At 39.1% G+C, this 61,934-nt stretch overlaps 4 protein-coding genes across 4 annotated transcripts; all 4 read right to left on the bottom strand.

Annotated features, from left to right (window-relative positions):
* Positions 1-1,780: 1,780 nt before the first annotated feature.
* On the bottom strand, positions 1,781-6,918 carry LOC137297764 (innexin unc-9-like). The gene is made up of 2 exons (XM_067829709.1): positions 6,914-6,918; positions 1,781-2,927 (listed from the first exon to the last, which is right to left on the bottom strand). Exons 1-2 carry the CDS (start codon positions 6,916-6,918, stop codon positions 1,781-1,783), a joined length of 1,152 nt encoding a protein of 383 aa, XP_067685810.1.
* A 204-nt stretch (positions 6,919-7,122) lies between these two features.
* On the bottom strand, positions 7,123-8,301 carry LOC137297763 (innexin unc-9-like). The gene has a single exon (XM_067829708.1). The coding sequence runs from the start codon at positions 8,299-8,301 to the stop codon at positions 7,123-7,125; it is 1,179 nt and encodes a 392-aa protein (XP_067685809.1).
* A 3,141-nt stretch (positions 8,302-11,442) lies between these two features.
* Positions 11,443-20,241, bottom strand: LOC137297762 (innexin unc-9-like). Its single transcript, XM_067829707.1, has 2 exons — positions 20,237-20,241; positions 11,443-12,595 (listed from the first exon to the last, which is right to left on the bottom strand). Exons 1-2 carry the CDS (start codon positions 20,239-20,241, stop codon positions 11,443-11,445), a joined length of 1,158 nt encoding a protein of 385 aa, XP_067685808.1.
* A 13,982-nt stretch (positions 20,242-34,223) lies between these two features.
* On the bottom strand, positions 34,224-44,841 carry LOC137298387 (innexin unc-9-like). Its single transcript, XM_067830644.1, has 4 exons — positions 44,768-44,841; positions 39,379-39,574; positions 38,115-38,255; positions 34,224-37,387 (listed from the first exon to the last, which is right to left on the bottom strand). Coding segments are annotated over exons 1-4 (1,296 nt in total). The 5' UTR covers positions 44,770-44,841; the 3' UTR covers positions 34,224-36,430.
* Positions 44,842-61,934: the final 17,093 nt, after the last annotated feature.

Here is a 61,934-nt window from a genome sequence, read left to right as displayed (position 1 = left end):
CTGGAGATATCGAGGATGCTATGACAGCAAACGATACGATTACACGAACAAACCATATAAAATGAATAAACATCCCGTAAACAAGGATAATATCTTCTCTTAAATCTATTTTCTGTGGGCTGGAACTTTGCTCCATCTATGCCAACATTGAAAAATACCTTCCCACCAAATAAAGTAAAAATAGAACAAAAATGGATAATTTGCTGAAATTGAAAAAAATATAAGTAAACATGCACGTGTCTCAATACGATGGCACGTCCATTGTAAACAGAAATTAGGAAAACCTTAAATGAAATATTGTTACGCTAAAACACTTTTCATTTCCTTTGAAGTCCACGCCTTTAAAATGTACATGTGTATTTTTACTTAATCTTTCTGCTCGAATATATAACCCCTCTTTGTCCCTCAATGCTGCCTTGAATGCCCTGCCCTTTGCTTTTAATAATTTGGGTAAAGTACATCTGGGCGTGACGAAGTATTAGGGGTAAAGTGGAATATGGGGAAAAGATTAATGCACAGTAGAACGGGTTGAACTAAATACGCATAATAACACAGTCAACGCCACTATCACAACATACACCAACAAAATACACTATAAAATTACCACAGCAAAATATAGTGGGGTTAAAACTGTTAAAAATGCAACACAACCAGGGAAAAAAACAATCAAACCTTGAAAAACTGTCATTATAAATGACTTTCTGACAGTAGATGAAAAACATATGATCAAGAGTAAACGTAAAAGTATTCATGAATTCGCACGCTGTCCAAAGACAGCAGTTCTTAAAACCGTTCTAGCTATTCTCGAAACGTTCGTAACCCTACGAACTTCTCAAGCGCATTCTTAACACATTGGCTACGATGAAAGTTAAGAATTCTTAGGGCTACGGACGTTTCGAGAATAAGGACTATGATTACCGCACAACGTCTTTCGTAATCCTCACTGTGACGTTGATATGCGTTTTCTTAAGTGCTCTTCTGGGATCCGTGTCAAAAGCGTTTTATTGGGCACTGAGTGACTTTTGTTTTGCGCCGCTTTTAGCAGTATTGCAGCAACACCACAACTAGGTTTCACATATTGGAGAATCGAACACAGATCTTCAGCGTGACAAGCGGACGCTCTGACCAATAAGCTATCCAAGCATTCCCAAATTTTTATGACACTTTAGTATACATAAATGTATACCCTAAGGTGTTTGTCAAACAAATATGAGAAATAGTTACGTCAATGACAGTTTGAGCGTTCTTCATGTGCGCTATAATTTGTGCATTAATGTAGGTATGAGAATGATGGTATACATAATTAAAAACGTGTTTACAAAATATAAATGTTAGACAAATAGTAACAATTCCTTGTGTTTGTGACAGTACGATACATTAACTGTGTGGATTATTGTCATACAGATAATGTTCAATAAAGACTTTGCACTGGCATGATATATTGTGATCTCTGATTCATAATAATAATATTATTCAAGTTATCTTTAAGGAAAAACAGTCGTGGAAATGTACAGATTAAGATTTCTATACATCGAATCAATAACGGAATGAATTCTTTGTGGGAGTCCCTCTGGACAGTGACATGTTAGATTTAAGGAATTTTCGTAAAAGACTGATGAAGATGACTAAAATGATAGGTGACAGCAAGTTAGCAGAACATATTGATATAAAATATTAGTGTTCATGACATGATTCAATGATTGCAGTCAATATGTGCCAAAAATACTTCATGGGAACAGTTTATAAGCACCGGTGAAAGATTTCAGTGCCATGTGACCAATTAGACGACGACACTTTCTCCGAATTTCCCCCACAAGAACTTCATGACGTCCAAGACCACCATCTCGTTCGTGTTGTACTCCAACATTCTCAGAGCAAACACGCCATCCGTAGCAAGGTAATCTCGCGTGAACTTACCCTCAGCATGAGACTTCTGCAACTTACGATCAATGCTGCACAGATATTTGTGTACATATGTGATCCGCTTGGATGGGATGATGACGTTTTTGAGCCACATGATGTAACTGTAGACCCCGAAGAATATCATGATGACGAACCAGAACCACAGAAAGGCGAAGATCTTTTCGTTGAACAAGTTGATAGACAGCACGCACTGTACCGTATAGCGTTGAATGTTTTGCATTTGACGAATTTCGAAGTCGCATAATGTTACCCTGGGGAATCTTGGCGATTCCCTCAGTTCGCTGTTCGTCAACAGATGTTCGATCACCTCCGCTCCATACACCCAGTAGTCCATCGCAAGGAACTTGTTCAACAGGAACAGCATGCCAACAGAAACAAACATGTAGAGGATCTTAATGCCAAGGTAGAGACCCGCTAAGTAGGTTCCAGTTCTTCTTCCAAGACAGAAACAGCAGCATGCAGAGAGTTTTTCAATGATGACGTGAAGGATGCCATATGTTGCCCGTTTTGATGCCCTGAGCCAACGGTCTATGACATGTCCTACTATTTCAATGTGATGCTCACGTTCAGATCCAAACTGGCAGTCATCACACAGCGCGATCATCTTTTCAAGATTCACCCCGCTCTTCGTGTTCAGCATCTTCCAGAAGAGATTAGGGGCTTTGAAACACAGGGCCAAGAAGAGTAGGATTATCGGAACCCATTGGTAATACTTGATCTCTTTTTCCTCCCGTTGGTGTATGTCTGTGGGTACGTACTCAGTCTGGGGTATGTAGTAGGTGTCTTTGATCCAGCAGATGGCTTCGGTGTAGTTACAGTGAGAGTCGGTGAACTCTGCAGGACACCAACAATGGATCGGGTCGCCCACGTACTCGGTGACACCCACGACTATAGCCATGATTGCAAGCATCAGGACCGTCCATCTGTGGTGGAGGCGGTCGGAGATGTCGTCGTCGGAGTGTGGAGGGAATAGCCGTAACGGAAGATCAGCTCCAACCACATATCTGGAAAGAAAAAAAAAATAACAATAATATCTCTCACATTGGAGTGAATTTAGTTTTACACCATCAGTGCAGGGGCCACAAGAAATGGTCTTCACAAATTGTTTCCAGTCTGGAAATCGAACCACAGGCTACCTCTGCAAGTTCTACGTAGGACGTGAGCGTATGTGTGAACGTATAGGATAAGGGCTTATGTTGACTGTAAATGGTTATACAAAAGAATCCTTCACTCTAAGGATAGCAATACCACAGGTTTATTTCAAGAACTGTCTGAAACATCATGTTAAATCTTCAAACAAAGTATCCATTTACACATACAGAGTTGACTGTTGGGGGTTTACGGAGATTTTAAAGAAACCCGTGTGGCTTTGTCTAAAAATGCTTTTACTCAGCTTTACCAAACTTAAGGCCTAGGAGTTTAATTAGTTTCCAAACTGTTTCATTTGTAGGGCGCTTAGAAGGCATTTTCAGACATGACGCATCGACAAACATGATTCCTAATTCCTATTTTTGCACTGCATTTACCCATTTTGTTTAAGGTGTATTAAGGTGGTTGCCAGGACACAACACTGAAACACCTGGCATCACGATTGTTTGGGTAACATGGATATTTAGTCGTTCACAAAAAGAAATTACAGCAATTGTGTCACAAAAAGCTATGTTGTCATTGTACAGATACATACATACATACATACATACACACACACACACACACACACACACACAGAGAGAGAGAGAGAGAGAGAGAGAGATACACAAAAAAAGTATATATGTTAATGTTTTTGCAGTTGTTCCACATCTTGAGGCCATCTGACTCATGATCACTCATAAAATGTGCTCACATCAAGGTTTTATAAACGTACAATGACACCTGTATACGCTATACACATACGATCTGCTTGTCTCCAAATGGGAATGATAAATTGCAAAAAGTCGGGAAGTCCAGTCAGTATTATAAGACACTATGTATTGAATAACCCGTAACAATATCTGCTGTAATGTTATACTCATAACTGAAGGAACTATTACATGTTGTTGTAATATGCTCGTGGGTGCAGTTCACGTGGAAATGTCTGCGGAGGGCTTCTGCAGTAGCACATTGCATACAGGTAGGACACGCTTGGACTTGTAGGGCAAAACTGGTTGTATAATTGTGTATACTTTGTGACTACCTTTAAATGTGTTAATAAATATTCTTAAGGACTTACAATACTGTTTTTTGCACAATAAGTGGACATGTTGTAAAGGGAGTTAGCTTGAGTTCATGGGGGCGCAGGGGAAACATGTATTTCATAGTGTGGTATGTTTGCATACGCATTATGAGGACATAAGAAAGCAGACGTTCACTGGTTTGATTTCAAATTTATTCAAACTGGGTAAATACTGGTGTTATCTAACTTTTTTGCCGAACACGTGACATCATCAGTGATTTTCACTGAATGATCAGTATAATTGTTTGTGTTGTATGTTGTTTATCGCCTTAATCAGCAATATTGCCATGTGATCTGTAAACAAGAACCAGAGAATACACTGATCAACGACATCAAGATCGTCGATCTCCGCATTTAGGATACGATGTCATGTGTCAACCAAGTCAGCGAGTCCGACCACGCGAGTCTGGACCAGAGAATCCAGTGATCAACATCATGAGCATCGATCTACACAAATGGGATACGATGAAATGTGTCAATAAGGTCTTTACGAGTTCATATAATTGTCTCCGTTAATTTCTTTAATTATCTTTAACAACCAATTGTATCCGTTTCGACTGACACTCCAATCTGGTTATTTTCAAGTGTCAACGTGTTATCTTTCAACACAACACCAAATCGTATTTGTCTGTTTATCGTACCGTTTTATACATATGCTTTAAATTTCGATTTCACGTGGTACAAATAATTGAAAGACGTAGAAACATAACAAAATTGACCCAGCCGAAAAGCAAATTGGGTACGAATTATGAAAAGTTAGGATAGCCTTATACCTTTTCCCGGAGTCGGACCCGTCTAAAACGGACGGCCTCGGTTATATGTCTGTGGTCATAAAAAACGGTGTCTGGAGTACTGAGGTTCCATTATACCAGACAAAATGAACGAATAGTTGTCTTAAAGTTTATTCATAAAAATATAAACCATGATTAGTAAATCATCAAAACATAAAATCCACGAAACAAGCGTAAAGATATCCAAAACTAGAAAAGTATCACAATACCCACACAGGGCTAAAATATGTCTGTACGTTCTGAAAACACACCCTAACGTGCGGCGTAGTGGAATGTCATGGAAGTAGTTTCAACAAAACGTTGAACACTATTCATTTGTGTGGTGATTTATGTCAAGTCAAATGATTCATGTCTACTTTTGAAATGTCGAATAACATCATTATTTCATATGGTACCGACATACCATGGATCTTAGGTGAGTGCGTGTCGTACCGGGAAGACTAAAATATATTTTTCAGATGTCCCGGGAGGACTAAAATGTATTGTTCGGTTTTCCAGGGAGAGGTAATTAGGGAAGTACCGCCAAAGCTACAGATAAAGTGTCGGGAAACATAATCCATGTCGGGAGTAGAGAGACATCATTTGCGAAACATAGTTATAATCTTCGCTTCTTTAGAACTTTATATTTCAACTTCAAGTCCTGTATTCCTATAAGCAACCATCGGTGGTACAAGAGCAAAGAATATACAATATTAACAAAGGAATGGCAGCTGAAAAATAACTCCAACTTGCCGCACCATCGGGAGCAGAGAATACTAACCTATGTCCCGTGTAATACCATATTTGTGAACGGGTGAATGGTTTGGTATTTAACAAGCGAACTATGTACAGTTGACATAGTTTAGTATTTCATTTATTACTCATCCAACATTAGCAAAATAATATCGAGCTAAGTACTTCTTTCCTAGGAATTCAACGAGTGTGATGACACTTAGCTTTCCGCGAATCGTAACTGTAAAACACTTTGAGCTCATACGTACATACGTGTACGCATCACGTGATGTTATTACACAGTTTGTAAAATCATTAAACAGTGATATCTTCAACGCTTGATTAATGAAAAAAGGTAATCTTAAAAATTGTGAATAGACACGTTCTGGTTGCTCGTTGTTATGCGTTGAAAGGGGACACACTGAGTTACGGTTTCGGTTTGACAGGAATGTTAGGTTCTGTGCGCCTCAGCCTGGAACCCACTTTAAGCCAATGCCTCATTAATTTCGCGTTTCATTTTATCTTATTCTGGAAAGTAACCTAGATCATAATTAACCGATGGATTGGATTTATAGCCCATCATCAAACGTCAGATATGGTGTCACCATGCTATTATCAAATTTACAAGGACGTAAATGTGCAAATGGGCTACGCCTTTATTCCCTGCTAATGGTAACGTTTAGCTACTTGATGTATGGGATCCTAACATAGTTGGCAATGAAGCATGCGGTTAGTGTTACATATGATCTTGGGAAATACGTGGAATGTTGATTGTAGAACCACCATCGGGTATACAGTTTGAGGAAGCCTATTTACCTTTAAAAGACCTTTAAAACAAAACATGAACATGACATAAGCAAAGCCTGAATATAACATGAGCGCAACTAATTTACATCAAAGAAACGCCATAGACTATCTCTAATCTCTAATGTCAGTTAGTGAGTGTAGTTTTACACCGCTTTTAGCAACATTCCAGCGATATCACAGCGTCGGACACCGGAAATGGGCTTCACATACTGTGCCCATGAGGGGAATCGAACCCGTGACGAGCGAACGCCTTAACCACTAGACTACCCCCCCCCCCTTTCATGCAATGTGTCATGTGTAATGAACTGAACATGAGTATAATCTATCATCTGTGAGTGAGTGAGTGAGGTTAGATTTAAACCACTCTTCGCTATATTCAGTCAGATCAACGAGGAACACCAATCGGCTCCACACATTGTATCCATGTGAAAAATGGAATCCTGTAACACAACTAGGCTACCCCACTGACCTCATCTGTGATAAACGGCTGAGAAATGATAAATGTTATCAATTATATTAAAATGTTGCAAGCATGAACGAATCTCTGTCATGGACTAATGGTTCACTGCAGCGGAATTTCGGCATTCAGGTATCCCTAACATAATGTAATGGCGAAGTTGGAACTATGGCTTAATGTATCCATGTCTTTCCTCCTCAGTTTTTATGAGTCGCATATATCTAGGTCTTCGTCGAAATCTTTGATTTGTCCCAAAGAAGCCTCATGATTTCCATAACAACCATTTCACTTGTATTGTACTCAATCATTTTGAGGGCAAATACACCGTCCGTTGAGAGATAGTCACGTGTAAACTTAGCCACAGCCGTGGAATTCCTCTTCTCCAGAAGTTCTTTGTCAAAGTAACCAAGGTATTTATTCACAAAGTCGAACCTCACTGAGGGTATGAGTATTTTCCTCATCCACACGATGTAGCTGTAGAGACCCGACATCATCATCATCACAAACCAGAACCACAGAAACGCAAATATTTTTTCATTGTATAAGTTCACAGATAACACACACTGAACAGTGAACCGCTGAATATTTTGCAGTTGGCGAATATCGAACTCGCACAATATCACTGTGGGAAATCTCGGCGATTCAGGCAGCTCCCTGTCAGCAACAAGGGTTTCTATGACTTCATATCCGTAAAACGTATATTTGATGGCAAGGAATTTGTTCAACATAAATATTATACTAATTGACACTGCCAAGTAACAGATCTTTACTCCCAGATACAGGCCTGCAAGGTATGTTCCAGTCCGTTTCCCGAGACAGAAACAAAAGCAAGCAGAGGTCTTTTCAATGATAGTATGAACAGTCCCGTAGGTTGCTCTTTTGGATGTCGTCAACCAACGATGTAAGAAGTCTCCAACTTCCTCCATGGCGACTTCCCTTTGCTCACCAAGCTGGCAATCATTGCAACGACAGATCATCTTATACAGGTTGGCCCCATTTGCCGTCTTCAGCAATGTCCAGAGGATATTTGGACCTTTGTAGCAAAGTGCCAGAAAGAGAAGGATCGTGGGCACCCATGGGTAGTACTTGACTTTAGCGTTCTTATTGCCCTCGTCGGTGGGGAGACTTTCATCAGTGGGGACGAAGTAGGTCTCCTGGATCCAGCAAAGAGACTCGGTGTAGTTGCAGTGAGAATCGGTGAACTGAGCCGGGCACCAACAATGGATGGGGTCGCCAACATATTCCTGATACGTGACCAGCAACGTCAGCAACATAACCGTCCATCTGTGGTGGAGGCGGTCGGCGATGTCGTCGTCAGAGTTTGGAGGTGTTACACGGATGGAAGGGGGGTCGATGTTACCAAACCTAATAATAATCAAAATAAATGGTTCAGCATGCATTCTAGTCTATAGCTACTTCATGTACAGGGTACATCTACATTTACCATTAGTAAGACAAAGACATAGGATAATATGGCGTTGTTGCGCGTGTCTTGTGCTTACTTGAGCATGAGAGTTTTGAGTAGAGATGCACTCCAGAAACATAAATCTCGAACATTATTAACAGATAGAGGTTGAGGTCGTGCGTCATGCGCAGAAATGCTCTGGTGGTGTGTTGTCTGGACATGTTTATTTTTTGTTACAATGTAGCAGTTATAAAAAGTCGGAGTCCATGACCAGATTCGAAACACGGATGCGATTGTACACGAGACCAAAGTGGTTAATCCCATCAGCAAGTTGACAATGTAAGGAAGTCAACTGTTGATTGCCTCCACTCTCCCATACATATTCTGCTCTGAACAAATATAAACTAGCATATCCTGATGTGCTGAAAATTCTTCGCTCAACAATATTATGTTATCGTTTCAAATTATTTGAATCTCTCCCTCTCTTTACAGGGGAGTATGTATTTCAAACCTGCCACATCCTCTTGTTCAGAGTTCCATATCTTTGCAATTCAACTGTCGCGTGTTTGAATCCCATAGCCAAAGTCAGCGACCAGTATGTTTGATCTTGTCTAGGATATCAAACAGACACTCCCTATCAAACACATTGGTGGCACCGATTATACTGGATACGCTCACTTTTTGGAGAACCTCTGGTACATCATTAGTTGATAGTGATATCTAGAAACAAGCTCAGTCATCACAGCACGTAACGCCAATCACTGGATTGTCTTGTCCAGACTCGATTGTTTACGGGCCGCGTCGTACAGCCATGATACTGCTGAACTCGGCATCAAACAAACACATTCGCATGATATTGTCACAACTGCACAGTCGATTCTGCTTTCGGCATAGATTTCTTACGAAAGGGGAGAGAATTATCTTAACATCCCTGTTTTCACACAGTTACACTGTCCGAATACATATGACCACGCACTATGACATGGCCACTCAGATGGTACTGCGGAGTGATGGCTTATATGTGTTCATCTCCTCTTCACTCTCTCCACGTCGGACATGATACAGTGTCAGTTTCAAGTTTCAGGTTACACCATCATTTACGTTCATTGCGTCATGGCTGCGGTCGGGATAACTAAGAGGTTAAAGCGTTCGCTCGTCACGACCCGGTTGGGTTCCCCACTTGGGTACAATTTGTGAAGCCCAATCTGGTTTCCACCGATGTGATAAAACTAAACTCACTCACTGGTAACATCACGGGGGCTGGGGGTGGGGTGTGTGTGTGTGTGTGTTAAAATTCTATTCCCAACTTTGAACTTGGCAAGTGTAGCATCTTCATGACACATTTGAGTATTGAAGACCTTTTCAAGGCCTCAGCCTATGTTGAGCTGTATTCATGTTCGATTTGACAGAGAAAAGTCATAGTAATTCACTATGTACACAGTTTTATGTGAACACAGGAAAACACACGATTACCGACAACAAGATACATGGATGTCATTTATAATGAAATTCACAATACAGGAATGTGTAAAAATGTTAAAACAACACGTCAAATTATCTTATTCAATAAATCAATATCTTGAAATGTGACCAATGACCAAATAATATTTCACAGCTAAATCATTAAAGCTATAAAATACCACGTTTGATTTTACAGCAAATATATACATGGCAGAATCAAAAACCGTATTATCTCAAAATTGTATGAGTCTTGAGAGTCTACGACTACGATTTCTTAAACAAGACTTTTCAGTCTGAGCTGATACTGTTCGCGTTGCTCCAATCAACACTCCTTAACTGAACATTTACCATATATGGGTTCCGCCAGTGGAATAGTATATTTTGCATTAAGTCTTTCTTTGTTGTGTCGTGTTTGACAGAACATGCAATTCTAAATACTAGTAAACTAGTTTACGCTGGGACGACTGCGTTCTGCAATGAACTTTGAGCATGTACTTTATGAACATCAAACATATACCTGCCTCTGACACATTTATGTTATCCAGTCTCCGGTCAGCGTTAGCATTGTAATTCAACAGTTTTGATAAGCTTGACTAAAACAAACATCTATAATTCAGCTATGTGTACAGTGTGTATTTCAAAATATTTAAACAGTAGTTGATTAAAGCAAACACAAAAATATATGGGATTAACACTTGAAAGGTAAAACGTTTATTATTCCTTATTTACCTATTCCATATCCTAAAGAAATCTCCAAATGAAATCAGACATGTTACTGTCTTGCCTACATATGGAGACTTCAAGAGACACATTAATGCAGTTCCCAAATAAATGATATATGGGGCATAAGTCAATCAATATCCTTTTTGATCAGAAATCTTTGCTGAAAGTTGAGTTCAATTTACGATTCCAACGCTATCGCATCATTTGTGTTCAATAACCATTAACAACTGAACCTTCTGGAAGCTCCATTGAGTCACTACAGACTTGAAAATCCCTATATCCATTTACAACTGTAAAAGTAATTCATATCTAGATTATTCAGATTGGCCTTATAAAAGTATGTTTTGCAAGGGGACACGCAATCACAAACTTCAATAAAAGCGTTTCCACTAGTACACCATGACGCTATCCCCTAAACTGTCCTGCAGGACCTTCACCACATCAACCACTAGTATTAGTCCATGACGCTATCCCTGACACTATCCCACAGAACCTTCACCACTTCACCCACCAGTATTAGGCCATGACGCTATCCCTGACACTATCCCACAGAACCTTTACCACTTCACCCACCAGTATTAGACCAGGACGCCTATCCCTGAAACTGTCCCACGAGATCTTCACTACATCACCCACCAGTCTTAGACCATGATGCCCTCCCTGAAACTGTCCCACGAGATGTTCACTACATCACCCACCAGTATTAGACCAGGACGCCTATCCCTGAAACTGTCCCACGAGATCTTCACTACATCACCCACCAGTATTAGACCATGATGCCCTCCCCGAAACTGTCCCACGAGATCTTCACTACATCACCCACCAGTATTAGACCATGATGCCCTCCCCGAAACTGTCCCACGAGATCTTCACTACATCACCCACCAGTATTAGACCATGATGCCCTCCCCGAAACTGTCCCACGAGATCTTCACTACATCACCCACCAGTATTAGACCATGATGCCCTCCCCGAAACTGTTCCACAGGACCTTCACCACATCAACCACCAGCCTCTCACTAGTGTTGTACTCCAACATCCTCAGCACAAATACACCATCTGTAGAAACATAGTCTCTTAAGAATTTATCCTTTGCGTGATTGTCCTTAAACTTTCTGTCGACATAGTGCAGGTATTTCTGAACGAAAAACGTCCTCCCTGAAGGAACCATTAACTTTTTTATCCATATAATGTAACTGTAGAGTCCAATAAGAGTTATAATTACTAACCAAAGCCAAAGAAAAGCAAATATTTTCTCATGATATAGGTTAACTGCTAAAACACATTGTACTGTGTATCGCTGAATATTCTGTAGGCGGCGTATCTGAAAATCACACAACGTAACTCTGGGAAACAACGGGGATTCTCTCATTTCCTTATTTTTAATGAAATTATGTATCATTTCTACTCCAAAGACCGTGTACTCCATTGCAAGTAATTGGTTCAACAACAACAAAATGCCAATGGACGCAAACACGTAGCAAAATTTGACACATAGATACAGTCCTGCTAAATATGTCCCATTCCGTCCCCCAAGACAGAAGCAAAAACAGGTGGAAGCCTTTTCAATGACCGTGTGAACCAGTCCGTAATGAGCTCGTTTTGATGTGGTCAACCAGCGGTCCAGATTCCTTCCAACGACCCGAACGCATTCCTCTCTCTTGTCTCCAATCTGGTTTGAATTGCAATAGCATATCATCTTTTCTAGATTGATTCCGCCTCTGCCACTCAGCATCTTCCAAAACATATTTGGAGTTTTGAAACACAGCGCTAGGAAAAGTAAAATGATAGAAACCCACTGGTAGTATTTTATTTCCAACTCTTCTCTTTCAAGGACATTGTTCGGTAGGTATTGGTCAGCTGGGACGAAATACGTGTTCTGGATCCAACACAATGCCTCGGTGTAGTTACAGTGTGAGTCCGTAAACTCTGCTGGACACCAACAATGGATTGGGTCCCCCACGAGGTTGACAAGCATCACGACCACTGACAACAATACCAGTAGAATCACCGTCCATCTGTGGTAAAGCCTGTCTGTGATGCCATCATCAGAGTATACTGGGAGCACCTCGATATTGGGAAGGGTGATGAGACCCAACTCGAACCTAGTAACATTCAAAACAAATAGATTCAGTGAGTAAGTGAGTTTAGTCTTACGTCAATTTAGTAATATTCCAGCAATTGGGCCCAAGAAATTGGGTTCACACATTGTGCCCAAGTTGGGTATCGAAACCGGATCTTCGGCGTGAGGAGCAAACCCTTGAGCCCTTAGACTACCCCAACATTCCCAAACTTTTAATGACCTCTCGAACTAGGTTCTGAACCCTCTCCATACCACCTCATAATTCACCGGTTAAATAAGTAATTTAGCAACGCGATGTTGTTTGTATGGTGACCGCGTGTAAATAATCAAGCATAATAGGCCTCCAAACTACCAATACTCCATCTAGACTTACAGGAACTAGCATTCGTATACCTTGTGGCGACATTGTTCATACGGCGGTGTCGTTTACATGCCTACCATTGTCAGCTATGACACTGTACCCGTGAAGATCAGTTTTAGAATAGGCCTTCTGTATCCCATGCTTGTTGTAAGAGACGACTATCGGGATCGGATGATCAGGCTCGCTGACTTTACAGACCGCCGCCATATAGCTTGAATATTGCCGAGTGCGGTGTCAAACAAACAAACAAACAAACAAACAAACAAACAAACAAACAAACAAACAAATTGCGGCACTGCACTTCGGTGAGACGACAGTCGTCTAAAAGCTGAATTAGGAATGGTTTGGATACTGCTAGTCCTGGCACAATCGTGTTAAGTGTTTTTACATAATTATTTCAAACCTAAAACCCTCACGCGTGATGTAACAATGTCTCATTGATAATGCAACATAGAGAAACACCACACCAATTATTCTTTGTGAGCTTGTGGCAATGTGTTTCCTGTTTGGTCTGACAATTACCATGAACTGACACGAGATACATGTAGACACATAAGGCGGGAGAGTAATGAATGTAAATCCCTTGAAGCACACTCCATGTCAACTAACCCAAGGTTAATTGTTGTGGTGCTATAATCATATGGGTTAGCGTAACTAACGTGTTTGAAATCCTTATCCCGGAAGGAGTAAGAACCATTGATGTTGAACCGACTTCAACAGATCTTCTTGATCTTCATCTGTAATGGTTACCATACAACGTTACCATTATGAATAGCCAGTAACTATTTTTCAATCGTCTAAACCCCTCTCATAGTTATATGAAACTAAAGGAGTCCATTGTACTATTATTCCCCCTAACGGTGAGCTACCAAAACAAAGCTATTTTAAACTTTTTAATGGGCGTTCGCCTTTAAAATGGAGACAGGTGTGTGTCACAGCTATCATTTATTTGTAACGTATTGATGTTCACTCATATGCTGATACAATCATATGATTGAATTGTAGCAAGGTTTAACAAGACGCCATTAATGGTTAATTTTGGAACTTCCCTCACAGAGATTCCAGAACGTCCATCACAGGCATCTCACTGGACGTCTACACACATCTTCTTTTGCCTTTGAGTATATATTTGATGCACTTGTAACATTGATTCATTTGCACTTATTAAAGCGTGAGCACTCGCTATGACTCAGAAGCATTTTTTACACGGTGCCACACTCAATACTGTGACCTTAACTCCGAATTTAAGAGGCATGTGCTGCAAGAGTGTCTTTCCCAGGGAAAACATTGACGAGAAGTATTGTCGACTATGTTAGTCATGCACATCGATGACTTTAAAGGCATAACATTTTTAAGTGTACCACCTGGAACAGTGCCAAAGGAGACGTACATTTTATATCCGTGAAACAGAAACAGTTTGTTTGTTTGGTTGTTGTTTTACGCTCCAATTAGCAACATTTCTGCTTTATTGCGGCTGTTTGTAAATAGTCGTATCTTAACAAGAAACTCCAGAGACCAACAGCATGAGCATCGATTAACATAATCAGTTTCAAGGAGATAGATAAATAAAGATGCTTTCTGAGAGATAGTGAGGCTCCAGATAAAGATGGTTTGCAAGGAGATGTATGGAGGTGGTGAGGCTCCAGATAAAGATGGTTTGCAAGGAGATGTATGGAGATAGTGAGACTCCAGATAAAGATGGTTTGCAAGGAGATGTATGGAGATAGTGAGACTCCAGATAAAGATGATTTGCAAAGAGATGTATGGAGATAGTGAGACTCCAGATAAAGATGGTTTGCAAGGAGATGTATGGAGATAGTGAGGCTCCAGATAAAGACATATATCCAGACAGTAGAACTCCGGATAACGCAGGTTTGTAAGAGAATGAGTCACGATCAGATTTCTCGAAACCTCACAAATGTCTGTCTTGCAGCCGTTTTCTGTGCACCCCCGACGCGCCTTGCGAAAATGTTGAGATGCTCCCATAAAGATACAAGAGTATCATTTTATACTTCTGTGTGCCAGAAGGAGGAAGATGGCATACCGAGGGAAATTGACAGCGTCGAAGATGCGCTAATTGAAACAGTTCTACATGTTGGTTTTGGCTTGAGGCGACATGGCTTGACGAAGACTCACATACATCAGGTAACAGTGTGACTTCTGGAACATGTAAACTCTCGGAGTTAACGGAGAAACTGTTTCTGGGGACGACATCAGTTGGTCTTACGTTACGGTGACTTTTATCCACACGTCGACAATTTAGTTTTCGAGGAAAAGGGCAATTATATTTCAAGTAAATTGTGCCTATATGACATCGAAACGAGTCTTTATTGTGGACGAGACACAGTTCTTACCCCATGTCAGTGAAGATTGAGTTGATGACTTCTTACTTTTCCAATACAGTTGGTCGATTAATTAATTGAGAAACAAAAATTGGCAAAGGTGTGGTTTTGCCAAATCATCGTGATATTAGAACCTGGAATTTTCTCATAAGATGGGAAAATTACGAACAACACAGTGCAATTGATCTTATGTGTCTAGATACTTTCAGATAATAGGTAACTTCACACGAACTATCGGGTAACGTCACATCGAGGTGAAGGAACGTACATACATCGTCATCTTAATTTACATGTCTCATCTAATTCTGTATGATTCTTTGGTAGGCTTGCCACTTTTATAATGACAGGTTTGAGGAAAAACATACTGAATCCAATTATTACGGTGGCCATTTTACACATCATTTGTCACATCAGAGAACCAGAAAATATCGCTGACATCCCAGGTATGTTAATCAACAGGAATCGGTATACCAAATCAGTCGATAGAAGCAACACGCAAGACCCTTTCAATATGTGACCCGAGAAGGTTCTTGGTGGAATAGGCCTTCAATAGCCCATGCTTTTGAAAGGCGACTATGCTTGTCGTAAGAGGCGACTAACGGGATCGGGTGGTCAGGCTCGCTAACATGGTATACACGTCATCGATTCCCAATTGCACAGATCGATGGTCATGCTGCTGATCACTTGATTGTCTGGCCCAGACTGGATTATTTACATACTACCTCCATATAGCTGGAATATTGCTGAGTGCGGCGTAAAACTGAACTCACTCACTCTCGTTCCCTATGTAGAAGAAAGCTCTGCTAAAAGAAGCGTCGATTGTACAATTCTGACAAAATAATGAGTATGTATTTGTTTCGTTTCAGCAGTAATTACAGCTGTAGGATGTTGTTTGTTAACAAATCTAGTCAAACACTTAACCCACACAATGTATGGAAAACAGCGCGCAAACGCATTCCATTGTGTTACATCTTACCATTCGCAAGCGAAGTAAAGTGCGTGTGGGCGATTCTAGACACTAACATGTCTGTTCTGGAAAAGTTTCAGATGAAAAAAACTCTTTCCATGTTTAGAGCATTTTTTGTTAAAAGCAGACTGAGTCAATTGTCACGGTTGTTAGATCATACAAGTAAAGACGAGTTACACATGAGCGACAAACACCCTGGAACACGTGATCGATCGTTGTCATACGTGATTCAATGTTATTCGAGATAAAGATCGAAGTGCTACCACGAAATACCGAATGCGTTGCCATTGGCGGCGGGGTACCTAGAAATGTACCTCTCTTGTAAGTGGGGTACATTGAAAATAACAGAAGAGCGGGTCAGCTGTTGTGTTAAGATATGGAGGTACAATAAAGAAGTTAGTACAATGTAGAAGTTGTAGTGGTAGAAGTGACGTTGGTTAAAGTAGCAGTGGAATGTAGTTGTAGTTGTAGTAGTAGTAGCTGTAGTAGCAGGAGCAGCAGCAATACTTGCAGTAGTTGTAGTAGTAGTTGCTGTAGTAGTAGTAGTTGTTGTTGTTGTAGTAGTAGCACTACTACTGATACTGATACTGCTAGTAGTAGTACTGAAACCGAAAAGGTCGCCTGCTACACATCCTTATAACTTGACATGTAACAGCAATAGACGTTCTCGGGGGTATGCTCAATGCGTAGTAACCTGATACCCAGCGCTCTGAACATAAGGCACGCCCAGATCTCGCTATGGAAACTTCATATATGTAATTCCCAAACGTGCACACAGAAAGTGAGGTTAATAAAGGCTATAAAGATACGTTAAATTTCCAAAAGATGTTTGTAACGTTGAGTCCTTTGCCTTATTGCAATGCAACCCCACCTGCATCTATGGCATATGCATCAGAGGGGGTTGTCTTGGTTGCCTTCGTTAAACCAAGGAAACTGTTCTCTGATTTAATCTTTGTCGCCCGGGACGGGTAAACATTGAGACCGGAATGTTCTGCAGTGATAACATGCCTAGGCTCTCGAGCAATACTGAATCAGGCTCGTGCGTCTGGAGAAAATGGTCATATACACAGAAGAGTGACATTTCTCTTGAAACCAGATACGGCCATGTTGTTCGTGATGGTGCGAGGCTCAAGTAAGAGACGTCATATCGTTTGTTTTAACTTACTAGACACTCACATATCGGGATGTTAAGAATTGTTAAAATAAATTTATAAGATTATTCTTATTCAAAATGTTACAAAATACGTCTAGTTAAATGGCGAATATTTAAGCAACGTAAGACAAAGGGGGGTAACTGCTTTGGTTGCCATCACTGTCGCGCAACATACGCAACAGCTGGCTTAGCGCACGTGCCGAGTGCTGACCCCTGACGGCAGATTCCGAGGATAGGGACAGATGAGCAGAAATATGAGATTTCAAAAAATACGATAAAACTTCTGTCTTGTTGAGGGCGTACTCGGTTCCGAGAGACGAGTGTTTTTGTTTACGTAAAGTAAAAGCGTTTGGCTCAAAGACACGCCCATTGAAATGTTTTCAGTTCGACAGTGCGTGGATGGCATATTTAGAACAATAGTGTTTTCACGTGATGTTCATTTGCTTTCATTTATTATTGTAATATTTGTTCGACAAATGTCATCTGGTCACGTGGTAGCAGGATGTAGGTCAAGTTATCATCCCTACGATCGTTATGGGAAAAGGATATGTCTGTGTTGGGTTGAAAAAGAAGGTTTATGCATACCTTGCATGAGTCTTGTAAACAAAATGTTAGTTTTGATACCAAAACGAAAGCAATACCTGAATGTCAATACCTAACCACATTAGACCAGAGTTCAAGGCAAAAAAAAAGAAAAAAAAACAAAAACAAATTGTAGCGCGTAAAGCAAATTTGCTGTTGCTGTATTTACCAGCATCACGCATAGTTTCTGGCCGATGGCTTAAAATGCAATACAGATCACCAGTTTTGGGTTCCTAGCGATGGAAACTTACATTACCTATGGGTCGATTACTTATTACGATGGATGCTTACAAACTCCATCAAATCTGTCCATCACAACAAACGGACTGAACACGTTGTAATGTTAAAAGTCAGAAACTGTAACTGAAGCGGTGACTGAGAATAATGATCGTCTTTGGGCTAATATCGCTTCAAATACGTGTGCCTAGTTTAGCTCGTTTAACCATCGGACTAGCCTTTAACAATGCTCCTAGTTACAATTATTAGTTTAAACGCTAATTCCTAAAAAATAATAAATAAGAGCTTGTGGTCCTTAGACTGTACTGTCCGCCTATTTTGAATTGCCGCTTCGAAAGACAGAATAACTATACAAGCACGAGCTAACCATTACGTACAGCATTGGAGCAGGGCTACCGTGGGACTAAACCAGTCGAATTCGGAACTAAACTCCAAATAAGTGCGTGGTTAATATTATCCGAAGGCCGTTGAATATCCGGTATTCATACATTCTCGATTGGTTCATGTTAACTTGTATTCGTTACGATGGTGGGAAAATAATTATACGTATTACATTGTTTTTAGGAACTCTACACTTAAGATGATACCATGTTCAAGAGATATAATATTACCTGTACGTAAACACATTATCTCTTCAGGTTATTCTACTGTGATCGTTATATCAGTGTTTAGTGTTTGTTTCTCTTTTTCAACAGCGTCAGCCAGGTGCTCAGGTATTGTGGAGAAACAGGAAATTGCATTTCCATCCGTAACTCGTAAATTGATACATGCATTATTTCAAGCACTGGTATCTTTTTGTTCACTTAACGTGTATTTACCGTTGTCTGTCTCATCTTCAGTGAGACAACTAAATGTTGAGTTGTCGTGAAGATAATATCTTTCTTGCCTGTCGGCATTGTTATCTGTCGTGAGGATAGTAACATGTTCGCTAACAAACGCTGGAAGTTGTAAAGAGTATAGCATATGTTTGTTGAAAGATTACTCCAAATTATTAACAGATTGTAAGAGAGGGGAAGGAGTAGGAAATTCAGAAACGAACAGGAAACGACCGACTCCAGATGTTGAAAAGGTTTTTTGTAGACGATTTCGTATTTTTATCGTGAGACGGGTCCCATGATTCGTTATTTATCGAGACCTTTGACATATGTGTGAAACATCTTCAGAGCACATCTCAAACATATCACCACATAGGGACAAAGCATAGGCGAAAAGTTACTTAGATGCTTATATGAATGAAACATGTAACAAATGTAACATATATGTGCATGTAACAAATTGCATTGGTTGTAACAGGTTTTTAATGCAAGTATTCGCATCAATTTCTTTAATACAAAAGTTCATAAACGGCTATGATAAGTAAATGGTTCTACATGACACGAATGTAAATTTATGACATAGAATGGAAGATATATTACTAATTTGTTTCGCGTATTTTTTTTCAGAGTATTTCGCGCATGGGCAGATGTGTTCTCCATGTAGTGCGGGAATAGACAACGTGATGACTCCCGGCATTTTACTCAGTGCTCGAGCATGCACATGAACGGCTGCTAAACTCGCTCGAAATCCACAAAATGACATGTGAGTCGGATGTGGAAATGCAATGTCATAAATGGCATGTTCTTAGTGTAACGATACCCATTACTTGAATAAATGAAACTAAACAATTAAAATATTTTAAAGATACTCGCGTTCAACAAAGTTAACACATCCATAAGGAATTAAAACAATTAAACTATTATCAGAAGTGATTCTTTCATTACTGCCAGAACGCATTGAGCGATAAGGCGTGTGCTCCTGTATTAAACAGCAATGCGGCGCTCCACTTCCAAGCATACATTCACGTTCTCATATGACAAGCAATATATACCATTCCTCCAGTGCAGTGGGAGGCAACGCTTTGTCCACTGAACATGGTCAAAAAGCGCTTCCTTCACCATTTCCTATAAATATTATAAGTATAATAATTGAACAAGTTTGATAAAAGTAATAACATGTAAGAAAAAATGCGGAAATCAACTTACGACATGTTTTAGCCTTCCTCGTCGGTTTCACGGTCTTTCAAGTAATACGCCAGTCAGAGGCAGGCCCTCAAAGCAAGCTTCATGGTTATTTTTAGAACTTACGGGGAATCCCCGTCTTTCACCATGGCCACAGTCCTTACTGGAACAGACAACTCATTTGCAGGTGACACCTGTCGAACATGGTGGACAGTCAATAAGTACCACAGCGTATGTTTCCCGAGCTTGAAACCGATAACGTTCACAGAAAACTATGTTCACTTACTTTTTGGACGGGAAATTAAAAACTGGATGTATGCTGTGAGATTATTTTACGAAAGGGACACTTAATAAAATTTTGAACGGAAGGTTACTTTGTAAGTTTTGTTTGTAATGTGTCAGATTATTAATATTGTTTCTGACATAGACAAGTGTTGATAGTATAGCTTATGAAATATACACTAGACATACAGAACTGTGTTCTTTGGAAATTACACAAACATTGGTCACCGGCTACTCAATATATTTTTCTAAAAGCGAGTCAAAAGGAAGTTTATGCTGCCAAAACAAAGGTTTGATTTTCTGCAGTAAATATCCCACATCTTCTCCCAAAGACAACTGCAGTTCCCTTATCACATGTACGACATATAGCTGAAATATACTGAACAGCAAAAGAAACGCAAGTTTCGATAACATGAAATCTCATGGAAGTAAGCGTACGAAAACCAAAGTTGCGTTTCTTTTCCTGTTCAGGATACTACAGTGGTATAGACTTACAATGTTTATTTCTCGATGTAGTTCTGTACACACCGTCGTGCTTGAATCACTATTCACATGTTTGTACAAACCGTGCATTTTTTATTTCGTGGAGTTTCTTTGTGAATGCAATGTAGACGACCGGATGTCATTCTTCTTTTTACTCGTCTCCACGTTGAAACGTGTTTTGCATTGAAAAACCTGCAGCGAACATGATCTCTTTTACATTCTCATTTTCATTCGGTCATTCAAATAAAGCAACTCTCTAATCCTAAAAGTACTACTTAAGAGCTGTGAAGACTGTGCACCGCCATTAGTTGACTTCCAACATTCATTTTGCACCTTTTTATTGTGCATGTTGTATACTGCATGTTAAGTTTAGGAAGGAATGAGAAGGGATGAAATGTATGGAATACTACGCAATGTAAATTGAAAAAGGGTAGGACACATTGGAAATAGTTTATGTGTTGGCACACCTGTTAATGTCATACTTTCCTGCTCGTATGTCAACACACTTTAAAAAAAACGCGAAACTAAAGTCACTCACTCGTTATATTTTATTATTATATTTTATGAACATTTTCTGTAAAATTGGTTCATGTCATAGACAATGTGTTACACTACTATACATGTGTTAATGCATACTAATTTTGTTCATGCATATATTCATGAATGTACCAGTACATATCCTGTACTATCCTGCACGTGTTGAACAGACGCTTAGAGCTTTCTAATATAACCCTGAACTTGTTTTATAGTCAGGACCTCTTAGATGTTATGTAAAATATTCCTTTGCCTGTTCGTTTAAATAACCCAGCATCTGCGAATATATACACATGTAGTTTATACACAGTGTTTTGGTAGTGCAAGTGACATGCACGCACACGGTCTACTCTCATGCACGTGCAAGTACATACAGCGATACAATACATATAAACAGGCATGTATTAACGTTTAACATCTCCTCCCACGTGAGGAGGTTATTTACGGTTGCCATCTTTATTTGTTTAGGAGTTCTTGTTTGGATTGCTGCTGAACGCTAACTATGTTAAATCAGAAACAAAATGCAGACAATTTTCCTGCCCGGAATTAGATCTGATTACTCGCAGGTGTTGCATCATGAACTCCATGCACCTAATGTACCGCTAATAATTTCAAAACTTTATCTTTAAACTGGGTTCATTCTTCTAAACTTTAGCAATGTTACAGCAATGCACAGTCAACAATTCCAATCGATGAGCACCAAGTCATTACATGACTAGTAAAAACAAAGTGGATCATTGAATGCGGCAATACCTTTCTTTCAGAGATTCTCATCAAACTGGGACAGTTGGGTAGCCTAGTAGTTAAGCGTTCGCTCGTTGCCTCGATGACCTGGGTTCGACTCCCCACATGAGTACAAATGCGAAGCAAAATTCCAGTGTCCCCCGCCGTATGATTGCTGGAATATTGCTAAAGGCAGCGTAAAACCATACTCACTCACTCACTCACTCACTCACTCACTCACTTTGGTCAACCTGGAGTAATCTGGGCAACTACACCCCAGTCTGTACACAGATTCGGATCACAGATTCACTTGATAATGGTTTGTTGGCACCATACCCATCTTTACCGCCTCGCAATGTCTCGACATGTTACACTGTATCACACTGACATAGGGATGTGACGATACCACGACTGGGTTTTCTCCTAAACTTGCTGATTTGCCAACTCAGTGTACATTTAAAATTTGATTACAAAACGATAGTAATGAAAACAGTCGCAGAGGTTCTCCCCACTTTCTGTCCAAGATTCAACTATGACAGCCGGATAATATATCTCGACCTCGAATAACCATAGTTGTATAGCTCCTTTGGATAACTTTGAATATTCTAATTGATGATGTATGTTATAACTTGTTGCAGAAAACGACACACACACACACACACACACACACACACACACACACACACACACACACACACAAAAACAAAAAAAAAACAAAAAAAAAACAAAACAAAAACAAACAAACAAAAAAACAAAAAAAACAACAAAAAAAAACACTTACACAATTTCATGTAAATTTTATCTAACCTCGTTCAGATTTTTAAATCAACCCAAATCACATGAAATGGAATAAAAATCAACAACGTATGAATATACCAACACTGTATGTTATGAGGTATACGGAACGAATGGAGAATGTCCGAATGAAATATGCTCATGTTTAGAAATGCTTACTACGCATGTTGCATGTATGTTACTAAAAATGGCTCAAGAACATCCGATTGTTTTCAGATGGCCATCGTTACTCCTTCTCTTTCTTGTCATATTAGCTCCACTCACATATCAAGAACTCAGGTGTTCTTTTACTTCGTTTTAACATAGGATTAAACTCGCTCCTATGTAACAGACGTTTGTTATAACCGTTGTCATGGTTTCCTAAATATTTATGTCAAGTACTCAACAAGTCACTTCATGTTCCTGTTGCGTTGTATAACTGCGGATACAGAATTGATTTAACCGTTAACATGTTTTAATGTCTTAACCCAATACATGGTCTTTGAACGAATGGTTCTGCTGTGTCTGGAATAGTGTAAACACTTCGGTTCTGAACTGTCATGCGATTCACAGCAGAACAAGACTCAACATATCCACTGAATAACCGTGCGTTTAAGAAAGTAAAACATATTGACCGATCTGTGATAATACATCAGCCAGCTGAGAAGGACAGAATGCACACAATGATCACAATTGATATTTATAAAACCGATCACAGTTTACTTTAACGTTACACCATATTAAGGCTGATTGTTCAATACGGACTGTTTCTTTGAAAAGTGCATGCATTTCGAACATAAAATTACGTCTTTGTAGCGGCGAATAGGTCTCCATACAAAATATCCGAATTTATTTTAAATAACACTGGTGTGTTGCGAATTGCAGGGGAATGTGAAAGGAAAACGAGTTTAAAACATGTTGCGAAGATTGTCAAGGTTGCAGCAAGCTGTATCATGCTAGTGTGTTTTTATGTAGTATTCACAATATGACATGATTATATCTATTTGGTCGTAATATAAAGGATCACTGGATGTTACGACCCGTCTTCTGTTCCATGAAGATGTGCCAACCTTTATTCATGTTGACTTCTATACCAGCTTCGGATAAAACGAGTCTGACAAGTTTCTCTGAAAGTGAGCCGTTTTCATTTATCGGTTTTCTATGGTCTGTTTAAGTTACCGATGTTTGCTGGGAGCGTTTAAATAGATTATGAGGTTTTTTATGTTCGGGTATTTAACGGTTGGATAAAGGTGGGCAAAGTTGTCGGGGAGGGATATCAGGTTGTGAATATCTTTCAGTGTGACCGGTTTTGTGTATCGTTATGTGTTTTTCGACGCTTTTTGAAACATGCAAGAATTATCGTTAGATATACTAGAACTGGGACTAACACAAGATATAATTAAAGCAGAGCCTTTGGTGAGAGGAAAGAACACGATAACCACTACACTACCTCACTCACCCTTACCCTGTTAAAGGAAGTCTCCTGTAAACCTGTTCACATACATACAATTAAATTATAGGAGAGATGGGTCGCCAAAATGTTATCTCGCCATGCCGAAGACCCGGGTTCCCCATTTCCCCATCCCGTCCATTTAGAAAGAATGACTGCATTCTCGACTTTGGAAGACATAAAATATCGTATGTAACAGTGCACGTGGATTACACGCGCCCCCTATCTAGAGTCTCTATCGGAATTGCGAGTACCTTGTGGTATCCAGGGAAAGGGTCGAATGTTTTAATTGACGTGTCATTGTGCCCTGAGCACGTTCATAATATCAGTCGTCAAAGGCACAGTTTGAATATAGACCATAGTCATATTCCAACAATAAACATAACATGTACAGCTCACTGCGTTCAATATGAACGTGATACGCAGCTGGATTTTCCGAGGAAGATAGAGTTCCAACAATTTTCTGTGTTCCTGAGAAGGACAGACCTGAATGTGTTGAAATGAATCAGACCTCCTCGGAAATGTAATTGTATATACACTTTATACTCAGTATTCAGTAGGAATGACCAACTTTTTTTCCTGGGTGGAATTTATTTTGTTTAGTGTAAGCAAATGTTTATTGTAACAGGAACGTTCATTCGTCCATACATGTTGGTCAAGACGAGGCATGTTCTGGTATACGTTAACGCAAGACATTGATCGCGATAGTATAATTCATTAACCATTAATACAATCTTTATTGTTTTCCTTATTGAATAAAAGTTGTCATGGAGACGAAAGCTTAGGATGGTAGTCAAAACAACCAAATCTACAAAGTCGAAGCTTAAACTGGTGTGATACTAGCTAGCCTCTTATCTAGGAACATACCAGTGTCAAGTACAATGTTAAAAAGTTTAACATGATAAATATCTAAGTATATATCAACCGTAGAAGTGATATATTCATTTACAAATTCTAAGGGCTTTATTATTTTCAGTATTTTAAAAGCATAGTGTATATTATTTCATCATGAGTAATTTCTGAGTTAGAGCTATTCCCTGTGTCGAAATGAGGAAGCTTAAACAGATAGGCTTATATTCAAAGTGACCACAAATATTTACTCGAGGTGACATTTGGTGGGGAACTGGACTTGTTAAGCACAAGTGACTGGTTAAGCTTGTCAAATTCTTGATTTTGATGCCACCGGGATGTGTACACGTGTTATACCTGTGGAAATCTAACGTTGCGACAGAATTCTGTGGGAAAAAACCCCAAAACTAAAAAAAACATTAGATTTTTTTGTAATCAATATTGTGGCTCTTCGTGTATTGTCAACACGGACAATTACTCATGTCGATCGCCATCTGCTATAAAGACTCGAGGCACAGACCGTCGTTGTATTGTTCATTTGCTGTCGAAGACGTTACGTTGTCAAAAAGTGTCTTCATATAGCTTAGCTGGTGCGTGTTGATAGATGGAAGACACACATGTGTGATATACTAATATGTTGTTTAATTGTTGGTGCCAACACATTCTTCTATGATTATTGTGCATATTTCTCACATGTTATGTTTTGTTTGTTTATCTATTTTACAGTCTGTCATCGAAACAAAACCGTCACGGGTACAAAAAGATGAGTAAAAGATATAATGGCGACGTTCATTTCACGCCGCTATGCAAACTTATCTGCTCATATCATTAGTCGTTGTGGAAATAGCATCTTCTAAGTTGTGTAACGCCTACATGGGAAGAGAGAAGCTGCATGTCCACGATGGTAATGACACGTGTGTTACTGCTGCACACCGAGTTCTCCAGGAAATTGAAAGTGTGAGAGAATTGCAAATAAAATTAAATAAAGAATTACCATTAGTATGTTTATGAATTAAAGAAAGGAATGTCTAACAATGACAGAATATAGAAAGTCGATTATAACGGGTCAGTTGCTTGAAACTTCGTTTGTAAGTCTCTACGTTGTTTCCTGCCTACCGCTTGTTGTAGCATCGCAACCTTTCCATGTACCTGCTCCTGACCTTTGGCACTGGCCGTGACACTGAGTTAATTAATAAAATCGATAGGGTTGGTATGTCTACTGTGTTAGTTCATATAATACTTAGTCCAAGGGTTGGTGTGTACTCTATGTTGGTTCATAGAATCCTTTGTTCCCTAAGGGTTGGACTACCCTCTGTTCAAGGAATCCTAAATCCTTAAGGGACGGTGTATACTGTGTGTTAGTTCATAGAATCCTTAATCCCAAAGGATTGATGTGTGCTCTGTGTTAGTTCATAGAATCCTTAATCCCAAAGGATTGATGTGTCCTCTGTGTTAGTTCATAGAATCCTTAATCCCAAAGGACTGGTGTGTCTCTGTGTTAGTTCATAAAATCCTTAATCCCTTAGGATTGGTATAGCCTCTGTGTTAGTTCATAGTATTCTTAACCCCTAAGGATTGGTGTGTCCTCTGTGTTAGTTCGTAGTATTCTTAACACCTAAGGATTGGTGTGTCCTCTGTGTTAGTTCATAGTATTCTTAATCCCTAAGGATTGGTGTGTCCTCTGTGTTAGTTCATAGTATTCTTAACCCCTAAGGATTGGTGTGTCCTCTGTGTTAGTTCATAGTATCCTTAATCCCTAAGGATTGGTGTGTCCTCTGTGTTAGTTGAAAGTGTCCTTAATCCATATGGGCTGATGTGTTCTCTGTGTTAGTTCATAGTGTCATTAATCCCTAAGGGTTGGTGTGTCCTCTTTGTAAGTAAATATCTCCAATACTCTTTTTGCTATTAATTAGTAGGTAATACATTGCCAGAGCGCTAAGGGCTGGTCTAAACTAATTTATGTACTAGTCTACTTTCCCCGAGCCTTAGTGGGTACTATACATTAACACTGAAAATTGCAATTCTTGACAGGGATTTATCCATGAATATTCATGAGACCAGACAAGTATGACAAGAACGTCTAAAGTCAGCGAATACTTTGACGAACCATCCAGACCTAAATAACTACAGAGATTAAAACTTCACAAGTAAAGTATTGGCTAAGGTATTCATTTTAGCGTTATTCTCCCGACTGTGCAAACACCACTTGAACGAATTTTAATGAACAGATTATTCATACACATAAGCCAGGTCAAGAGATGTAATTCTCCTTTAAGCCATAATTTAAACCAGCTGCAAGCATGCACAATTGCAAAGGAGAAATTTAAAAAGAAAAACACACAGGATATTGGACAATGCCTCACATTCAAATTTGAAAATTGGAGTATGAGGGCGTGGGTTTGTTCGCTTGAGGTTTAAAAGTAACTTTCAGCCATATCCCAGCCATAGGGCTGGGATTTGTACATAAAGGAATCTGCACCTGACAATTAAGAGATTAAAATCATAAAATCATGAGTATCGATCTTCGCAGTTGCGATATGATGACATGTGTCAATCAAATCAGCGAGTCTAACCACCTGATCCCGTTAGTCTCCTCTTACGACAAGCCTGGGTTGCTGAAGATCACCTAGAACCCAGATATCCACGGGTATACAGAGAAGGGGGTCAAAACAGCTACGGTTGTGAGTGAGTGAGTGAGTTTAGTTTTACGCCGCACTCAGCAATATTACAGCTATATGGCGGCGGTCTGTAAATAATCGAGTCTGGACCAGACAGTCCAGTGATCAACAACATTAGCATCGATCTGCGCAATTGGGAACCGATGACATGTGTCAACCAAGTCAGCGAGTCTGACCACCCGATCCCGTTAGTCGCCTCTTACGACAAGCTGAGTCGCCTTTTATGGCAAGCATGGGTTGCTGAAGGCCTATTCTACCCCGGGACCTTCACGGGTCCAATGGTTGTGAAGTAAGAGTACCTTCCAAATTTCTCAACGTAAACGTCTTGGATATTCTGTCAGTGAGGCGTTGTCTTATTCCACATCGATTACATAAGGTAACGGATACCTGGCAGGTAAACAGTATTTCTCTGAAATGAACGAACTGGTTTTATTGAAGTGAACTGTAACCACACCATAACCATAAAATATCATGTCATGTTTCAAGGATATTATTTCCAGACTACATTATAATTTATGACTGAATATCAGTAAAACTACAAAAACGTTTACCTGTCGTGACTATATTCGACGACATAATTGATTGCCGTCAAATCAATATACTGATTATTGACAGTTTGCTAACTATGATGATATGCATACTGGACAGCAAAACTCCGTTTTTTGTCAAGCTCTTAAATAGAAGACATAATGTAACTCTTACTTTTATGAGTATGCGTAACTTAGGAGTTAGCAGGACGCAGACAGTGTGCAAGCTAGGCTTCGCGCTTTCCTGCATACCAGACACGCTGCGCGGCAGTGGGGATGCGAAATTCGTGCAAGTGTCGGGTGCATAACGCACTTAGACGTCAATAAAAGCTATTCTCACAAACCATGGATACAAAGGTGTATATTTTTCCAATGTAGATATAAAATATAGAATCTAAATTGCGACCTGTATTTAAATATGTTCAAGCATAACCATGCTTTCTCTCCAGAAATGATCTCCGTATCTTGAAACATGATGTATGAACATTTATGAATTTTTCTTCCAAACATGACTATAAATTTCCACTCATAAACCTGTACACTTCTCTGCTTCCTTCCCCTGTACTTTCTCTGTCATACCAGCTTAACGACGGTCCAAGCATTATGGCATACTGTCATGGTTTCAAAATGCGGCAGGCGACGAACGGGAGTGGCCAGGCTCGTTAACTTGGTTGACACGTGATGCCGTATCCCAGTTGCATAGTTCGATGCTCATGCTGTTGCTCACTGGATAATTGTCTCCACAGCATAATAATATACACCACAGACTAATATCATAAATTTCTTTAGTACTTAGAACGTGTTTATTCTGCATCTCTTAGCATCATATTATGAAAATAGTAACTCAAAACAGTATTGTACCACCTGGTACAATGGATCTTGTTACCTTTATACAAAATAAACCCTTCTCTTTCTTCTTCTTCAACAGTTCCACTTTCGTCAAAATGTTTTAAAATACTCATGTCCCCCACGCTTGCATAGCTCCCCGAAATAGTTTGACCTAATGCACACAACCGAAACATTATCTCTTAAAGGACAGAGTGAGAGAGAGTGGTTTTCCCCATGTCGAAATATGTTGTAATACTAGTTATTATAACGGCTCAAACAGGATGTCTTTGTTTGCCTAGGTCCTTGAACTGATCAGAGAAAGAAGACATAAGTGTCAGTATAACCCCAGCAGGAAACTATCACTCGTTCAAGAGTATTTGATTTTAATATTACAGTTTTCAAAACATTATCGTATATCTTGATGGGCGGTGGGGTAGCCGGCGACTCGGGTACAATTTGTGAAACCCATTTCTGGTGTCCCCCGCCGTGATGTTGCTGGAATATTGCTTAAAGCGGCGTAAAACCATACTCACTCACTCACTCAGTTTTACATCTTGAGGTCGACTGAAGTGGAGAAATCCGCTGTGAAGAGTTGCCTCGCAATAAGAACAATACTGTAGAACTTGCTCAAACTGCACAAATACAATCTTATTATTATCCCGAAAACCCAAGTTGTTGTATGATTTATCCTACCGGGTACCCATTTTCGGTTGGGTGAACACGTACAGGTACAATAACTGCCCTGTTCATAACGTTTTGGTTTTTCGTGATACATATAGGCTCGTGTGAAATCATGATTAAACATAGATTTATATCATTAGACTTCAGCATATGTGAAACCAGATGTGAAACCATATGTGAAACTTCATTAAACACAATTACACATGCACATGCTTCTGTAATGATAAAAAGATATTAAATTATGTCGTTGAAACCTACAAATGTCATGAAATCATATCGGTAGAACTGTCACGACATGACAATATAACATGGAAAACCGTGAAAATACACATAGGAACACTGATCCTATGAAATGTGTGAATGTAATTATATCATAAAAGTTAGGAATTTATGACAATAAAATATCCAGATATAAGACGTGTGTCATCGTCATAGTAATCTGTATTTGTTTTCTATGTAATCCCGGGTAAGGGATTATGTTTACTTTCAGAAAACAACTGGGTTAAATGAAGAGAATCTTTATAAATAGTTTTATCAACTATCGTGCATTTCTGGATATACAACCAGTGCTTATTAGTGAGTGAGTGTAGTTTTACGCCGCACTCAGCAATATTCCAGTTATATGGCAGCGGTTTGTAAATAATCGAGTCCGGACCAGACAATCCAGTGACCAAGGGCATGAGCATCGATCTCCGCAATTGGGAACCGATGACATATGCCAACCAAGTCGGCGAGCCTGACCACTCGATCCCGTTAGTCGCCTTTTAGGACAAGCAGAGTCACCTTTTATGGTAAGCATGGGTTGCTGAAGGCCTATTCTACCCCGGGGCCTTCACGGGTCGTGACTAGTGTACAGTGGTACAGTTTTCTATTATAAAAAGAGTTGTAGCACTGTTTGCAGATTTTGGATGCCACTATTATTCGACTTGTCTATATCTCGCGAACAGTTAAGAGCATGTCTATCAAAAGTACAGGAGCGAAACTAAGGTCGTACGCTTAGATTGCCTTACGGAACAGCGCCTTCACGAGGAATCAGTACTATCCTAGTCGATTGCTGCAACACAATCATGCTTTCATAACTGCACATACAGAGACATTGAACGTCACATTGAGAAATGGCTATATTAAGAAACTGAATTCTTTTTATCAGAAGAAAACAATATACGAGCTGTTGCAAAAGCGTTACGCTTGTATTGGGTACAAGAGTCCAAGAGCTTTCGTTTGTGGTTGCTCTCTGGTGATAGGTCAGGATGGTGGACAAGTGACGGAGGGAAGACAACAGTCAGTGGGAGAGATGAAGACAGCAGCAGACTGTTTTATCATGGCTGGGGAATGATGGTCGAAATGGTACATACAGTGGTAAACATGTGACAGAACGCACATAGTGACTACGTCGCCAAAGTTCTCGATGTGAAGACCCGCTCTGTCACTGACACATTATCAGAGGTCGGACGGCGATTCTTCATCGCCGACGTAGTTGTAGGTGCCATGGCCGACTAGCCCCACAATCCGTCCACTTCTGTCGATGATCTGGTTTCCTTGCGTGGTTCCCGTGGCTGGTCTCTCTGGTTGGTCTCCCTGGTTGGTCTCCCCGATTGACCATATCAGTCAGGGTTTTATACACAGGTTCATTACGCCACATTGTGCAAGGTCACTAACCCATGCACATGCATATATACGTAACATTCGCCGACGTAGGGAAGAGGTAACTGACATGTATTGATAGCGGCTGAGAATTAATGGTCCTGCCCGAAGTTGGGGAGGGAGGATGGGGGGGTTCTCTTATGATAAGAGGGGATACACCGACTTTTGCTGAATACATTACATAGACTAGGGGGGATAGAATTTCATATAGATAGATTGATCGTTTGAATAAATGGAGTTTAAAGAAACTTATTTCAATGATTTAGTCTATGACACATGTATATGTATACTTGTTGTTTTTGGCACATGGTTCATTTGTATCGAGCACATGATAACACTGTATTTCGTACATGGTAACTTTCTATGCACCTATGTATCGGGGACGTGGCCGTTTGTTTTGAGCTCAAGGTACTTTTACATTGGGCACATGGTACGTTTGTTTGTATATGATATGGTTCGTATTTATCGGAACCACTGTATAGTGTATTGGGCACATCGTGTCTATATGTATTGACGCTACATGTCCGTTTTCAGTGTTCACATATGCGTTTGTGTACGTAATTCGCTGCTTATACTCTGCTTGTACACTGATATTTAACTCTATAAGTAATCATATAATATCTGTAAAATATTTATACATGACCAAAAACAGTTGTTTTCGTTGTGTGAAAACGTTACGTGAAGCAATGTTATGTTAAGATATGTTAAGCAATCATGGTGTGCGCGACTAATTATTCTTTCAGAGAGACATAATGATGTGCCAAAAAATAGATGCAATGTTAAGCTTGTTGTTTTTTATAGCCCATATGCCCATATCTGTTTACAAGCACTCCTTCTCAAGGACGTCCCTAAATTGGTTAGTGAGTACCAGGTGTACACTCCTTTAATCAACATAAAATCATAAAATAGCAACGAACTTGCAAAAAATGTCATTTTATGCGTTGTGATACTTTATCCATTCCAGCATGAAAATGATATCATACATAGTAGTAACAATTGTTGAACATAACTGCTACGTAAAACGTACATATTGGCAACCGCATGAAACACTGGCACTGTACCACGGAGCAGTAATAACATACGGTGGCATTCCATTGGTGTCGTTTGATGGGACCAAGAATACCCAGAACGTCATTGGTGTTCAAACGTGGTGGTGAGGTTGTCATTAATACGTGGAATGTCTCTGAAGACGAAGGGAACGATCTCATTATCTCTGTGTCCCGGCATTGCTCTTGTCGCCATTACGCACGTATTGAGTCAATTAATATAAATAATGTCTTCGTTCAAGACACTGCAGTCAACAATGTGTTTACACTGGAATCTATACAGCAGACAAGGTACATGACAAGCAGGTTCCATACACCTGTGCTTTGGGTGGCACTGCAGGTTTACACGTCAAAATATAGGAGTCGATCTTTTCCTTTTAAGCTTAACCGAAACGTAAAACGGCGATATTATACCTCACTCATTCACCCACTCACCTAGATTCTTATTAAAAATATTAATAAAATATAATTATATCTGTATCTAGCTGAAGACTTTATCTCGTGCAATTTAGCGCTACGTAGTCACTTACTGAATGTGAAAGTTGCTTCGATTGCTTGTGGCAGGGATTTCGCCAAGTATTTTACTAGACGGAACTGGATTATAAAACACTTGAGTGGTAGTTCCGGTGCCCATTTGACCTCAACTATAACCAAGTCTAAAGCTGCCTCCATGGTTTATTCCCGTTTCGTGGACCTTTTGAGTCGCGTAAAAACAAAAAGCAAGTCGACCCACATGCATCAGTGACTGGGAACAATAGGATTAGAATGTTCTGACAGTCACCTGGGTAATACAGGCGTTAATCCGTTCAAACAACAAGACTAAAACAACAACCCAGATCAAAGGATTTTGGAAGGTCCACGAAACGGGAAGACACCGCCTCCTTTACCACCCACGCTCCTCACCAAACCCACCCCAACCCCAAGCTGACGCGCTGAAAAAATACTTTTCAAACCCACGATAAATCTCGTTCAAGACGTATAAATTGTGAAGTATTTGAACGCTACTTAAATGTTTAGTAGTGGTTTCGTTTTTCATGCTTGACCCATAAAGCTTCGACAGTTTAAAACGTTTCACTTCATATGCTACAAAAATCGATTATGTTGAATAATAGTACGCAAGTGATATCAAATTAATGAAATAAAGTTGTAACTTACATTGTGTTATACAGTAAATATTATTAATGGATAACAGACGCACGTCGATTCCTGGGTGGTTATCACATAAGACCAAACTTGGTTAGACTAAACAACTAGTCTCTGAAATGACCATATTTTACTGAAACAAAATTCATAGTAAAAAAAATATTAAGAGATTTAGCTCTGAGACTTTCTTCATTTTCAGAAGCTAAGGGAATCTAGACATGCCATATGTTCTAGACCTGCGCGGGCTTTCTTGGATATATTTGCTTTAGGGTCTGTACGACAGACTAAAACTTGGTGTTCATGATGAAGTGTTTTGCTAAGCTGGGTACACCAATACCCACTTTTAGAAATAACACATAACGAGTCAACTAAAAGCAAAAGTTTTATTGTAAAGAAAGTATAAAGATATACATATACATCTCAACAAGAATAAAATACGTCTCAAAATCTGAGCATATCTGTGGAATAATACTGACAGGTCGTATCATTCTATTTCAACATACATACAAATAATATGAAAAATGCAATTTTCAGTTCTGTTGACATAGCAAATGAAATGCACAAGCAGGTCATGTATTTGTACAGTAAAGGCAGTGTGACATTAAGGTTGACAAGAGGAGCTATTGCTCCAAAGGAAAATGCACATTGGCATAAATGTCTTTGACATACATACTGACCAGCAAAAGAAACGCAATTCAAAAAATGGAAATCTCAGAAAAATAAGCTGTCATGTTTATGTCTTCTATTTAAAAACTTGGCAAAAAGCCAGAATTGCGTTTCTTTTTCTGCACAGTAAAGTAATAATCATTATTTACAAGCGACGTGTGTTGACGGAAACACTCCTGTTGCTACGGTTGTGACAGAACCATTTCATCCTGAATAGTTCAAACTAAACTGTAAGCTAGTCTGCTTACAAATATGAGAGTACAATTATTTAAGTGTGAATAACATGGTGGTTTTATCTCTACTTTGAACACTATTTCAGCTAACGGCGTTTCAGTTGAATGAACTTAATCACTGATCATTGATTTATTATGCACCAGTTCATAAATTAATTAATTGTAGTGAATAAATTAATTCAGCCATTGGCTACACCCTGTGGAGTTAGGAAAGACTCTTCTAAAGAGGATTCGCCCATTTAGATACAGATTAAAAACAAAAAAAAACCAAAAAAAAACAACAAACAAAACCAGTAGTGGGCACTTCACATTTTTGTGAGTGAGTGAGTTTAGTATTACCCCGCTTGTAACAATATTCCAGCAATATTATAGCGGGGAAGGCCAGAAAATGGGCTTCACACATTGTATCCATATGAGGAATCGAACCTGGATCTTCAGCGTGACTAGCGAAAGCTTTAACCATTAGGCTACCACCTACCACCCCTGACTGATGGGGGGGAAGACCCCTGACTGATGTGATGCAGGTCTCGAAAGTTTACCACAGTGGTGAAACCCAGCGCGGTTTGGACCCGACAAACCTTAAACATCATCAGGGTGAAAACAGATTCGAACCCACGAAGATAGATTTCTACAAAGATATTTCGGCGACAACGTAACAATGTTTCTTCTAGCATTCCATAGCAAACAAGTAACAGAACATTATCTTGCTGTTTACGTTAGCAGTACAATAATCATTATCACAGTAAGATGACGATATCGATATGGAAGCATCACAATAAGTATAAAAGGAAACGTGTGTCTACACGCTTACATGATTGTTGGTTTGTAGCAACAAAAAGTAAAGTCTTTGGCTACAGTTGGACAACAAATGCGATAGGCTCTTCAAAAATGAAAAATGAGATTCGTTTTCTTCTTTCTTGCTAAGAATGTTCTTGAACACATACAAAGAGGTATATATATTTGCAAATGTAGCAAGCAAGGGGCAGGGTCAATAAACACCCTTGTATAAGCTAAGCATCCCAAATATGAGTAATATATAACATATTAAACAATACTGCCGAAACAAAAAATATTCCTGTCAACTGTTTAAAAAAATACATTGCGGAGACATGATCCTAATAAGCACATCGTTCCAATAATTGCATCTGCTTAAATCAAGGACACAGCGAATGATGACAAAGGTAAAGGAAAGCTAAAAATCTCTTGAAGTTACGAATAAAAGACATGTTGATATTAACGTATGACCATGCTCATTTATGTATATATTCCAGTGATTATGACTGTCGACTCTCTCGTCGTCGTATTAAACAAAGTGAAAACATTATTTCATTGCCCGTGTTAAATTTCGTGATGACACGTTATAGTGGCCAGGACACGAGGCTGGGTGTTACTCGTGGAGAACGTAGAATATACTGGACAGCAAAAGAAACGCAACTGTTCTTTTGTCAAGTTTTTAAATAGAGACATAAACTTGAACGCTTGCTTTTGAGAGATTTCATTTTTTCGAAATTTGTGTTTCTTATGCTGCTCAGTATATACACACGATAGGTGTTTGTAAATTCAATGATAGCCTTTCCTTTTCATCAGTTGTACATGAACTCCCTGCATTATCACATAAACTTCCATTAATTTGCAGACATTCAGAAAATAAAAATGTAATGATCTTCCTGTTGGAGCTCACAAGTCAACTTCTTTTAATTTCCTGAGGTGCGTTGTGGCGCCGTGTTTCCCGTCTGAAATCACCTCCAGCTCCATCTTGTCCCTGTCCTCTAGTTCCCTCCTTCTCTGTTCTTTCCTTTCGTACCTTATTTCCCTGTTTTTATTGAAGAGGTGCCACAGTTCCTCCACGATGTCTCCGAGCACCATGATGCTGGAGTTATTGGCCACGGCTCTCAGAACCAAAACACCGTCGTCGCGGATGTAGTCGTCAATGAATTTGCGACACAGTTCCTTTTCATCTTCAACGTTCACGAACCTGCTGAGATACTTTTCGACGTAACGAACTCTGTTGCGTCTGTAGATGAGGTTGTAGGACCATATGAGCGTTGACACTGCGTTCATGCATGCAAGAAACAGAAGCCAGAACCACAAAATGGCAAAGATCTTTTCAGACAGCATGTTGATTGAAAGGACGCATTGGTAGGTGTAGGTGTTGACGTTCTGCAGTTGACGTATTTTGACGTCACAGTAGGTGACTCTTGGAAAAGCCGTCGTTTCTGTGAATTCGCCATTGTCCAGAAGATTGCTGAGCACCAGGATGCCAAAGTTGAGGAAATCAAATCCGAGGAGAGCATTTAGGAGGAAATATTGTCCAACTGAGTTAGCGAAATAAAGAATTTTGGAAAAGAAATACAGTCCAACCAAATATGTTCCGTTGCGAGATCCAAGGGGGAAGAAAAGGATGCTAAGTCTTGACATCCGGTGACGCATGCGCGAGAAGATGGTGTACCTACGTTCACGTTCAAAGAGTAGCCAGCTGTGAATATAAGCAGCAATGTTTTTGATGGTCGTCGCTCTTTCCTTTGGCTCTGTGTACTGAGTTTTCTGTGAAAGGGAGGTTATCTTCTCAATGTTGATCCCACCGTTTCTTTGACAAAGGCTCCAAATCATGTTCGGCGTTTTAAACATCAGAGCCTGAAAATATGAAGATTGCATTATACCTCTATGTTTCAGTATTGGGATTTAAAATAATCATCACATATATGAACACATAACTTATGTAATAATTGTTTCTTGAGTTGTACGACAAGATTGAGTACATGAATGAAGTCGTGATCGTCATAATTATAATTGCCATCATCAGATCTGCGCAATCGGCGCTTGTGTCACCACCACCACCACCATCATCATCAGATCAACTCATTCGGCGCTGGTGCTATTATTAGCATTATCATTATGTTATTGTCATCAGCAATGAAGACCTGTATTTGTTCATAACTCAGTTTGTTTACGAACACAGTACTGAATCATCTACTTGTCCGTATCCGTTTGTTTCTTGTGTTGTTACACACCGACAACGTTTATTAGTTCGACACTAACGACTGGTATTCTCCGTAGCCTTGTCTGTGGATTCGTCTCGGAATTTTTAGCTAAGGACTTTGGTTTGTCATTAACTGTGACAAAGACACAGTGGCAGACGACCGCTGCTCAAAGATTCATCTAGCCTTGGTATGACATTGATTTAGCAGGCATGCTGTTTACCACCGTTCTTCGCAATATCTCAGATATATGGAGGCGGTCTGTAAATTATAGAGTTGTGACCAGGCAATCCAGTGATTAACAGCATGAGCATCGATCTATGCAACTGGGATAGGATGTGTCGAAGAGGAGAAAGGGATTCTACAGAATTCTCTGGACTCACCTGGACTAAGAGGATAATAGGAAGCCATTGGTAGTACTTGAGTTCCGCCATCTGACGCTCCTTCTCTTCCACCGGGAGGGGGTGGGAGATGGGGGCGTGGTACGTGTTCTTTACCCAGCATGAATTGTGGATGTAGTCCGGCTGAAAGTAGGAAATACTGCATTTCAAAATACCGGGAGGTGAAGTGACTGAGTGATTAAGTCAGTTTGATTTTATGCCGCTTTCAGCACTATTCCAGGAATATCACGGAACACAAGAAATGGGCTTGAATCCACCTGGGGAATCGAGCCTGAGAGACAGAGTGAGTCTGTAAGTCCGATTGCACAATCTGGGTCGTATTACTTCACCTTGATACACTCAAATCACATTATACCTATTGAAGCGTGTACAGACACTCACTGCCCCACCCAGATGACGAATACTCATACCAACTGATACCCTTTGAAGACGAATATTGGCAAAAAGATTATCCCCTGTGTCGTTTGCTCATACAAAATGACCCCTCTGAGGTCATATCCTCACAAAAACTGACTCCCTTATGTTCCTGTCACTGACCTCCTCTGATGTCGCATACCTATACAAACTGACCTCCCTCCCCTGACCTTGAATACCCGACCCCTATGACGTCGTATATCCACACAAACGAAGCCCCTCTGATGACGTATATCCGTACAACTGGCCCCTTTGACGTTACGTACCCATATAACTGACCTCCTACGTTGTGTACCCATACAACGGACCCCTCTCACGTCATATACCAGTCCAAAGTGAACCCCTCTCACGTCGTATATCCACACAAACGAAGCCCCTCTGATGACGTATATCCGTACAACTGGCCCCTTTGACGTTACGTACCCATATAACTGACCTCCTACGTTGTGTACCCATACAACGGACCCCTCTCACGTCATATACCAGTCCAAAGTGAACCCCTCTCACGTCGTATATCCCAAAGATGCCGCATCCCCATACAAAATGATCCCCTCTGATATCGTATATCCGTACATCCGAGAGCTCTGGCGTCATATACCCGTACAACCGACAGCTCTAGCGTCGTAAAGCCACACAACCGACCCGTCTGACGTGGTATTCCCGTACAACCGACCGCACTGAAGTCGTAAACCTGTACACAGTGACATCATCTGACATGGTATACTCGTATAACTGACCCCTCTGGCGTCATATATAATGCAAATTGACCTCTCAGATGTTGTATACCCGTACAAACTGACCCGCGTTAGGCCTGTGACATATACCCACGTACATGATCGGTTTCCTTGGAGATCCAACATTTGATGGGGCTGCCGGCGATCTGAGTAGTGGTGATGACGAGACAGAAGAACGTGAGGAGGAATGTTGTCCAGTTGTGGTTGAGGCGGTCGGAGAAGCCGTCGTCGCAGGGAACGCCGATCCCCACTAGTTCTGAGGCAGAGCCGAATATAGATCCGAGCACAGTAAGCCTGGTAAGCACCAACAAAAGAAGGGCATGAACCATTTTCTTACTGACGTATACAGGACAGAAATTACACGCAGTTTTCGAAAAGCATTCATCTCGACTTTGAAAGTATATATTCGAGAGTGAGTGAGTGAGTTTAATTTTACGTCGCACTCAGCAATAGTCCAGCTATATGGTGGTGGTCTGTAAACAATCGTGTCTGGGCCAGACAATCCAGTGATCAACAACATGAGCATCGATCTGTGCAATTGGGAACCGATGACATGTGTCAACCAAGTCAGCGAGCCTGACGACCCGATCCCGTTAGTCGCCTCTTACGACAAGTCACCTTTTATGTACATTCGAGAGGGACACGTGGTGTTCGAAGGTATGCATGTCTGGTGTGTACGATATGGTATGGTGCTCCAGGAGATGTCTATACCACGATACGACACAATAATAATAAAAACGTCTATATCTAGACGTGTGTGTAGATTAGTACACCTACACACACTGCCTTTTTGACAAATCTGCTGTGGAAGTAATTAATCAATCATTGTGCTGTCGGTTAATCCTTTGATCGATGTTTGCTTTTGTAACTCAGCTGATAAACCCTCTTGCATCACCTACATGCACATATTACATAACATACAATACATTTGCCACTACAGACCTTAATTTATAATGTTTAGTATTTACTCCAGATAGGAGAAAAGCCAAATGGCAACCTTTGTTGAGTAATGTGAGTGGTGTTACCACAATTTATACCTGTCATAAATTCATTAACTGACCGTCAAGTGAATGATGACAAATAACACGTGTAGGTTTATATCATGAAACGCTAGTTACAGCAAGGAATATGTAATCTCTGTGTCGCATGCAGCCTGAAAACACTTATGGTCAGAAACTGTTTTGAGGATACCAATGGAACTTCATTGTTTCATAAGAAATACATACAGGCATTGGCTGTGTAGTTGGGTAAATAGGTGTTATCAGTTTTTTTACGTAAGAATCCTTTTTCAGATTTCTCTACCGATGGCAAAGTCGTTTTTATACGAATCAAGTAAATCAACTGTACATTATTATCATAGATAATAAACCAGGGTAGCTACCAAAATTAACGTAAAATATTTGCTATGGCAGCTGGACCAACCCTCAGAACTATCTAAATATAAAGCTTTGCAATCTTTCGGACTTATATGAAACAAATGGCAAGCTACGTGCCTGTAGACATCATATTTTCACATGAAACTATTAATTATAAATATCGAGGTAAAAACACAGAAATAGGATCAAATTGGATCAGTCACTATACCATCCAGGCATCAGAAAAAAATACGCTGCTGGGATATTTTGTTACAATCAGACAAGGAATACCATGGGTATTTTTAAATAATGGCATATGATGGGCATGCAGCCTCCCGACTGTTCAGGGTGAAGAAATTCTGCTAATGTGGACAGGAGCCAAGTCCCTTTGTCCGTCACGGTCGAAGGAGCGCGTGCTGACCAATTTGCAGATTGGTTTCGTAATTAGACCGTTGGCGAGAAACATTATTCGCATCAGTGCCCCTTTAAGAGAGCACACCCATACACGCCCATCCACACCCACACTCCACGCCACACACCGCACACACAGCTCACACACCGCACCACGCTATTTATCGTGATCTTGAAAAGGAATTTACGATACCCTTGCGTGAATTTACTTCATTCGTCATAACCACTATTAATATGGTTTAAGCATCCTTAATTCTCCCCGTGTTTTAAAATACACTGACTCATTTTAATCATCTTTAGTTACGTTTCTGTCTGGAAAGACAAACAAATAGAATAGATGTTACCTCTTAACATAATGGACATTTCATATCGCTGATATGATGTAAATTATTAATGAGAACACTGGTTTTGCAAAAAAATCAATCCATAAAGTTTTGTGATTTCACCATTTAAAACGAGACGGAATTAAACATAGATCGACTCAGGTAAACGTGTTTCGAGTTTCTTATCGTTTGAGAATGTTACCCATCCATCGTTGTATTGGCGAATTGTGACATTCTTAGTAAATGTATCTGGCTCTAACGAAAATATCGAAATGTTGGAAATGAATTTCAGAAAGGTATTTGGAACCTGTGATATTTCTAAACATTCGGAAAATACGCAAATATTACAAGCGATCGGGAATATTGCGAAAATCGATCAAGAAACTTGGGTAAAGCGCTCCATGAAATTATAGATGCGTAGCAAATGAATGTCTGGAAAACATAAATGTGATATTCTCATCCATAACGAAACAAATAAAAATACGGCATGTCTTGAAATAGATTCAGAAATATTACATACGGTGTTTAGACATACTAAAAGCACGTTTACTAATGCAGACACCGGATTGAACCTTATACAAGGGAGGTAACTCCTGAAACGCCCGCGCTCCACAACGCGTAACGACACAACGCGTGATTATGTTTCAGGGAAGGAAATTTCCACAGCCTGCCGGAAATACACGAACCTCGCCGAATGCCATCTGACCTCGTTATTTGAGTCAGTTGTTGCAACAGACCCGGACGCTGATTTCGGACCCCGGAAATCCCCCTTGGACTTCAGGAGTGTTATCGTCAACATGACTAAGAGCAAATTGTACTTTCACACAGGTCAACATGTGTTCGAAAACAACCCCTGGTCCTCTGTGAATAATACTGTTTCCCAACAAAATTAACCGTCAGTCCTTGATAGAATGAATTTGAAGTTAACAATTTGTTGAAACGTGCACACATAAGGGGCAGAATATTAAAGTGTGACTCAAAACTGAAATCGTATTGTTGTAAAAGCTTTTATGTAATTTCAAATCAATGCGCGCCTTAACGCACGCACGAACGCACGAACGCACGAACGCACGCACGTATTCAAACACACCCAAACGTATATCAGCTGTTTGGTCGATCCTAGATTATAACAACTAGTTTCTGAAATGAACATATTTTACAGAAAAAGAGTTCATAGTGAAAAAAGTAATATAATGAAATGGAACCCTGAGATTTTCTTCTTTTTCAGAAACTAACACAAGCTAGTATGGTTTTAAAATAAAACAATATAATGATTTGTTCATTACATGGAAAACAGCTTCTGTTGTGTCAGGCAGTTCAAAACCTGTTGCTATATTTCACAAAAATGTCATGCCCGTCACGCCGAAGTCCCGGGTTCCCAATATGGATACAATGTGTGAAGCCCATTTTCTGGTGTCCCCCGTCCTGATATTTGCTGGAATATTGCTAAAAGTGGCGTAAGACTAAACTCACTCACTCACAAAAATGTGAAGTGCCCACTATTGTTTGTTTGTTTTTTTAATCTGTATTTAAATTGGCGAATCCTCTTTAGAAGAGTCTCTCCTAACTCCACAGGGTGTAGCCAATGGCTGAATTAATTTATTCACTGCAATTAATTAATTTATGAACTGGTGCATAATAAATCAATGATTGGACACGTTGTTTGTTGATCATTAGTTGTTGTGTTCTACCAGCACACTGCGTCATGATATTTTTGCAAGCTTAAGTCATTCGCAATTTTCGCAAACATATGATGCTCGCAAAAATTTCATGATTTACAGTATATTGTATTATTGCTGTAACATATAAGGGTGAAACAATAAATAACAAATCTACGAGTATCTATCACAGTCAAACACTTTTGTGTGGAAACTCAAAGACGACGTAAATACTTCGAGTTCGGCACAACTAAACACGCTGACAAAACGCAGTTTCTCCGAAACTGCAGTAACTCGACGCATCAAAGTTCGCGATCGAGTTTGTATTTTATAACGAAGGAGGAAGCTTCTTGGTTAAAATGTAAAAATAGGATTTGTTTTCTTGTTTGACGCCGCAATCAGCAATATCCCAGCAATATGGCTCTGGTTTGTAAATGTCTAGACTAGATAATCCAGTGATCAACAACATGAGCATCGATCTACTCAAGTGGGACACGATGCCATGTGTCAACCAAGTCAGTGAAACTGACCACCCGATTCCGTTAGTCGCCTCTTGTTAGTCACTTGATTGTCTGGTCCAGATCTCCATTGTTTACAGACCGCGTCATACAATCGAACAGTTGTAAAACAACTGAATGCGTCGTCAAACACGTTCACATGGTATAGTCAGCATTGTACAATAGCTTCTGTCTGTGGATTGGTATAGAAATCAAGAAAAAATAATAACTGGTAAAAAAACAAAACGTGAATTAACAGACATATTTTGAGGATGGAAACATTAATCAACGGTAAGGAAAAGTGCATAAGTGAATATATATTATGCAGTTTAGTTCAGTATACTGTTCAGTAACACTGTTTGAGTTCATGTCGGGCATGGATTAAAGGAAACTGAAAACGCTCAATTACTATATTTTCTTCCCTGTATAAATTCAAATCTCGATATCTGGAAATTATGGGGAGTATCGATTATTTCGATTTATGGGTAGTTCGACTTCAAGACCATAAAAAGCCGGAGTCTAAACGTCCACTGAAATCGAAAGGTCAACTTAACTTAAATGCATTCTTAAAAAAAAATGACAACTATCTTTCCATACAGACCATCAAACAGAAACCGAAAACTGTTCTTTGGCACGTCTATATTTGTTCATTTTCACATTCAGAAATTAAAGAACCTCTCCACGGTTTTAGCTGTTGTTATCACAAGAGAAATAATTGAAAGAATGTCTCATACTTTCATTTGAGAGATTAAATTTTACTAGCCTCACACTGGCCATAGGGTACATTTAGACGAATCTTTAAGTCGTTGGGGATTGTTTTTCAAAGAAGGCACACGGATTTTTAATTGTGATCATATATTACTACCAATGTCGGTGTCCATGCAAATATAAATGGTTTATCAACAGTTTTAAATGCTTCCCATTGTTCAAAAAAGTTTTTTTTATTTTCTGAAAATATATACATAAAGACCTTAATGCGTGTCTAACTTTTAACGTCGTTATCGATCTTCTTGCGAACGTTCTATCATCTTTCTAACGCTGAAGATTAAAACTTATTTTTTTTAAATTAACGGAACAAAAAGACCTATTCAAAGTCTTGTTTAGGGAATATATTGTGTGATGTAATGTGAAAGTTTCAGCCAATCGGTCATCAACCCAGACTAAAGTGTCACATAAGTGATATCTTGTCACAAATGATATCTTTGAGATACACCTTCTAAAGTAGATTCAAAATTTTACTTACATATCACGCGACTTGCTCTAGTATTGACTGACTGTCAACTGAACGCTGAATGCCTTCGGTTTCCGCTATAAGCGGAAATTATGGTGAAATAATGGGAGTGGCACCTACTGTAAAATCTGAAACAGCTTACGTCATCATCTCTGAGACGATATTGTTCAAACTCATCTTGTTCTATTTACTTTATACTCAGATGACTTATTTGTTGATAAACGAAGTCACAACGAATTGTCACAAGTACACAGGGTGCGCGAAGGCTGACCCCATTCTTCAGTTGCGCGCGAGATTGAACTAGGCGCTTGCCTTACAATTAGGTGCGTTTTTCCAGTTGCGCACTTTGTCAAGCAGACTAGTTTGCAACGCTGCGATGAACATTGGCTTGAATGATGTAAGGGAAGCAACTCTTGATCGTCACCATCCATACAATGGTACGGATTGTTGTTAAAAGTGAAAGGTTGGCATGGATAATCACGTTTTTGAATGTTACTTTTCATTCAAATAGTTTTTCGTTTGCTGTTTCAAGGCCACACGTTCACGTGGCCATATATCAGCACCGGAGTTTTAATCTTTATCTCCAGGCTCAACCTATAATAATGTGTGTGTGTGTGTGTGTGTGTGTGTGTGTGTGTGTGTGTGTGCATCCGTGCGTGCATTTACGAAAGTAAAATTAATGGAAATGTATGAAATGTACGTAATTGTTTCTTACTTATTGTAATTCAGTCATCAGATTAATCTATTAAGTAAATCGAGTGGCAGATTTTTAGTAAATGTAGATTAAGACAGATCAGACGCACCTGAGTTACATGAATATGCAATAAGAATGAAGATTTTATGGATATCAACTTCTTTATGAGAGAACACAACGTTTCGGAGTTAATGCTTACTCCTTCATCAGGTGATCTGATACCAGTGAAGGAGTAAGCATTAACTCCGAAACGTTGTGTTCTCTCATAAAGAAGTTGATATCCATAAAATCTTCATTCTTATGTATTTACACTTCTAAATGACATTCAAAGACATGAATATGCAATGATAAGTGTGTTTCTTTATTACATCGCTCGTCACTATATGGCTGGAATAGAGCCGCTGTGACGTACAGCCCAACTGAACAAAATTGAGATACGAAAGCTTTTTGATATAGACCGTATTCAGTCCAACGGCTGGCGATCTTGCTCTCATTTGTAACATTTGTCCAATGTTGTTACAACGTTCGGAAACGTTTAATCCAGGAAATTTTGTTTAAGTGGAACTTTTCGTACATTCACAGATTCATCAAGATGTTGCGTTTCCGTTTGTGTGTTGTTGTTTTTTTGTTTTGTTTTTGTGTGTGTGTGATTTTTTTCCTCTATAGCATTATAGTATTAAAAGAAAATGGTCAGAGTTCTACAACAATATTGTCCCGTTACATGCGTTTGGAAATTGTGAACATTACACACTAACCGACTATGTTCCCCAACCCAACCCCACGGAGCAGAATCCGGTACTGGTATCTGTTATTGTGCATTTACTATATAAATAGTACACATGTTTTTCATTTACTAATACCCAACAGCTTTCTGATATTTGAACTTTTTCCGGACTCCATCAAAAAGGGTGTTTAAGAAACTATCATCATTGAAACCGCAAAAGTTGTTATCTGTCGCGGCGGGGTGAAACCGCAAAAACGGGACAGCCACTATTCCGTCGGGCATGGGACACACATGCCTGATGAAAAATGAAGGTGAATGCTGACGTGAAACAGTTGATGATTAAAGTGTACGAATTTTTTTCTGTGCTGAGTCGAAAGTGGCAAAACATTTTATGCCATTAATAAATTCTGTAAGCGGGCATCAAAAGCTTTAGGAGTATGACTCTGACTCAAATGGATCACATGTATCATGTGTTCAAACGTTGACATACAACCTGATCACCGTTGAAACACCGTTGTCATCAATATCTGCATTCCAAAAGTCTGCTGAGATAGAGTAACATAATAATGCACCACAACCCCATTGTACTTTTGATCACATAATAGGGTTACCTTAGAAAGATAGTATGTTTATAAATACGGCCGACAGTCAGACGTAAAAGGCTGCGCCGGACTAATAAACACGTCGTTATTGAGGTAAGGAACTTTACTATCATTTAAGTTTTTAAATTCTAACCACCTTACCTTTGAGCTAAGTGTATGTTTACTACACGTTACTCTTGGCAATAGCTTTAGGTGTGTGTGGAACATGTCACGCTTTGGTGTATATTTCATATATCCGCGTGTTACCTAATTTTGTTTATCTTTATCACGGAGTTTACCTCTTATAATGCGAACATTGTGTTATCGTTTTGTGTGAATGTCCACACTGGTGATGTTTTAGTTACAGTGCGTCAGATATGCAACACTTAATCATATAATACGTTACGTTATTTCTACCTCTGTTCATGGTATATATTCACTAGTCTTTTATAGATGGTTGAAACAATCTATCAGTCTCAGATCACCTAACATTTTGTGTGGTGCATTCGAAATACCTGTAGTGATACAAAGTTACAGTTAGCCTGATATATAATACTTAATCATATAATACGTTGCGTTATTTCTACCTCTGTTCATGGTATATATTCACTATTCTTTTATAGATGGTTGAAACAATCTATCAGTCTCAGATCACCTAACATTTTGTGTGGTGCATTCGAAATACCTGTAGTGATACAAAGTTACAGTTAGCCTGATATATAATACTTAATCATATAATACGTTACGTTATTTCTACCTCTGTTCATGGTATATATTCACTATTCTTTTATAGATGGTTGAAACAATCCATCAGTCTCAGATCACCTAACATTTTGTGTGGTGCATTCGAAATACCTGTAGTGATACAAAGTTACAGTTAGCCTGATATATAATACTTAATCATATAATACGTTACGTTATCTCTACCTCTGTTCATGGTATATATGTACTAGTCTTTTATAAATGGTTGAAACAATCTATCAGTCTCAGATCACCTAACATTTTGTGTGGTGCATTCGAAATACCTGTAGTGATACAAAGTTACAGTTAGCCTGATATATAATACTTAATCATATAATACGTTACGTTATCTCTACCTCTGTTCATGGTATATATTCACTAGTCTTTTATAAATGGTTGAAACAATCTATCAGTCTCAGATCACCTAACATTTTGTGTGGTGCATTCGAAATACCTGTAGTGATACAAAGTTACAGTTAGCCTGATATATAATACTTAATCATATAATACGTTACGTTATCTCTACCTCTGTTCATGGTATATATGTACTAGTCTTTTATAAATGGTTGAAACAATCTATCAGTCTCAGATCACCTAACATTTTGTGTGGTGCATTCGAAATACCTGTAGTGATACAAAGTTACAGTTAGCCTGATATATAATACTTAATCATATAATACGTTACGTTATCTCTCCCTCTGTTCATGGTATGTATTCACTATTCTTTTATAGATGGTTGAAACATTCTATCAGTCTCAGATCACCTAACATTTTGTGTGGTGCATTCGAAATACCTGTAGTGATACAAAGTTACAGTTAGCCTGATATATAATACTTAATCATATAATACGTTACGTTATTTCTACCTCTGTTCATGGTATATATTCACTAGTCTTTTATAAATGATTGAAACAATCTATCAGTCTCAGATCACCTAACATTTTGTGTGGTGCATTCGAAATACCTGTAGTGATACAAAGTTACAGTTAGCCTGATATATAATACTTAATCATATAATACGTTACGTTATCTCTACCTCTGTTCATGGTATATATGTACTAGTCTTTTATAAATGATTGAAACAATCTATCAGTCTCAGATCACCTAACATTTTGTGTGGTGCATTCGAAATACCTGTAGTGATACAAAGTTACAGTTAGCCTGATATATAATACTTAATCATATAATACGTTGCGTTATTTCTACCTCTGTTCATGGTATATATTCACTAGTCTTTTATAAATGATTGAAACAATCTATCAGTCTCAGATCACCTAACATTTTGTGTGGTGCATTCGAAATACCTGTAGTGATACAAAGTTACAGTTAGCCTGATATATAATACTTAATCATATAATACGTTACGTTATCTCTACCTCTGTTCATGGTATATATTCACTAGTCTTTTATAAATGATTGAAACAATCTATCAGTCTCAGATCACCTAACATTTTGTGTGGTGCATTCGAAATACCTGTAGTGATACAAAGTTACAGTTAGCCTGATATATAATACTTAATCATATAATACGTTACGTTATTTCTACCTCTGTTCATGGTATATATGCACTAGTCTTTTATAAATGATTGAAACAATCTATCAGTCTCAGATCACCTAACATTTTGTGTGGTGCATTCGAAATACCTGTAGTGATACAAAGTTACAGTTAGCCTGATATATAATACTTAATCATATAATACGTTACGTTATTTCTACCTCTGTTCATGGTATATATTCACTAGTCTTTTATAAATAATTGAAACAATCTATCAGTCTCAGATCACCTAACATTTTGTGTGGTGCATTCGAAATACCTGTAGTGATACAAAGTTACAGTTAGCCTTATATATAATACTTAATCATATAATACGTTACGTTATTTCTACCTCTGTTCATGGTATATATTCACTAGTCTTTTATAAATGATTGAAACAATCTATCAGTCTCAGATCACCTAACATTTTGTGTGGTGCATTCGAAATACCTGTAGTGATACAAAGTTACAGTTAGCCTGATATATAATACTTAATCATATAATACGTTGCGTTATTTCTACCTCTGTTCATGGTATATATGCACTAGTCTTTTATAAATGATTGAAACAATCTATCAGTCTCAGATCACCTAACATTTTGTGTGGTGCATTCGAAATACCTGTAGTGATACAAAGTTACAGTTAGCCTGATATATAATACTTAATCATATAATACGTTGCGTTATTTCTACCTCTGTTCATGGTATATATGCACTAGTCTTTTATAAATGATTGAAACAATCTATCAGTCTCAGATCACCTAACATTTTGTGTGGTGCATTCGAAATACCTGTAGTGATACAAAGTTACAGTTAGCCTGATATATAATACTTAATCATATAATACGTTACGTTATTTCTACCTCTGTTCATGGTATATATTCACTAGTCTTTTATAAATGATTGAAACAATCTATCAGTCTCAGATCACCTAACATTTTGTGTGGTGCATTCGAAATACCTGTAGTGATACAAAGTTACAGTTAGCCTGATATATAATACTTAATCATATAATACGTTACGTTATCTCTACCTCTGTTCATGGTGTATATTCACTAGTCTTTTATAAATGATTGAAACAATCTATCAGTCTCAGATCACCTAACATTTTGTGTGGTGCATTCGAAATACCTGTAGTGATACAAAGTTACAGTTAGCCTGATATATAATACTTAATCATATAATACGTTACGTTATTTCTACCTCTGTTCATGGTATATATGCACTAGTCTTTTATAAATGATTGAAACAATCTATCAGTCTCAGATCACCTAACATTTTGTGTGGTGCATTCGAAATACCTGTAGTGATACAAAGTTACAGTTAGCCTGATATATAATACTTAATCATATAATACGTTACGTTATTTCTACCTCTGTTCATGGTATATATTCACTAGTCTTTTATAAATAATTGAAACAATCTATCAGTCTCAGATCACCTAACATTTTGTGTGGTGCATTCGAAATACCTGTAGTGATACAAAGTTACAGTTAGCCTGATATATAATACTTAATCATATAATACGTTACGTTATTTCTACCTCTGTTCATGGTATATATTCACTAGTCTTTTATAAATGATTGAAACAATCTATCAGTCTCAGATCACCTAACATTTTGTGTGGTGCATTCGAAATACCTGTAGTGATACAAAGTTACAGTTAGCCTGATATATAATACTTAATCATATAATACGTTGCGTTATTTCTACCTCTGTTCATGGTATATATGCACTAGTCTTTTATAAATGATTGAAACAATCTATCAGTCTCAGATCACCTAACATTTTGTGTGGTGCATTCGAAATACCTGTAGTGATACAAAGTTACAGTTAGCCTGATATATAATACTTAATCATATAATACGTTACGTTATCTCTACCTCTGTTCATGGTATATATGTACTAGTCTTTTATAAATGATTGAAACAATCTATCAGTCTCAGATCACCTAACATTTTGTGTGGTGCATTCGAAATACCTGTAGTGATACAAAGTTACAGTTAGCCTGATATATAATACTTAATCATATAATACGTTGCGTTATTTCTACCTCTGTTCATGGTATATATTCACTAGTCTTTTATAAATGATTGAAACAATCTATCAGTCTCAGATCACCTAACATTTTGTGTGGTGCATTCGAAATACCTGTAGTGATACAAAGTTACAGTTAGCCTGATATATAATACTTAATCATATAATACGTTACGTTATTTCTACCTCTGTTCATGGTATATATGTACTAGTCTTTTATAAATGGTTGAAACAATCTATCAGTCTCAGATCACCTAACATTTTGTGTGGTGCATTCGAAATACCTGTAATGATACAAAGTTACAGTTAGCCTGATATATAATACTTAATCATATAATACGTTACGTTATCTCTACCGTTTATATCAGTGATGTTCATGGTATATATGTACTAGTCTTTTATAAATTACTGAAACATTCTATCATAAAAATGAATGTAGATATCCCATGGTAGACTTATTGTGTGAAAAACCAGTCATTTAGGTACACATTATAATACTCAGAGGTACTGTGCGATGGGCGAATGACTTGAATTGGTAGAAACGAACTAGGCTTTAATGGAGGTATTGAGAAACAAAACGGACGTTAATCAAACGTCGGTAGTTCGTATTGTCAACGTTTGACCAATAATATTTCGCCAGCCCGAGTCCAACTCTGGACCCTTGGTCAAGACAACATGTCGCAGGAGTGACATCCAACGTTGCTCCAACGTAAGTGATAATACTGGCCTAGGGCGGTATTGCCTGATAGGATGTTGGAACGGGATATCGTTTGCTCCTTGACTTCAGTTAGAAGGAAAATTAAAGTTAATAATATTTTCTGTGGGATAGATACAGTAGGACGGTCGCCGTCTCATTTATGAAGTAAATTTTGTTTCCACTGGATTGTTACTAATTACAGGTATGGACTTGATAACAATGGGTTTGACATAAGCAACGCGACTGCCCTGGACTGTAGTTAGGGAAACTTATCACTGAATTTCACTAGTGAAGTAGTCGTAATCACATCTCAGGTTATCACAGCGAAAACAGATCACAGATGGGTTTCCACAGGTGTGCAAATTTTATAAGGCCGGATGGGACAACGTAGGAATCCCCAGCGAGTCCTAACTTGACACACAGAAGGGAGCTAGCTACAAAGACAAATTTTATATCATTGGAAAGATATCGAGAAGATGAATACGAGACGTTCATGTGCCAGTGTGTTCACGTATTAGTAAGCTCACAAACTGGCTCTGAAAATGTATTTCTGCAGAAATTTCTGGCAGAATTTTTTTCCTGCAGAAATTTCTGGCAGAAGTTTTTATTTCAGTACCAGAATTATCTTAATTGAATAAAATTACAGATCTCAGGTATTTTTGGCTACCTTATGGACTTTCTTTAGATGATGTGCTCTTGATAGTACACAGGGTCCCCCCTAAGTAATTGAAGGAATTACAACAAATTTGAAGGAACTGCATCTCCATATGTAAACAAACGCTGCCCACTTGCGAAACAACTGCAGCGATATCGGTAGTTTAGCGCTAATAACAGAAACACATCGCCCCTATCGGAAGCAATGTCGGTAATACTGGAAACACGATCGGCCATCTTGGGAGATTTTTCGGTCGCGAGCGGAAACTCACGCATCAAAGCATGGCGTCGTTGGAAGAAGCACCCGTCTCGGTGAGTTTCGTTTTTAGTTCCTACTATTACATTTTTATACTTATCTATCTTTGACCACCCGTGTTGAATGCGTTGAGGTATGAGGTGTTGTCGGGGCAATAGCTTATGTTTTTAGGAAAAGATTGTCACTGCAGACTAAGTGTCACAAGTCATGCCCCTGAAGGTTGTTTACGTCTGAACATCGAAGTCGTGCTGATGATTACGAACGTGAGCTATATATATATAACATCAATTTTTTTTGTAAAATGTGTTTAAATTTGTCAATTGCACTTCATAGGAAGAAACATTTTGGCTCATAAACTTCTTCATGGCGCTCGTTCATGATGTTCGTAATCATCGGCACGACTTCGATGTTCAGATGTAAACAACTTCCAGGGGCATGACACTCTTCTGCAGTGACAATCTTTTCCTAATACGGGTGGTCAAAGATGGATAAGTATAAAAATGTAATAGTAGGAACTAAAAACGAAACTCACCGAGACGGGTGCTTCTTCCAACGACGCCATGTTTTGCTGCGTGAGTTTCCGCTCGCGACCGAAAAATCTCCCAAGATGGCCGAGAGTGTTTCCAGTATTACGTCATTGCTTCCGACAGGGGCGATGTGTTTCTGTTATTACCGTTAAACTACCGATATCGCTGCAATTGTTTCGCAAGTGGGCTGCGTTTGTTTACATTTAAGATGCAATTCCTTCAAATTTGCTGTAATTCCTTAAATTACTTAGGGGGGTCTGGTACATAGTCACAGTCTTAAAACTATCCAGACAAATGCCATTCTGTGTAAATACCTGTAATGGCTAAATATTTGGAAGAGTGTGTATTAGACCGTCCTTTCAATTGTATCAGACAATTTATGACACATGAATTTATAATCTGAATAGTTGGGGTATTTTTGCTTCAAAATGCGAATATCCGATTCATCAGCAGGAAACTGAAAATATACAGTATGTACACTTCTGTGTCTATAAAGCATCCTCATGATGCTTTGCATGTATTTGGAAACGTATGGTAATTAAAAAAAAGGATTATGATGATGTTAATACCCCCAAGACCGGGATGAGGAATTTGAACAATTCATATCATTATGCTATTAGATGTTTGGGTTCAGTTCTGCGTTAGACTTATTCAATACACTGTTTGCAAAGAGGCCAGATGAGGCAGGCTTTATCAATCAGCACCCGTTCGTTTACTACTGTTTTTAGTACTTGATGCCTCCTCATTATTTGCTTCATGGCTGCGCTGTTTGTTGTTCTTGGTTCCCACCTGGCCTGATCCAATTATCTAGTCCTTGTTATTCAAGTACATGATGTTTGTCACAGCATTCAATACTTCTAATCACTTGGTTGTTGTCACTGTTAGCTTGAACATGGTGTAAGCACCTACACAGAAACGTTGTTGCATGCAGTTAACACGAAGATGTCATTAATACAACCTGTTACCGCGTATGCAGCTCTTACATTCTTAACGTAAGTTGAAAGAAACTAATGAAAGTCTTGCACCGTGGTTGAGTTGTGAACCGAGGATTAAGTTGCATTACATCGGTGATGGTTACAAAGACCTGCGGAGTAACACAGTCTCATTCGGGGCGGACAAAATCCGTTAGGAAAAAGTCTTTGGACAAAATCCCATTCAAGAACACGGTACAATATCCCGTTTATACTTGTTATTGCTACTCTTTTTCACCAAGACCCCAGTGAGTTAACTATCATCTCATCATGACCGAAGCTAGTGAGATAAGTTGATTGGTATGTTTTCGTAACAGAGGCCAGTGGTTGAAGTGTTAACTTGTATAAATGTGTCTGTGATGATGACAGTTTATATCAGTGATCTAGTCTACCGTCGTCATATTATCAGTTAAATGTTCTTCAAAGAGGAATGAAAAGAATTATGTTAGTCACTCGTGGATTCGTACAACAGTCTTAAACTGTTTGAAAATATTCCAAATATTATGATTCATCTAATATGATTCATCCACATCTAAGCATATACAATAGAATAGTTGTTATGCATAAACATTATGTATTGAAATGTTGGGGTTTGTACATGCAGAACTTGAAACTAACAATCTGAGTTTGCACCCAGTTCCGTCCGATCCAGACAACCGGGAAAATGGAAACAGTGTGTTTGCAGCCCACAGACGTAATAACATGTCATGTGTACGGGAATTGCACCTGCCTATCTGTGTAATTACATAATGTGAAAGAGACAGACCCCAGGTGCACGAGCCATAAATCAATGTAGTTTGTTTATGGTGTATAGCCTGATAGGTGTGAAGTTGGTCAATGATTGACGTTGAGTATTGTATATTGTCATTAGCAGGCAAGCAGACAGACAGGTGTCAATAAACAGACATTGAACTTTGTCTGTGACAGAGACTGCTTGTCACAATCAATATATTTTTTCTATGTTTACATACACATGTATTAAAACATTTCAGTTTTCAGGCTGAACAATTTTTAGCAATGAAATAACCATTTCTAATACTAAACATATTTTGAAAACATGGGTTGCAAATATGCAGGTATTGTACCAGTGTATTGTTTTACTGCCGACCCAAGATGCGTGTAACCAAAAGAAACATCTCTTTTTCTCCCACTTCGACCGCAACGATAATCTTTGTACACATCACTTGTGTTTATACGAGTCGGCTTCCCGGTTCGAGCTAATCACTGCACATGTGCTATGGGTGGTGAAACCACTCACGTTTGAACTCCAATTTCGTGGGTTTTTTTAATCGCGTTATGTGTCAACATTATAAGTTTAATTTGCATTTTTTATAAATTGTTACCAAACGGAATCAGAATCTGCAAAGAACTGTTTTGTGTTGCATGTGACCTTGAACCGACAAAAGGTACGGGATAGACTCTATAAGACGTCTATTGTCCATGCAGCACCAACTGGCATTGTTTTGTACTCCCAGAGTGGCCGCTCTCTCGATTGCGCAAGACGCTGGTCTTGTCGAGCATGTTGATGAATTCAAATTATGGCTCACATGTCTTACATTGTTATTATTGTATGTATCTAGTATGTGTCCGGTTTCGTCTCTATTCGCCTATATCTCTATTCGCCTATATCTCTATTCGCTTTCAACCCATATCGCATACAAAAACAATGTAGGCTTATTGGGATTAGAAAATGCACCCCAATACTGTTAAAATAATCTTGCACGACATGAATCCACTAAGACGTTACATATCTGTTATAATGAAACGGATGAGAGTAATGCAGAAGCCTTTTAAATTGTAAAAGCTATGATGAAATACGGTCAAATTCACACTGTAAAATACTTGTTGGTCTGGTACTAATAGGCATTAAACGGGGGAAAACAACATCATTTAAAGAAAGTCGACATTAAATTATATAACGATGGTGTTTAATATCGTATTAAAGTGTTACGGTTAAGAATTTGCCGTGACAAACAATGTAAGAAATCCCCCGTGAACCGGCAAAACAGAACAAAGACAAGTCTCAAACGTTCAAATTCTGTATTATTTAGGCAAAGAGAGCAAGTCATACAAAGTCACAAGTCAGTTTCACAATACCGATTTCAATACAATGAGACAAAATCCACGGCAGTAGGTCAGAAAAATATAATATCACGGCAACTAGCATGCATGCATATATGTATATATACTTGTTACACTCTACAAGGAGGACAACCATGTCAAACACTTTTGTGGAATGCTGGATGGTCTATCTTTGCCTCCCCTTGAGGATGTATCGGCAGGTTTTGAATTCCTGGAATCCGTATCAGTTAATGCTATGGGTTATTGATGTAAATACATCATGTTGAATCTAAATTGTTTTCGTATATGTATATTGTGGGGCCTTTGTCTGACAGGTGTGGGGCTTCTGTCTGTTGGGGCCTTAGTCTGTGGGGCTTTTGTCTGTTGGGGCCTTTGTCTGTGGGGCTTCTGTCTTGTGGGGCTTCTGTCTGCTGGGGCTTTTGCCTGTGGGGCTTCTGTCTTGTGGGGCTTTTGTCTGTCCACCAGAAAATATGTAGGAAGCTGGTCATTTTGCGGATTTCTCGACGTCACCAAAGACATGCCGAATATTTATTGTTGTGTTGCCGTCAATTGTTCCTTGGGGTCGGGTGATGGTGTCACTATGCACAGATTTCCACCAGACTCCGTAGTTTGTGCTAAATTGGTTGCTAGCGTGTGCGAAGTGAGCGTTGAGGAAGCCTGTGGTATATACCAGGGATACTCTATAACTCTCTATATAGGCTCCCTGTATATACTAAATCGGATGGTTCGACCCCCCTTACCACTCTTCCCTGATAGAAAATGGAGTTCAAGTTTCATCGAGTTTATAAAATCAAGCCTGCATACTACACATTGCTGACCAAAAGGATATAACGCTTTCCACAGGGGCTTGTATCGCTTTGAGAGGGGGTGATTTCTTCGTTACAGCCCTTTCCTTTTATATAGTACTAGGGTAGGGTCTATACATATAATGTCTTTCGAACGCCGTTTCAAAGCGATACAAGCCCCTGTGACGCTTTCTTCCTCGGAAACAAGGTTGTGGTCGAAGTGACAATATTATCGTAAGTAATATTATATTGACCCCTTATATTGACTGCTTCCAATCGTGAAATTGTTATATTATACAATGTCATGGAAAATCCTAATGTCCATCAATAAAATACATATTTTACTACCAGTAGAAAGTAATTTACATAACTTACATAGCATTCATCCTCAGACAGGGCGCCGCCATTTTTGAAAATCGTGAAGTCACGGGCTAAAGTCCGTTAGAATTATTGAGATTATGGTTTGTTGTCATCAGGTTAGAAAATCAAAACTACATAAATTTGTATTTGAATCATTACCAAAAGGAGTTTGTATGACACAACCTGTAACATAACCTAAGCAAGTTCGGGTCGAAGTGAAAATACTGCGCGATAAATGTCTTCACTTGCTTAATTGCTTAATTTACTTGGTTTGTAAGACACTTGTCAATATACGTCTTTATACTTGGTCTCATAATCCTAATTACTTTATAATCATACTTGTATGCATTTTGAAACTTAAAAAAAAGAAGCGATCGGCGAATGTATAACAGGAATGTAATATGTAAACATTTCATAGTTTGCCTATATGAATCATAATTCTCACGCACGCCCTAGTGTATGTCGTCTGTATCATTACACTTCACAGCGAAAACAATGATTCTGTTGAAAGCTACGACAACTTATTAAAAACAAAAAATGCGAATATTAAAATTAAAGTTATAGGAGCAATGTCAGGCTGTTACCTTCTTCGAGGAATGTCTCCATCAATATCCACAAAAACAAGTTATATATAATTCATCTGCAGATTTCCCAAGTGGTGTGTCTTTTAACAGTCTAAGATACGATAACGTGATGTATCGTTTCAGGTTTTTCACATTGATGTATAGTTTCATTGGTTACCCAAGATAGCACACCTGGCAACTAATTATATAATGTGCGTCATTCTTTTAAAAAAGTTATTTAGTTAGCCAATAATGAGCAATCAATCAATGTATTGGCGGTTAATCCTTTGAAAGAAGGGTGTTGTTTTACATGGACACAGACACGACAGAGTGTATTCAGTATAGATTAGTAAATGTACATACATAAACACTACTTTTTGACAAATCCCCCATTTAAATCCCCATAAAACTAATTACTCAATCAGCGTGTTATCAGTTAATCCTTTGATCGATCCAGACAAAAGAAATGCCAAATAGGGGCCTTTGTCGGGTAATTTAAGTGGCGTTACCACTAATTATACCTGTTATAAATTCATTAACTGAGCATCACGTGAATGATGACAAATAACATGTAGGTTTATACAACCTAACACAGATTACAACCTAGCGATACCAAGTCATTTTGACACAATCGTCTAATAAAACAAGGGTTTAACTCGAAAACTACACAAAGCAGGAGACAAAACTAAATGATAGTAGATTGTGAGAACATATAGCTTTCATTTTTCTCAACAGCTTTTGCGATTTCAGGTTTGTACAAACCTGTAAACGAAATAGTTTAACCCCTGAAATGTGGATGAATACTGCACAGACCCTCATTTCTATACCTACTATTACGTCACTCTGAGCGCCGCTCTGATTGGTTGAAATTTCGTTTTGTGCACTGTTGACAAAAAGGTCGATTTAAGGTAATTAAAGATCGAAATGAGCAGTTTTAATAACGGGGTTTCATTTATAACGATGTCAGCAAATGATTTTGCATTTGTACCATATTAGAGTATATGTGACGTTTAATATCAGTTCATATCTTTTGATATTCAAGTTACCATCGATGTTGTGCCACGCCTCCCGTCAGCTACGTACGCCAATAGCGTGCTATCGTATGTGTTGTAAGTCTTGCCATGTCAGATCAGTCCAGCACAAAACTGCAGAGCACATGGATATTCAGGACATTTTTATCCCTCTCTGCTTGGCACCTTCGCTGCACGTGAACATGTGACCTGGGACGTGGAACAGTACTTCATTGGCTTTCCACTAGTATGCTTGGGCATGGTCGCCTGTCTGCAGCAAAAACTGTTCTTTTTAAAGACACACTTTAAAGATACACCAAAAGATGTAATGTATGTAAGCAATGACAATACAATAAAGCCTCACCTTTATCAAGTCGTATGATTTGGCTTCATCTTTAAACGTATGCTTATAGATCTCATTTCAAGAGCATAACAAAAGCTAGATTCGAGCTCATAGAGCGTCACTTACATAGAAAATCTCACCCGAGTGTCTTTTGATAGGAAATAAAGTACTCAACAAAAAAAAAAAAAAAAAAGAAAGAAACGCATAGGTAGTATTTTTCCATGTAACTTTTCGAATTTGAATCACTGGTGTCTATGTAATCAGTTTATCTATGGTGAACGCTCTCTGCAAACAGACCCGTGAAGGTCCCGGGGTAGAATAGACCTTCAGCAACCCATGCTTGCCATAAAAGGCGACTCAGCTTGTCGTAAGAGGCGACTAACGGGATCGGGTGGTCAGGCTCGCTGACTTGGTTGACACATGTCATCGGTTCCCAATTGCGCAGATCGATGCTCATGTTGTTGATCACTGGACTGTCTGGTCCAGACTCGATTATGTACAGACCGCCACCATATAGCTGTAATATTGCTGAGTGCGGCGTAAAACTAAACTCACTCACTCTGCAAACCATTGTCAAATCCATTGTCACTGAGGACAGCTCGCCAAAACGCACCAAAATCTGTTTTCCTCAATAAATGCAATGAAATGTGAACGGGAGGAAATTCATGCGTTTCCTTTTGCACGCACATTCAATGTATCATTTCCAATAAAAGTCTTCAATGTTTCAATACTCTTGCGACAGCTGACAATCTTAAATTTGGCGTTAAAGTCATGCCAAGACCTACTGAGGCTGAGCGCAACAATTCAGTGGCTGGGGAGTCTTAGTCTGCGATTGCAAGGCAACTGAATGTGTCACAGAGTACCATAGCATTGGCATCCCTACCGGCAGCAAGGGTCAATGCATGATCGCCCCAGGTCAAGCCGACCCCATGTGACCACTCCCGCTCAGGACAGGTTTATTTGGCTTCGACATTTGCGGAACAGGTAGACCACAGCATCCTCCACAGCATCGACAGTGCCAGGCCTCAGAACAATTTCTGATCAGACTGTGAAGAACCACTTACGAGAGGCTGGTATTGGTTCCAAAAGACCTTTGCGAGGACCTGTCCTTATAAGTCAGCATCGGCAACAACGCAGGCTGTGGTGTCGCCAACATCTCCCATGGCCATTGTAAAGGTGGGGAACTGTTATCTCCAGTGATGAGTCCGTTACATGCTGCGACGTCCCGACGAAAGAGCACGTGTACATCGACGTCGCAACGAACGCTACGCTGCAAATTGTGTACTGGAAATGGCAGGACAGATCTCATTCAGGTCCAGGGCATTTTGACAACTCGACGTTTCCGTAATGAAATCAACAGCCTTCGAGTCCTTCCTTTCATGAACCGCCAGAACGTTATTTTTCAGCATGATAACACTTGGACGCATACAGCAAGAATAGCCAAGGATTTCCTTGCCCAGAACAACGTTCAGGTTCTTGACTGGCCCTCACGATCATCGGATTTAACCCCATTGAACATCTGTGGGACGAATTGGATCGTCGTGTGCGACAGCGTGACCCTCAGCCACAGTTTACCTGCTCTTTTTGTGGCCTTGACGGAAGAGTACGAACTCTTTCCCAGGCACTTCATCCTGAATCTGGTCCAGTCTATGGGACGCCGATTCCAAGCAACCGTTGATGCTAATGGTGGCCACACAAGATACTGACTGCTCTGCGACCTTGACCTTGGAACACTTGTCATTTCTTGCAACATTGTTCGTTCATTGTTTCTTCATGACTGCTCTGTATTACTGAACCTTAAGTGTATAAATTGATAACAATTTTCGCTATGTGTTTCTTTTTTAGTAGTATATATCACCACGAGTTGATAAAGATGAGAAACCTCTGTGGGTTTCAAACTTTCATAACGGATGGAGTTGTATTTGATATGAAAGATCCGAGGGCGAGATTCTATTCATAATCCAATATCATACTTAATTTCAACACACACACACACCCTGCCGCCCCAGCTCAAAATGGTTGACCCCCTACCCCTGGCTATGATTTATGATTGGTCCCCCAAAGAGGGTTCCATGTAAGGAAAGGGTGTTTCACAGTATGACCAGTGACAATATTGGTCGCAACCTGCTTAGACATGCGAGTGGTTATCTCGGTACAGTTAAGTCACAGCGTTTAGCGTCACCACCTTAGTCCACTTCCTGGTACACCTTTACAAGCTAGCAGGTAATGGAGCACATTGTAATGTTTCCATTCATATTTATAGTTTTCTTGAATCCCTGGTAGTCATTTTGGCCGTTTCCTTTGTATAATGGTTACAGCGTCTTCTTCAATGAAAATATTTCCTTGACAATATGCATTTAAACGTCCTTGCCTCTGAATATTACTGTATCTACCAATTTCCATCATTAGGGTATGATTAGACATTTGTGTGATACTCTTTTCTATTCCTGAAATTTCTAACCTGATCAAGATACGTTTTATAACAATAGTTACTTCGATGCTTTTGTGTAAAAATGATCTAATATTTCATATCTCATTTTTTAAATATAAACACCACAGGGACGTTGCTTCGCAAATTTACCGAAAATGTCAACATTTACTTCCCAAACGTGTCCATGCTG

The sequence above is a fragment of the Haliotis asinina genome, chromosome 10 (assembly GCF_037392515.1).
Source record: "Haliotis asinina isolate JCU_RB_2024 chromosome 10, JCU_Hal_asi_v2, whole genome shotgun sequence".
Classification (NCBI taxonomy): Eukaryota; Metazoa; Mollusca; class Gastropoda; order Lepetellida; family Haliotidae; genus Haliotis; species Haliotis asinina.
Note: the sequence above shows the minus strand (reverse complement) of the source record. Positions and strands in the feature narration are given on the sequence as shown.

Bases quoted from the DNA above. Each gene is read 5' to 3' on its own strand.
- LOC137297763 (XM_067829708.1), bottom strand. From the start codon at position 8,301: ATGCATGCTGAACCATTTATTTTGATTATTATTAGGTTTGGTAACATC.
- LOC137298387 (XM_067830644.1), bottom strand. The intron at 38,256-39,378 runs GTACGTGGGTAT...TCCTACTTTCAG, and splicing joins TCTCCAAGGAAACCGATCAT to CCGGACTACATCCACAATTC. The intron at 37,388-38,114 runs GTGAGTCCAGAG...TCATATTTTCAG, and splicing joins CTATTATCCTCTTAGTCCAG to GCTCTGATGTTTAAAACGCC.